Genomic DNA, 71314 nt, shown 5'->3' with positions numbered 1-71314 from the left:
CAATATTTTACTTCAGTGTCTGTGCCATGAAGCCCCAAAGACCCAAAGGAGACCGGAAGCCTGTTCTAAAAAGACAGAGTGAGTCACACTCAATGAATAGGGATTTTCACAGAGCGGCATTGTTCAACAAAGCCAGTCCTGATACCCCCAAGCCCCACAGCCACCTTGGTGACTCATGCCATCACCTCTAGATTGGAAGTGCAGCTGAGGGCGCCAAGCCCACATAGATTCCTGGGAAGCAGACGACAATTCAAATAACCCAACTGGCCACTGACAGTTGGCTCTGCCCCCTGTAAACCTCAGGGAGGAGCCGTGCCTTGGAGCTGCACTCTGGCTGGGGCAGATCTAAAGCCCCTGTCCTAGACATGGTGCTCAGTGGTTTGTGAGTCTCATATAGAATGCTCCCATTTAAAAATCTTGTTCTTACTTGCTGAACACTTTCTTGTTCGTTAGACAAACACGGTATTTGCCTATGTATCAGGTGTTGTGCTAGACATTGGGGTGCAAAGATTAATAATAAGAATAGCCATTGTCACCAAAGGTTGACACCTTTCTGATGTGCTTGCAGAGATGGAGTCCCAGAGAGGACGTGGGAACAGTGTAGAACTCAATGCCAATATGGTGGGCATTTTCTGATTGTGTCTGTTGCATCCATTCTACTAACAGTCTTCTGACAGTCCTTAGGGCCAGTTGTGCCTGCCCATGCTCAGGTTTGGGTGGAATTGGCCTCCAAGCCTAGCTCCAGGGGTGGATCCTGGTTGGTCTGAATCAATCAGTGGATCCCATCCTACGACCATGGTCATTGTTTGGAGAGAGACATGTGTCCCCAATTTAAACCAAAAGCAGAGAAGGAATCTCAACCTGTGTAGGTTTTTCTAGTTCTAGTCCACTAGTTGCTGCTAGTGGAAACTGGATGCTGTTGCCACTACCTGAGATGAATTCTCTTTTCCTGCTTCTCTGCATTGTTTATGCTGGATCCTGAGCCCCGGTGGGAGCATGTGATTGGCTGAGCATCAATCTCTTGGCCCCCCACACTAGAAAAACCCTCTACTTTCTCCTAGAATGGGAGGTGTAAAGGCATACAATTTGACACTGTGGTGACCATTTGGCTACTATAGGAGGATGAAGATGACACTGTGGGAGGCAGGGCAGAGAGACAGAAAGAAACAAAGCCTTTCATGTTATCACTTGAGATGGTGGATCAAACCTCATCTAAAGGCAAATACTTCATGACTTTTTTAGCTACATCAGCCCATAAATTCTCTTTATTGTTTTAGCTGGGTTTTCCCATCGTTCGTAATTGAATGTACCCTAACTTACGGTGAAGAAAGAAATATAGGAACAGAATAAGAAAAGTGATGGGTGATATTCCATATATCTCCAAGAAGAAGAAAGAAGTTGACTGCATAGGTAGCCAAGGAGTTGGGGAAAACCAGTATGTGAAAATGATAGAGCTCCCTGAGGCTACCAGCATCTGAACCCCCTCCTATGTTAGGGGATCCCCCACTGTAAGAATCCTGATGGAAGGGTCTGCTCCCACTCCAGAAGCCCACCCCAAACCCCTGGAGGTTAGAATGGGGCCAAGAGATTGATGCTCAGCCAATCACATGCTCCCACCGGGGCTCAGGATCCAGCATAAACAATGCAGAGAAGCAGGAAAAGAGAATTCATCTCAGGTAGTGGCAACAGCATCCAGTTTCCACTAGCAGCAAAGCTAGTGCCAGTGTCCTGTGGTGTAGTGGCAGCATTGGTATCCTCACCTGAAAGGTACCTGATCTCCCTTGATTCTAGCTTGTTTTCTGGGCTTGATTCTTTACCTTTCTGTTTTGTGTTTCAATTTTGTGAGCTACCTAGTAACCTCTAAATAAATCCCTTTTCTGCCCAAACAATCAGAATTGGTTTCTGGTGTTTGCAGGTAAGGATCCCCTAACTGACTAGCCAAGGTGGAGGTCAGTATTGCTAGGGAAAGAAGGACTGGTCAGGACTAGTCAGGAGAGAAAGCTGTGAGGGTCTGCTGGAGAGAAACAGCCTACATGTCAAGTGCAAGGCATGCGGGGGCAGATACATTGGGATGGATTCCCAGCTCTGTCATTTACCGCAGAAGTGACTGTGGGCAAGTGACCTAATGGCTCTGAGCCTCAGCATCTCATCTGTAAGAGGGGTGAGGCAGCAGGACCTAGTTTACAGAACTATTGGGATGATTAAACGAGATGATGCAAGCAGCATTCTCAGTCCAGGTTCTGGCACATACCTGGTCTCTAGGGAACGGTAGATATTGTAATCACCTGTAGCTCAAGAGATGACCTTGCTCACAGGGGCTCCATTGCACCCTTTTTTGAGTCCACTCATCCTCCCTCTTTATTCTTCATTCACAGCAGCAAGGGAGAAAATATTCCCAATGTGTGGTGGGAGAAATTTAAGTTGGATCCAGGCAGATGTGTGCTGGTAAATGTTTAACAACCAGCTTTCCAGGGAAATAAAAGCACTGATTTGTAGCAATTGCTGATTTCCATGGTGTAAATACTCCCACTGTGGCTGATTTCAAGCAACCAACACCATGTCGCTAAACATGGAGGTGGGGAGAGATGTTCTTCACCAGCTCTTATGAACCAGTGCCGCACACCACTGGACCTAGGGAACGATCTCTTTAAAATGCTGGGGAGTGGGGAAAAATGGGTTGTTCCTAAGCTCTGGGGCAGATTGTCTAAAGAAACTGCTTGACAGGTTGGAGGATAAACCCTTCTTATGCTTTGGCTTAAAACATGAGAGTTCTCTTTAAATGATACCCTTATACACCTACACTTAGAGCCAGTCAGCTTCCAGGCCCTTTCTATTCCTTCTTTAAAATCTCTCCTGCATCCACCCATCCCCTCCTCTTCATGTTCACTGTGGCCACTCCCGCCCATGGCTTTGACTTCCCAACTCAGAAACATTGCTCCCTTGTTTCTGTACTAGAATGGACCAGGTGTGTCATCCCTAAGCCAGCTTTTAGCGCGTCATCCCCACTGAAGGTTTACGGTCATATGGCTCCAGGTTTCTGTCACATCCACTGTGAATGCTGCCGCCTGGCTGTCCCAGCTTTCACCCGGCCCCACTCAGGCTGGCAGTGGTCTGAGTATGAGTCTCAGATCTTCTACCTAGTAGCCACGGGCTCCAGGGCAAATTACAGAACACTCTCTGAGCCTGAACTTCCTTACCTCTAAAATGATGATGAAAGAACTTTCTTAGGGTAAAAAAGATCATAAAAGTGATAATGAAAGAACTTTCTTAGGATTGTTTTGAAGATTAATAAAATAATTCTATAGTGTCTGGTCCAATGTAAATGCTGAATTGAATATTGGCTATATGATGAGGATGACGATGATTGCTACTGCTACTAATGGTAAATGGCAGTGAGTGGAAGCATGATTTTCCTCCCCCTTGGAATTCTGCCCTCCTCTCCTTTGCTATTCCAATGCCACTTTTCCTCCAGCTTTGGTTCTGTTTTTTCTGATATACTTTCTCTCTACACTCATTAGCTTGCTGTTCTCTGAGCTTCTGAAGCAATTACACCCCTCCATGGAACATTTAATTCAATGCTGTCCCTTACTGTTCCCTGTTGACGTGGATCGTGTCTTCCTGGTTTCTCTCTAATCGGCTTGTGGGGAGTGGCCGGTCTCCTTGATTTTCTCCCCTGAAGGATCTTGAACCGGCAACTGCAGAGCAGCAGCCAAAGTGGCTGATGCTGTTAACAGTCTGGAACTGGCCTGGTGTTTTGCCTGCATCATCTCATTTTATTTTTCCATTCACCCAAGATTTATTTGAGCACCAGCTATATGCTAGGCGCTGAGGTCACACAGTGAATCAGATGGGAGCCTGTCTTCTGAGAGCTTACAGGACACTAAGAGGAGCTGGCCTTAAACACATGATCTCTCAAGCCGGTGTCCGATGATGGATGGTGTCAAGTGCTGTGAGGGGAAAGAAGAGGATGTGACAGGAGATTAACACAGGGGCCTGATTTGGGTAGGGACCAGAGTCAAAGTGGGAATATTTAAGTTAAAACTGGAAGGACTTATTCAAAGGAAGAGATTTTCCAGGGAGCTGGTCCACTAGGTGCTGAGTGAATCTGCTCAGAGTGCTGAGGACCTAAGATAAGGTCAAAAGGAGGCCCAAGCAGGAGGGAGAGGAGCCTGAAGGAACAGGTGGGCAGATAGCCAGGTGCCTGCTGGGCTTCCTAGGCTGGGCGGGATATTTTGGTCTCTATCCTAAGAGTGGGAAGCATTTCATCCTCTTGGAAATCTTGTGAAGTGGCTGCTATTATCAGCCCCACCTTACACTTGGGGAAACAAAAGCCCAGAGGGATTAAGTAACTTGCCAGGGTCACACAGCTAGTTGGCAGTACAGCCGGAATGCCACTGTTCCTCAACACGGCCAGGACTGCTCTGCCCTTCGGTAGCCACCTGCTGAGTGATTGATGACCGCTGACTACCGTGATACCTACCAGCCCCGTCTTTCCCACAGGCTGTTTGGAAAGGACTCTCTAATTGGGTCTTTTCTCTGGGGATGGCCAGCCCGAGGCCCCCTGGGAAGCATGAAAACAGTTTGGTGGGAGTGAAGATGTCAGCAATCCTGAGGTCATAGCTGGGTGTTTATGTTTCCTGGCTTCGCGGGGCTACCTCTCAGGGTCGCGTCCCTTCTGCAGAGGAGGAACTCTGTACTTTGTTTCGTTTCACTTGTCAGAAGTCTGAGGCCAAGGTACCGAGAAAAGGAGGTGGCGGTTTACAGTGAGCAGTAGATTTTCAAGAGTTACCTGAGACAGTCTTGGCTGAGAAGCCAAGGCACAAAGGGGGCCTGAGGAAGTCTCCTGGAGACAGGATGTGCTCGGGAATCTGTGACATAGGCAGCGTTTGTCTTCTCAGCTCCTCGGAGTCCCCTTCAGTCTGAGGCTGCCTTCCTTTCTCACAGCCCCCCAGGGAGATTTGGTCTGGAGCCCCTTCCTTGGGCTCGGCGTTCCCAACCCGGCCCTGAGGCCCGTCCCAGAACATTAAAACTTACTTAAGATGCTAATAGGTGATAATGACACCTCCCAGGCCCTGCTACCCGGGCACCAAATGGAGGTGGCCTTTTGGTCCCCCTCAAGTCTCCCTGTCACCCCAGGGAGATGACTCCTTTTATTTCCAGAGTTTTCTGTAGTAGGAAGATTTCTTTTCATCCGTCGTTAAAACCCCGCTTGTTTTGTGGAGAGGTAGGGGCTTGCAGCTCAGTGAGGCAGAGAGGCCACTGCACCATGAGAGGCGGGAAGAGAATGAGACAATCAAGATTCTGGTCAGCTTCCTGCCAAGGAAGGTCCCTTTGTTTGCCCTGAGCCTGGCCCTTCGGCCACGACATGACCAGAGGCCCTTAGGTCAGGAGGCTCGCCCCCTTTATGGCCTCCTATGGACCTTCCTTCCGGCTACTTGACCAAATGCCCCTGCCTGCCTGGGAGGGGGTGCCCCAAAGCTCTCCCGTTGGTGTGCCTCGGGACCCCTCCCCCAGCTTCACCTCAGGGCTGGGAGAGGAGGCTGTGCATTCCCCGCTCTTTTGTCTGCAGACACAGGAAGGTTCCCTGGCGCCCCAGCCCTGAGGAGAGGCTCCCTGTGCCTTTCTCCTTGGTGTTTGCTTGTCTATCATTCTCTGGCTCCCCTCTGTGTTTTAAGCTCCACCATCATTTTGTCAGGACAGGTTGGCACACAGTTTTTATATGCAGAAATGGTTCAACATGTTCCAGAAGACACTGGATCACACCCCCACACACCCCCACACACACCCCTCCCCCGAAACTGCCTTCAGTTCACCCTGACCCCCTGCCTTCTTTGCATCCCTTCATCTCTTACCATGTGCCTTGTATCCTTCCCTCCTTTTTCTTTTTTTTTTTTAAAGATTGGCACATGAGCTAACACCTGTTGTCAATCTTCTTTTTTTCTTCTTCTTCTCCCCAACGCCCCCCAGCATATAGTTATATATTCTAGTTGTGAGTGTCTCTGATTGTGGCATGTGGGACGCTGCCTCAGCATGGCCTGACGAGTGGCGCTGTGTCCACACCCAAGATCCGATTCAGTGAAACCCTGGGCTGCCGAAGCAGAGCGTGCGAACTCAACCACTTGGCCATGGGGCCAGCCCCCTTCCCTCCTTTTTCTGTCCTCTTTGCCACACTCTAGCTAGCTCAGTGCCCCCTTGCCTAATCTCTGACCTATCCCCTGCCTCTCTAATCCATCCTATAAATGGCTAGCACATTAATTTTCCTAATAACAACTGCTGTCTGTATTGTTGTTGTTAGTGCCTTTGAGTGGATCTTGACTCCTAGCGACCCTAGTGGAACCCTGCCTGGTCTTTTTGCTCCATCCTCTCACCTTTGGTGCTGTATCAGACAATGTTCCACTACTATTCATAGGGTTTCCATGACCAATTTTTCCAGCAGTGGGTGGTCAGTTCCTTCTTCCTAGTCTGTCTTAGTCTGGAAGCTCCGCTGAAACCTGTCCACTATGGGTGACCCTGCTGGTATTTGAAATACTGGTAGCATAGGTTTCAGCATCACAGCAACATGCAGCCACCACAGTATGACAATCAACAGACAAGTGATGTGGTTCCCTGACCGGGACATGAACCTGGGCCATGGCGGTGAGAGCGCTGAATCTTAACCGCTGGCCCAGCTCCCTATAGCGAGCACTTAAAGAATTACAGCTAACATTTAGTGACACTGTCCTGTGAGTCAAGAAGTGTACTGGAAACTTACATGAAACTGTTCAGTATTACCTTCACTTTGCAGTTGAGGAAACAGGTTGAGCAATTTGCCCCAAGTCACATGGCTAACAAGTGGCCCAGCTGGGATTTGAACGCTGTCAGCCCAAAGGCGGAGCCTGCACTCCTAACCCTCATTAACCCGGGAGTTAAAAATAGTTTTTCTAAGTGTTTATGGTGAAGAAAGCCCTACACTAGGCACAGAGGGCATTTCAACATGAGCAAGAGAAACCTGCTTCCTCCTTCAGTTCCTCCTCAGGGAGCTGATAACAGCAAGGGTCATCTGGGAAGATGAGTAAGACGAGTCCAGACGTGACTGATGGCAGGAGAGGGCAGAGTACGCGCCACGGAGAAGATACCACACGGGGCTTCAGTACAGACGAGGGAGAAGCCACATCCGCTTGGCAGGCTCAGGAAGTCAGGAAAAGCGAGGCCGCTGGGTGGGGGATGGTTTGGAAGGACAGATGGGGTTTATGGCAAAGTCTTAGGCTGAGGAAGGACCAGACTGGAGCAAAGAGGGTGGGTCTGACGCCTGAAAACTGCAGAATGAAGGCGAGAGAAGCAGAGTCGGGAGAAGAGGACCTAACTAAAAGATACAAGTCTTTGTGTCTGGACATGAGAGTTTAAGACAGTGGGCTCTGCACTGCGTGGGGTCTAATTTCTTCTCTAGCACCTGCCGGCTCTGTAATCAAAACAAATAGCCTGACCCCTCCTCCCAGGTATCAGTTTTCTCATCCAAAAAATAGGTATAATTCAGGGCCAGGACCAAGGTGAGTGGGTGAGGCACTCACCTTGAGTACATAATTTAAGGGTGCCCCCCAAAAAGCTCAGGGATCAAGATAAGTAATAATTTAATGCAGTATTTTTTTTTTTTTTTTGAGGAAGATTAGCCCTGAGCTAACATCTGCAACCAACCCTCCTCTTTTTGCTGAGGAAGACTGGCCCTGAGCTAACATCCATGCCTATCTTCCTCTATATGTGGGACGCCAACCACAGCATGGCTTGAGAAGTGGCACCATGTCCGCACCCAGGATCTGAACCACTGAACCCTGGGCCTCAGAAGCTGAATGTGCGAACTTAACTGCTGCGCCACGGGCAGGCCCCGGTGCAGTATTTTTAAAGAGTCAAATCAATGCAAAAAATCCACAATGAACAAAATATCAAAAATTTAAATAAAGAAGGGCCATCCTGAGCCATATTAGAGCCTAAGGTGAAAGGAGAAATCACTAATCCCCATCCTGTTTTAGGTCAGATGAAGGCGCTCAGCTCACTCTGGTTCTGGCCCTGACAATAACATCAGGCACTGGGGGGGCTGCAAGGATTAAATGAGATGACGTATGTTGAGTGTTGGCATGGTGTCTGGCAAGGGCGTACCTGTAGAGTTTAGGGGTCCAAGGCTGGCGGCTGGGGCGAGATGGAGCTGTTTGAACACCTCCTCCGCCACTTTGTACCTGTGAGATCCAAGCAAGAGCCTGTTTCCTCATCTGTCAGTGGTGAAAGCATCTTGCTCATCTGGCTGTTGGGTAGCCTGGGATGAACATGCGAAGTGCTTCACGAGGCGCCGGCAAGAAGAGTCAGAGAATCATGCCGTAGCGGCTACCTGTGCTGGCAGCCAGCACGCCTGCCCCTGGACGCTTTCCGGCTGTTCCTGGTGAATTATTATATTTTTTGCCTTTAAAAAAAAGTTTTTCATTTTGTTGGATATTACGGGGAGGAATTTAGCTTTATTCCACGGTCCTAACCCTCAAGCCCGTGGGTCTCATGTTCCTCTGTGGCACTGGCTTCCACAAGCCTCTGTGCTGTGGCTCCTGACCAGACGGTGAGGCATCCTGTGTCCCCGACTCACCGAGTCCTGGCTGCTCTGACTGCAGCCCTGTCCACCCTGGCCCCTTCTTGGACCAGCCCAGGATGGGGTCTGGGGTGGATTATCTGATTGTACTATCACTTGAATGAGAGGTGACCTCAGCCAGGCCATTCTTGTCTCTCAGTCTCCCCTTCCTCCCATCCCCCACTCTAACCCCACCTCCCCCTCCAGTAAGAACCCCACGTCCTGGCGCAAGCAGCCCACCTTTGCTTACCTGTGGTACCCACCAGTGTGGTGCAGTTGAAGGAACTCTTCGCTGGTGCTTAGACTGAACTACAGTTATTAAATGACCCTAGTCATTACAGTGAGTCCTTTAAACCCATCGCTACACTGCCTACAGTCAGGGGGTGTCCTGATTGTTGCCTTCCAGACCGGCAGAGCCATTTCTCATTGTGTGACCCTCAAAGCCGGCTCAGAAATGTGGCCTGGAGCCTGGACAGGAAGGTAATATGGTGCCTCCCTACTCTATACGGTTCCCTAAAGGTGGGCCAGCTTGACCTAGACTCTGGGCTGCACATTTTACTAGTTATGTAACCCTGAGCAAGTCACTGAAGGGGTCCAGCCTCAGTTTCCTCATCTGCAAAGTGGTGCTGATCTCAATGGCTTGCTGTGAGGATTACATGGGGAATCCATGCTCACGCTCATGTTAGTTAACACTATTAACTCATTAGGTTAGAACATGAATTGAATTAATTCATTCACTCAACAACAAATACATACTGGGCAGGTACTGTGTGCACAGTAATGTTCTAGGTTGCACGAGGAGATACAAAGATAGAACACAGTCCCTCACCTAACCGGTGGTCCAGTGGACGGGGCAGAAATGTGAGCAAACAGACCGTTCTGCAAGATAGAATTGTCAAGAACCTGCTATAGTAGGCGCTCACTAAGTATTTGTTGAATGAATCAAAGAAAGAGAACCAGGCAGACATTATAATGTAGTCTGCATGGAAGAAGTTGAATTTAAGCTGTCAGTGTGTCAGCATAATTATTAAAAGATCTTTCTAGCAGGTACCAGAGAGATAGCAATATGTGGAACAGACACTACCCATACCTTCAAGGAGTTTACACTGTAACAGGGAAGACAAATAATAGCAAATGCTTAGGAAGAACTAATTAACCAGCACGGGTGTAGTAAGTGCTGGGCAGAGGTGCTGGAGGACCATCAACTCCTGGGAGACAGGAACTGTGCACTGGATTTTTCTTTCTTTACTGCTGTACTTATAAGCTAGACCTGAAGGACAAAAGGTTTCTAAATTTACAGATAAATTTTAAACTTCGTGTTTCTTTAAATAAATGTTACTTGCATGTGGTACAAAATTTTTAAAATGCAAAAGTGTATATAGTTGAAAGTCTCCACACACCCCCTCCCAAAGGTGAGTGATGTCACACTGCCCTGGGTATTGTCCCAGAGATGGCCCAGCCACAGTCAAGCACACTCATGAGTAAATATGTGGGTCATGTGATCCTCACTGGTTAGCTCTTACTTTTTTCTTGGAGATTGTTCCATATTGGTACATAATTTTATGGCTGCATAGTACTCTACCATGTGGTTCTATCACAATTTGTGTAATCAATATCTTATTGGTGGACACGTAGCTTGTTTGCTTGTTTCAATTAATAGACTTTATTTTTTAGAGAGGTTTGAGGTTTACAGAAAAATGAGCGGGAAGTACAGAGTTCCCACATTACCCCTTCCTCCCTCCATTTGCCCTATTAGTATCATCTTGCATCAGTGTGGTACACTTGTCATAAATGGTGAGCCAATAGTGATACACTATTAGTAGCTAAAGTCCACGGTTTACATTAGGCTTCACTCTGAGCTGTACATTCTCTGGGTTTTGACAAACGTATAACGGAGCGTATCCATCATCACAGCATCACATCGAACAGTTTCCCTGCTCTGGAACCTCCTCTGCTCCACCTCTTCATCCTCCCTCCCTCCCTCCCTCCCGGGAAACCTGGGGGGAAAGGTTTTTTTCCAATCAAAGTTATCTGGAGTTCAGCTTTCAGAGCCTTTCATAACCCCCTTGCAACCCTCCTTTACAGCTCGCCTCCTGCCCCCTGCACACCCCCTGTTGCTCGTGGTCTCTGAAACATCACATGCAGTCCCCACCTGGCTTGTGCTTCCAGGCGTGCTCCTCCTGCAGGGTACACTTAGACGTCACCTTCTCCCTGAAGTCTTTCATATTCCAATCTACGCACCCCTCCCAACAGAGCCAGGGACCCCTCCTCTGCGTGCTTCTTAGGTTAATTTATTCCTTCATGCGACAGATATTTAGGGAGTGCTTTCCACATGCCAAGTGGGGTGCTGGTGGTGAGGTTCTGGTGAGGCACACACGGCCCTGAAGCCCAGCATTTGGGTGGTTGAAAGTTCCTTGAAGAAAATAACACCGACTAATGTGATGAGAGACATCAGCACAGTCAGGGAAGGGCGGTGAGGGAAGGTGCGGAGGGGCCAGGCCTGTCTCTGGGGCTCTGGGCCTTCCCAGTGCACTCTCCACCTCGCGCTCCCAGCTGGGCACTGGCGCTTTGTGTGCTGAAGCATTGGAGCCCTTGATACCCAACCCCAATTACCTGAGAGAAGGCTATTGCCTCTTTAAAGAGTTCAAAAGCCCCAGACGTTTTATAAATAGCTCATATCCTTTCACCAGCCCTTAAGACAGCAATTTATGGCCCACTTCCCTAGAGGCAGACAGACCCACAGACAGGTTACTTCCCTTGGAGTCCAGGTTCCTACAATTGTGGGATGCTCCCACTTCCTCTTTGCATTTTATGACCTCCTGGCTGGCTAATCCTGAAATGGGTTACACGGGAAGGAGGTAAATTGTGCCGGGCTGTAGCTGTCTCAGAAGCCAGAGGCCACGCCAGACTCAAGAAAGGTCTGGCAGGCCACAGGGAGGCCCAGGCTGCCCCAACCCTTGGCCATAGCCAGCTCCCCTGGGACAGACCAAGGACTTGCCCCCAGCAAGGCATCCAGAGTGGAGGCCTCAGTGTGACAAGTCCACTGTGGAGTCTGCCACAGAGGGCCAGACAAGAGGCAAAAAATCTTGCTTCATAATCCAGTAGGGCAATGCAGGAAATTAACAAATTGCTCATCACATACAATTATCTCTTTCATTTTTAGAGCACACACATATTTCTTGTTGCCTTTAATGTGGTTCTTACACATTACTCCAGTGAGGTAGGTCTTATGGCATCTTTAGGACAGATGAGGAAACTGTGGCAGAGACTAGCCCAGATTGCACAACCAAGAGGTGACAGGTCCAGATTCTGATCTGGTTCAAATACTGGGTTGGGGGCCAGAGGCACCAAGAGCAACAGGAGGTCAGGAAAGGGAGTGACCTTTGGGATGGGTGGGTCAGCGTTCAAGAGGCTACAAGAAGAGGAAGGGCGTTCTAGGAGGGGACACAGCATAAGACAAGGCAGACCCTCCCATGGGACAAGGACGCTGGGCTGGACCAGGGCTTGGGGAGGCACAGGGCTTCTGATGTTTCTCTGCAGGTCTCTTCCATTGACCAGCAGCCTCTCCTTTCCCACAGACTTTTCTCTAGTTCCTGACCTCTCACCCAGATGGGCCAGGAAATGGTCAGGAGCATGGGCTGTGAGTTCAAATCCCTCTGACCAGCCATGTGACTTTGGGCAGATGGCTTCACCTATCTGATCCTCCTTTTCCTCATCTCTAACAAGAGCTTGATAACAATAGGTCTGGAGGGAACTCAGGGCTCACCAATAATAGTTGATATATTCTTTCTACGATTGTCAGTCAGTGCTTCTCTTTCTCAAGTACAGCTCCTAACTTGTCATTTGCCCTGCTCAAAAAATCAAGACTGAACATGTTATTTTGGCTTTCAAGTCCCCCTAAGGTGTGATCCTAAACTGCCTCCCACCAGATTATCTTCAGATGGTCTGAAATCCTCAGAGGATGGGGGACATACTACATTAATTCCCTGTGACACAGTGGAAAGAAGTCTAGCTAGGGAGTCAAGGAAAGCCAGTGTTCAAATCCTGGCTTATCCAGTTGTCCTCATGTGAGGGGGCACCTAACCTCCCAGTCTCAGCAGCCTTGCCTGGAAGGAGGGAGTGACTCTCCTCTGCTGGCTGCTCGGAGAGCCTGGTACCACAACATGCTTCCCCTTCTGGAGCATCGCGGATGATCTTTTGATGTGTTTCCTTTTCTTCATTTCAACAAATAGTGTATTGATTTCACGCCATCTATATAAAAGTTGCCCTGCTAAAAGCTCGTAACCAAGGGGCCGACTAGCAGAGCTCACTCTATGGCCTTGCGTTCAGCTTTCCCTCCATGACTGTCTTGCCTCCCCACCCAGATGGCCAGGCTTCCAAGGGTGGGCTCCATGTCTGTCTTGCTCATCCCACCTCCTGGCCTGACAAATAGTTGGCACTCAATAAATATTTATAGGATGAATTAATTATGGAAGAGAAGCCTTGAGCACTGTGCTCAGCATCCAGGGGGCATGTTGGAAACATGTGTTATGAATCTCACAGTAATCTGAAAGTAAACTCATGGTCTAAGAGTGTGTTGGTGAGTTAGAATCTGCAGGTAAGTAATAGCCATGGGACCTAGATAACGATGATTAAAGAGCATGTTTGCAATAGGGAGGGGGAGCCCTTGTCTGAGCAGCTCTCCTCCACTCTGCTCAGCCCTCCTGGCTCAGGGTCCCTCTTCCTCTGGGGGAATGAACTAACATGGTACAGTGTGCCTACTCTGTCCTCTGTCCTTGGCATTTTACAGCCATTATCCCTCTTAATCCCATCAACAACTGTGTAAGGTGAGAATTATGATCCCTATTTTCAGATGGGGAAACTGAGACAAAGAAAGGACAAGTAACCGGTCTGGATTACCCAGTCAGTGGGGAGTGGGGCTGGGATCTGAACCCAGGGCCAGCCCAGAAACCCATGTTCTTTGGACTACCCCATACATCCCGTGTTGGCCAGGTTAGCCCACCATGGCTTTCAAACTGTGCATCTACCATTCTTCCCTCAGCACCCATTTCCAGGCTAGCAGGACCACTTTTGAAACACCGACCAACTCGTCAAAGTTTGTTTCCAACCTCAGACAAGCCCAAACCGCTCTGTGTGGTGGGTGCTGGCAGCACTCGGCTGCGCGCTTCCAACAGTCCCCGAAGGGGGTTGCATCTCAGGGCAAGTGGAAACTTCCCCCAGGGTGGTGTTCCAAGATGGAATTTTTTCTCTCTCTCCCAATTTTGAAACAGGAGTATGGGGCTGCAGTCTGGGCTGGGCTTCTCCCCGCCTCATAATTTAGTTCTCAGGTGGCTTGGCACATATATTTCTCCGCAGGAATTTGTTGTAGAGGGATGTGGAGACACAAGGAAACCCATGGGGCTCGCGTCCCCTCCTCCCCTCAACCCTCACCCAGAGGTGAACAATGACAATTCTCCAGATCTGCATCCCCACCCCCCACTGGTGCTTGATTGCCAAAGAGATAGCATCTGGGCAGCAGGAAACAATTAGCTGCCATTGTATTATTTAGGCTGGAGCCAGAGTTGGGTGGGAGATTCGCAGGTTTATTAGCTCTCTCCTTCCCTTTTACACACAAGTCTACACCAATCCCTTGAGCCCTGGGTTGACTAAGCCAATAGTAAGGTCAAGTTGATTTCCTTCTTTCCTTCCTTCCTCCTTCCCTCCCACCTTCTCTCTCCTCCATCCTTCCTTCTTTCCTTCCTTCCTCCTTCCCTCCCTCCTTCTCTCTCCTCCATCCTTCCTTCTTTCCTTTGTTCCGTCCTTCCTCCTTTCCTTCACCACCACTTTCTATTTGGGTAGCAATTTGCTTAAACTTTGAAAGCCTCAGTTTCCCTATCTGTAAAATGGCAAAAATTATAGCACCTCATGGGTCTGTTGTAAGGGTTAGAACAGTGAATCCATGCCCACGTGGGACCCCCTCTGCTTGGGGCTGTCCCTGCTGTGGAAGGTTCAGAGCATGACCTGGTTTCCTTTGTCTTTAAAACGGAGTCCCACTTAGTAGTAAAATGATTGCGAGGACTGAACAAAGGGATGTGTAGTATGTAAAGTGCCTTCTGCAGTGCCAGGGTGCCTGAGTGCTCAGTAAATTCATTCGTTCACCCACCACATTTTTATTAAGGACCTACTGCAAGCCAGGCACCATCCTGGGCACTGGGAATACAGTGGTGACCAAGACAAGATCCTTGCCCTCATAGAGCTTATATTCTAGTGGGCAAGACAGAAAATAAATAAATAAACAAAAAATGTATATGTAATACAAAAGCAGGCAGTGGCGAAATGTAAAATGGGCTCGGGGGAGGTGGGAGGTTGAAAAGAGGGCTCTTTTGAACAGGCAGATCAGATAAGGCATTTCTGAAGAGGTGACAATTACGCAAAGACCTGACTGAAGTGAGGGAGCGCACCATGCAAATACTTGGGGAAAGAGCTTTCCAGACCAAGGGACCAGCAAATGCAAGGGCCCTGAGGCCGAACACACTTGATTTGATGGAAGAACCTCAAGGAAGGCTGTGTGGCAGGAAGGAAATGAGTAAGCAGAAGAGGAGTCCAAGGAGACACAGTCAAGAACAGATCATACGGAGCCTTCTGGGCCATGGTGGGGCCGGTAGATGTTGTTTTAAATGAAATGAGAAGCCACCGGGGAGGGTTTGAGCAGGGAACTGCCTTCTGATTTTGTGCTAGGTGTTAGGTATGGTCCATGCCTTCCAGTAACACCCAACCCACTAGGAAGAGATGACTCTTAAAAAACTAATTACAACACACCATGGTAAGTGAAATGACAGACAAATCATAACACTAGAACTTACTGTACGCCAGGCACTCTCATTTCGTTTCATCCTCACGACAGTCTCATGAGGCAAGTACTATTATTTTCTCTCTTGTTTAGATGCAGAGACTGAAGTGCAGACAGTGAAATAACCTGCCCAAGGCCACCCAGCCGGTAAATGCTCTCAGTCAATTCCCTCTGGCAGCTGCACAGAGAATCGATCCACTCACAGGGAGACTGTTAGGAAGCTGGTGCAAGGATCCTGATGAAAGAGAAGATGGTGGCTGCTTGGCTGGGGGGGGGTGGGGGTGGGGGTGAAAACTAGTCAGATTCTGGATCTGTTTTGGTGGAGGGGGTACGAATAGATCAGATGCTGAATGTATTTGAATGCAAACCACTACGATTTGCTGCTGGATCGGATGTGGGGTGGGAAATAAAGAGAGAAGCCAAGAATGAGCCCAAGATTTTTGGCCTGAGCTCCTGGGTAAATTAAATATTTACTGAGAGGGAGAAAGCTGCAGGAAGAGCAGGTTGGGAGAGAAAGTCGAGACTCTGGCTTGTCGAAAACACATAAAAATACATGTTTACGGAGTGGATGAAACTGGCCGCCGAATGCCGCACCCTTCCCACACTCTTTTATTGTAGCTGAGGGGCTTCGATAGTTAAAATTGTTGAAAGGAGCTTTTTTGTCAAGTCCTTTTCACACCCTATCCCACCCCTGGGTTCCAGAGAGAAAGGGGCCCATCGCTGTCGTGAGTGACCTTCTCTCTGTGTTTTTGCACCTTTAACTCTGTTTTGGCAGCTTTGACCTGAGAAGAGCAATTTCAGCTCAACTTGTAGTTGGGGTCAAGGGGAGGCATTCTGCCTTGAACTCTTTCCCTGGCTTCCCCTGGCCCCCAACCCCTAAGCATTCTTTTGTATGAAGATTATTGTCCTGGTGGCCCTGGGGAAGGTGGCAGTGGCTGGGATGTGTGAAGTCCCCTCTCACACACGCACCCCCCCCCCCCCCCCCGCACTCCCCCGGGGTCAGAGGAAGCCGCGGGATTCAGTGAGCTGAGGTGCTATCCTTAGGAAGGAAAATAGCACGTAGCCACAGCAGGGAGATCTCTATCTGGGCCATTTGTCTGCTGCCCCTCCCTCCCACGGAGGGCTCCCTTGGGGGCTGGGAGTCCCTTCCTGCTCAGGTCTCAGCCATGTGAAGGGAGCTGAGTTCTGAAAAGCTACAGATCCAATTCATCTCAGCCATGTTTTACTCTTGCAGATTTTTCTGACTTCCTTTTATGATGTGTGTGTGTGTGTGTGTGTGTGTGCGAGTATGCGTGTGTGTGTGCGCGTGTGTGGACCAATTCCTCGGGGGTCCTGAGAGGGAAGACCGTTTCTTTATCCTGAGGCTCGTATCTCAAACTTCTCACTGGGTTTCAGCGCAAACATGACTTCCCAGGAGAGGATCTCCCTGACCATTACGTGTCATTCTCCACTAGGTCACCTGATTTCTTTTCCCTGTAGCACTTTCCACTCCCTAAAATGATCCTGAACATCTATTTCTTGCATAGATCCCTGTCTGTTTCCTTTGCTCTGGAATGTAAGTGTGGTGATAGTCTCAGCTGCCGCGTAGCCCCAGAGCCCAGGCCTGTGCCTGGTACGTACAAGGCCCTCAGTTGGTTGACAGGCAGTGAGCGACAGAGCCCTGGGGGAGGGCCAGTCAGCAGGCAGCACCTCGCTCCTTTTTTGGGTCTCTGCTTGCTGTGAGAGGACCCCAAGTTATCGTTTTTCCATTTTGGACTGTGGACCTCCTGTTACCCTTATCTGGCAATGGGGGCTCTGAGTTAAACATTCAGTTCAACTCCCAGCACAAGACGTGGACAATGGAGACTTATGACCCTCCACCAGCAGAGGAGGCCACGCTGTCTCTCCGTTCCCCTCAGGACTTCCCAAACCACCCAGACCCCACCTCCTCGTGTCTCTCTCTAGATCTGGCCTTGATTTGTCTCTCCCCACCCCCACGTCTCTGTGATTCTCTCTCCTGCTACCTACCCTTCTGTTTCTCTATTTCTATTTCCCTCTCTGTCTCTTTCTTTTTCCGTCTTTCTCTCCCTCTCCTCCTCTCTCTTTGTTCTGTCTTCTTTCATTTGCTGAGTTCTTACCTCATGGTAGATGCTGTGCACACAGACTCGCGCTGACCCCTGACAAGAGTCCACGTGAGAGAGCTCATTATTGTCCCTATTTTTCAGATGGGGAAATGGAGGCTCAAGGAGACTTTGCGACTTGCCTGTCACACAGCCAGTGCATGACCCAGCTGGGATTTGAACCCAGATCCTCTGACGCTTACACTCTGTGCTAGACCCTAGTTCTGACAGAAAACAAATGCTGTCTTGTGAGGATGTGGTGATCTCAGGTCCTCCGCTCCAACAGGCTTCCGAGCAGCACTAAAGAGGAGGAGGCAGCTGGAGACGAGGCTGGGCAGGCCAAGAGAGCGTCTGGATGGGTGGGCTTGTGAGCTCACAGCCTGCCATCACCCTCCAGCACACTCTGCCTCTTTAAGTCCTGCGTGATGAGAGAAGTGGGCAGCCCCTTTGGTCTCAGTCCAGGCACTGCCTGAAGGCCTATCTGGTTTATTTGTAACTGCAAGGCCAGAGAAACTTTAAGTCAGAGCTGGAAGGGCAGAGGCAGCTCCCAACTGCCTCCACCAGTGCATCTGTGACAGAAGCAAGTGGAGGACTAATTCCAGCAGATCCTTTTCTGGAAAGGAGTAGTGAGAAGGACGGGAATACCGCTCTCTTCCTGTTCACCCTAACAGAAATACGAGCTCTTCAAACTTCAACACGGGGGTAGAGAAGCAAGGATGGGTCAACTTCAACCATGATCTCCCACACCACATTTTCAAGAGACGTTTGGGGCAGCCTTGGAAATAGCTACTCCCAGCTGGCCTGGCATGGCGAAGTTATTGTCAGAGAGGAGGGGTAAAAAATGCACCTAATGCATTTTGCTACTGGCCTCGTCCACTGAGTGGGCTGGTCATCGTTGTTTACAAGGCTGGCTTATTCACAGCCGCTGAAGCTGGGGGAGGCAGGATGGAGACAGAATCTAACAAATGAGTTATTTATATCTACATCCTAGACCTCAGAGGGAAAATTCCCATACTTAGACATTCCTAGATGGCCTGCGACACAGGATATTTAAAGTAACAATGGGCCAAATTCTTGCTCACATTTTTGGCAGTGCTCCAGTGTGAAAGTCCAGAAGAGAAAGAGTTGTCGGGTTGTGTAGCTTTAGCGGGGGGGGGGGGGGGGGGGGGGGGAAGAAAGACTGTTTCTAATTCTGGACTTATTTAAGATCTGACTTCCCCCCTCCTTCCTGGAATTACAAGGAAAACATGATTTTGATTTTAGAGATTCCATGTAATCAACTTTGGAAGATTTTAAGAGTTGTAGCTCTGTGGGTACCCTCGCCTTGAAAAACAGAAGGGATGTTAAATAAACTAATAAGATACACTTTGGAAAACCCTAAAACTCCTCCTACATTTCGTTATTTGGGGGTGGAAACAGCCACTACCTCTAGGCAGTCTAGTACCCAACTCTCTGAACACTGCAGACTGTGTGCAGCTGGACGGGATCCTCAACAAAACAGTCACTGCCCATTTAAGACGTGACTCTGTGGCATTAGTTACAAGGAAAATCTCAGACAGGGTTGAAAATGGTGACTTCTTGTACTTACACAGTTGAGGTTATAGTAAAGATGACTTCTCAAGGCATCTCCCAAGCCTATGATATTTCTAAACACCAGCCTTGTAAAGAAGTAGAAATCGTACCAGTTCTATCAATGAGGATGCTTTGACTGCAAGTCACAGAAGTTACCCAGCTCAAACTGGCTTAAATTATAAGATTTTTTACTTATTTAAGTGTCCAGGTGTAATGACTTCAGCATTGGCTAATTAGGCAGCTTAATGATGTCATATAGGACCCAGGTTCTTTCCCTGTTTTCTCTCTGCCATCCAGCTTCTGGCCTTTATCCTCAGAACTGCCTCCTTCATGGTACTAACAGGGCTGCAGTTCCAGTGTCGCAAGACATTACAATATCTTCCTTTCTTCCTTGTTTCTCATTTTAAGGATGAAAAAAATTCTCAGAGGCCCCTGGCAGATTTCCCCTCACATCCCATTGGTCATCACTGTGTCACAGGTCTATGCATAATTCAATCACTAACAAGGGGTCTGGGGCCAACATGACTTGATTGTACTCTTTAGGGATTATCCCTGGAGCTGTGAATAGAGTTGCTTTTCCCTGAATCACATGGCAGACAGGTGAACCCTGGAAAAAACTTGGGGCAGCGAACAAAAACAGGGAATGGATATCACCCAAGGTGTCTGCCACACTAGCTATGAGAGCAAAAATTTGGAAGCAACTTAAATGTCCATCAATAGAGGATGGGTTCATTTATAAAAAAAGAAAAAAATTATGGATAAACAATGTACCAGGCACTGTCTAGACCCTGCAGATATAGCAGTGAATAAAATTTCCCTTGATGGGGGGAAAGAAAGATAACAAATAAGTAAATGAACACATGTGTATATCATTGCAAATGAAAATAAGCTCAGTGAAGGAAAAGACCAGGATGACAAGAGGGGCAGCCCAGGAAGGCCTCTCTGAGGAGGTGACATTTCAGCTGAGAGCTGAGAGGAGCAAGCCATGCATAAGGGAATGGAAGAGTATTCCGGCAGAAGCAAGAGCCGGTGCAAGGGCTCAGGACCAGAAAGGGACTTCTTAGCTGGGGAGAAGGGGCCACAAGAGGAGGATGGGAGAGGTGGGCAGGGCCACCTGGGGCAGGGTCTCATGGACTTGGTAAGGAGTTTGATTTTCATTCAAAGTTCAATAGGAAGAAAAACTAAAGAGTTAAAAAAAAATTACTTAAAAGATCTCTCCATTTTGAAATAGTTTTAGATTTAGAGAAGATAGTAGAGAGAATTCCCTATATTCTTCACCCAGCCTCCCCTAATGTTAATATCTTACATAACCACAGTACATTTATCAGAACTAGGAAGTTAGCATTGGTACAATACTATACAGACTTTATTCATTTCATCAGTTTTCCCATCATGTTGCACTCGGCCATTACATCTCCTCAGTCTTTCCTAGCTTGTGACAATTTCTCAGTCTTTCCTTGTTCTTCATGGCCTTGACACTTTTGAAGAGTACTGGTCAGGTATTTACTACTAGAATGTCCTTCAATTTGGGTTTGTCTGCTGTTTTCTTATGATTCGATTAAGGCTGTGAATTTTGGTGAAGAAGGGGAGAAGTGACGTGCCCTTCTCATCACATGATTTTGGGGAGTATACGACATCAACATGACGTTACTGGTGACGTTTAACCTTGATCCCCTGGTCAAGGAGGCATGTGCCATATTTGTCCACTGTAAAGTTACCATTTTTCCCTTTCCATGCTCTATTCTTTGGAAGCAAGTCACTAAGTCCAGCCCACACTCAGGGGGAGGGAGAAACTGGACGGTTTTAAGAAGGGCAGTGATGAGAAAGGATTGGATAAATAAATGATGGTGACCGTGGAATACACTTCTCTAAGTAGCGCAGACCTGGAGCTGACGGCCCAGGGAAAGCTGTGTATCTTAAAGGACTTTCATGTTCCCTCCTGTTTATTTTTGTGGTCACCTTTTTTTTTTTTTTAAAGAATGGCACCTGAACTAACATCTGTTGCCAATTTTCTTTTTTTCTTTTTCTTCTTCTTCTCCCCAAAGCCCCTCAGTACACAGTTGTATATTCTAGTTGTAGGTCCTTCTAGCTGTGGCATGTGGGACGCCGCCTCAGCATGGCCTGATGAGTGGTACCAGGTCCGCACCCAGGATCTGAACCGGCGAAACCCTGGGCTGCCAATGTGCAGCACACAAACTTAACCACTCGGCCACGGGGCCGGCCCCTTTGTGGTCATCTTTAAGGTGAATGCTATACCACCTAGAATTTTGTCCTAACTCAGAGATATGCCACTTGGCAGGTCTTCTGGAGAGACAGGAATCTCATGTGCCCCCTCAGTGACAGGCCCAACAGGCTGCCCTGTGCGTGGCCCTCCCTTTTTGCCCTCCCCCCAGCAACTTGCAGGCCTGACAGGCTCCTGTTTTTGACCACTGGCCTCCCTTGGGCAGGGCAAGCAGAGGGTGTGTCTAGCGTGGTCCAGGGGAGGTTTGAGGTTGGGTGTGGAGAGCAGAGCACATCACAAGAGGAGGTGGTAAGGCCATAAAATGAAACGCCTTGCAACATGAGCTATTCAAAAGGAGAAAGTGGAGCTGTGGAGATTGAAAGAAAGTCCATGCATGTTGCTGAATGAAAGAAGCATTTTGCAGAACAGCTTTGCACAGTGCGATCCCATGGAAGGACAGTCCCTAGCACATAGTAGACACTCACTATTTGTTAAATGAGTGAACGGTATTTACCAAAATGTTAAAGTGGAGGGGCTGGCCCCGTGGCCGAGTGGTTGGGTTCGCGTGCTCTGCTGCAGGCGGCCCAGTGTTTCGTTGGTTCGAATCCTGGGCGCGGGCATGGCGCTGCTCATCAGACCACGCTGAGGCAGCGTCCCACATGCCACAGCTAGAAAGACCCACAGCGAAATATACAACTGTGTACCAGGGGGCTTTGGGGAGAAAAAGGAGAAAAATAAAAAATCTTTAAAAAAAAAAAATGTTAAAGTGGAACTGGGAATATAGTGGAGAGTTTCATTTTTTCTGTTATTTTCATTTTTGAAACGGTCATCCTATTCTTTTAAAAGATAATTTGACTTTTTAAAATATTTTTTAAAAACTAAGTGCCACCTTAATTCTTTTTCCTGAAGATGATCAATAATAATTCTTTTTATGTTGGCCTGGTCTACATGCAACCGTTCGATACTGACCCTTAATAAATGCTCTGGTAACCATACATGTTCAACAGAACGGCCAAGAGAACCAAATGGCATAAGTTCCTAAACTGGTTTCCTTTTGTTCTCCTTGGAGTGTTCTGTCGCAGGCCAGTGGTGAAGGGAGCTGAGGGCTGGGGATTTGCCAGATTTGGTTTTGTAAACTACTGGCGCCAAAGACCTTCACAGACCGTGAACAATTCTAGAGTAGTGCAGCCAGGACTTCCTCCTCTGCAGCCAGGGTTCAGGCCTCCTCCTGTACGTCAGCATCCCCACAACTGGGGGGCCGGACACCCTGCTGATGCCTCGTCCCAGTGTCCGTGGGTGGGCGCATGGGTAGGAAAGCAGTCGCTCTGGAGTCAAGGCTGCGTGACCTTGGGCAGGCTTGTCTTCAACTTCTAGAGTCTCAGTTTCTTCATCTGTAGAATGGAGGTAACAAAAGTACTAACTAACAGCGAGTGGGGATTAAAGGAAATAATGGGCAAAAATCACTTGGTTGCATTGTGCCTGGCACATGGTAAATACCCCAGTGTCAGCCATGAGATGGAAGCCGGTCCTATTATTCATATCAGTATAATTACGTAGTGGAAATGCTACATCCTCTCACGTGGCTAGCTTTAGGTCAGAAATAAAGTCTGAGGCCACTTGTCCATTCCTCTTTGGCTCTCCTTTCTGTATGTCATTAATTAACTAATACATTTAACAAATACTTATTGACTGCTGCTCATATGCCAGATGCTGTCCTGGAAACTTCATGACAGGTGCGTGGGATATTGAAATACTGATCCCCGGGTGCTCAGGGCCGTGCGTATGGCTTGAGGAGGACAGAACCCCTGAGCTCTGGAGTGCTGCCCGTCACCGGCACACGACCTTGTTGGTTTGCTTCAGTGGACAGTTTCTACATGAGCTGTGACAGAGGCCAGGCAGCACGGAAGTCATGAGCAAAAGAGGCTGGGTTTCCTGCCCTCATGGAGCTCATCCTCTAGTGGGGAGCAGACCGGCTGTGAACAAGGAAACAGATCAAGTCACTGGCTTCTGCAGGAGTGGCAGGAAGGAACCAAGTAAGGATCAGAGAGAATCGGGGGGAGACCGAGTGGGGGCATTGCTGATAGCACCTTTAAGGTTGATGTCACTTTTGAGGAATTTTTTGTAGATGCTATAGACTGGCTCATAAATGCTTGAAAACCACAAACCGTTTCCTAGAGAGACAGGAAACCTGGCTCCTATTCTTGGCTTTTCAGCTAACCCATTGTGTGACCTTGGACAAGTGACTCTCAGGGTCTCAAATGCCCATCTGTATAATGGATCTGAGTGCACTGAACAGTGATGCTTAACATTTTGGGAGGGTCACATACCCCTTGGAGAATCTGGAAAGTGTCTCTCAGACAAAAAACACAAACGCACAGAAATTTATCGACAATGTCAAAGGGCTCCCATTAAACCCCTACAAGCCCCAGGCTAAGACATCTGCCTTCACGACCCCAGAAGTCCTTTCTGGGGTTATGACTCTGGTACCTGTATCTGAGTGACGTGCCTGTAGGGTGGGCATCCTTAGGAAACCCCCCATATGGGGGTTGGGACACCATGTTTTGGGTAAAAGTGCCTGAGGAAGCCAATCCAACTTGACCCCAACAGCCTCAGGAGCCGAGAGCCATGCAGGTAATATAAACAGGAGAAGAAGGCTGGCCTAAGGGACATCAAGGTGGAAACACAATGATCAATGCCAACTGGCACTCAGGCCAGGGGACCCGGGCAGCGGAAGGGGAGGGGATGCTGTGTGAGAGCAAGGGGAGCCTGCCGTTCAGAATGGGCAGCTGCCTTTCAGCTCCAGCCAATTGTTGCCCTCTGGAATGGGGACCCAGAGGCGCCAGCTCTTTTTATTTTTCAAGAGACGTTTTAGATCTGGGTTTGGAAGCCTCTTAACTTTCAAGAAAACACTGTGGGCTGACAGTTTGTGATTTCCCACCTACACGGTCCAGACTGCCAGGCTGAAGATGGAGAAACCAAGGCTCAGGGGAGAGGAGACCCGAGTTCTTCTAGTCTCTGCTCTCCCACGTGAGTCAGGTTTTCCTCTCTGGGAGATTAGTAACAACACTCATCAGTGCTGTGCACAGCCACTACCTAATCCTCCAACTGTTCTTAGAATGGCAGTGACTCTCCTAAGGTCTCACTCCAGTGACGGTGGCAGAAAAGGGACCTGAGCAGCGGAACCATAAGACTCAGAGCTCTTCCCACCACACTGCCCTACGAGGAGTGGCCTGTGGAAGTGGCAGTCACTTCTCAGAGACCCCAAGGCCCCGTCTGTCCCACTCTACTGCTAGTTCTCCACTCTCTACCCTAGCATCTCTCCTGACACTGGTTCTCTGATCTGATTAGGTCCAGCATCTCAGAGTGCCTGGGTAATCCAGGGCTGGCTGGACCACTGCCTGGAAACCAGTCAAGGGGTAGCCTGGGGGTTCGGAGGAGCACTGCTTGTAACATGAGGGTCCCCAGGCCACTTCTGCAGTAACTTCCACCTCCACTCTGGCTGCTTTGGCTCCCTGGTCCCTGCCTATGCATCTTCTCCAAGGCTGGCACAAAGAGGAATGTGGCTCTGTCCCTGGAAGTGCCGAGAGCTGGCCTGCGCCCTTCACCCTGTGTGTGCATCTCTCCCCACAAGGCCACCAGACCCTGACTTCAGAATTACCTGAGGCAACTTATACCCCCTGTCTCCTCTGGAAGATTCTTGCCTCTGGCCACCGCAGCCCAAATAATTCCGTAGGTCTGGGGAAGCAATTCTTTTTTTTTTGAGGAAGATTAGCCCTGAGCTAACTACTGCCAGTCCTCCTCTTTTTGCTGAGGAAGCCTGGCCCTGAGCTAACATCGTGCCCATCTTCCTCTACTTTATACGTGGGACACCTACCACAGCATGGCGTGCCAAGCTGTGCCATGTCCACACCCGGGATCCGAACCGGCGAACCCCGGGCCGCCAAGAAGCGGAACGTGCGAACTTAACCGCTGCGTCACCGGGCCGGCCCCACAATTCCTCTTTCGACTGCAGAGGAAATCAGGAAGGCTAGCCAAGAGGAATGACATGTGGTAACGGAGGATCCTTCCTGAGATCAGCGTGAGGATGGGGCCTCAATAACTTATACCAGGCATAGTGGTGTGGCAGTTAGACTTGGGTTCAAGTCCTATCTTGATTACAATCTATGTAATCTTGGTTAAAACAAACAACCTGCTCTTCTAACTTCTGCAGAAGCACAAATGGGAAGGAAACCTCTTCCTGGGGACACAGGAAAGCATCCCCGGGGAGGCGATATTTGGACAGGGGTGAAAGTTGCAATAGGACCCTACCATGCAGTGCACAGGCTTTGGCGGAAGGTCTACCACTTATCGCCTGTGTGGTTTTGGGCAAGTGACTTAACCTCTCTGAGCCTCAGTTTCCTCATCTGTAAAATGAGACAGACTCTATGGATCTAATTTGATTGTTTCCAAGACTGTAAATGATAATGCTGCTTTTGTAATGATTTCATCAGGCCGCTTGACCTGTTACCCTGTGCAGGTATTCAATTACTGATTTCAATTCGAGCATCGCCAGGAGCTCCACTGTCTTGTTTTGTGGCTGGTGGGTTTTTTCTTCAGAGTCTGAGACCACTCCCTCACCATGCCAGTCAGGAGACATTTACCCGAGTCTCTTCGGGTACAGGAAAGAAAGGCCAGACCCAGGGGAGGAGAAGGTGGGAGCGGAAGAGAACAGGGAGGGCTCCAAACCTTGCAGCAGTTAATGTTAAGATAGGTGTCGGCATAGGAAGCGTCTTCTAATGACAGAAGGAAACAAGGGGGTTTTTCAATCATCTCCTGCTTAACAGATACAGATGTATTCATAATTATCCCTTGCCTCGGGCCTCGAGGCCCAGGTGGGCTCCAGAAGGCCTGTGTTCCTGCCAGACGAGAGTCCTTAAAGAACATCATGTAGACAATTGGAATGCCATTTATCGTGCAAAACACAATAAAATCCCGGGCCCTCTTCCTGTCTCAGAGACCCATAAATTATGAAAATTATACCTGCCCCGGGCCACGGACATATTGTTTTATTAAAGTTCCGATGAATAAACTTAGGGCTCTTAAAAATGTCTTCTCCGCTTTCATCTGGCACACACCTCCAGCATGGAGCTGTCTGCTGGGGTTCATCCGTTCGTTCACAAGCGAACTTTGGAAAGTTGAGCTCCTTTCAAGTTGCAGGTTCAGCAGGCAGGAGGGGCCGGCAGGGGAGCTGCGGGAGTGGCTTGGGGCCTCCTGGCCAGATGACAAAGCTGCCCAACGGGTTCTAGTTGTCTGCCGCCAGAACTGGGACCGCCCCCTGCCAGGACGATTCACTTTTTGCAGGATGAGCACCAGGCTTGGGGTGCCCTCATAGAGGGCATGCGGTTATGGGTGTGGAGAGGGTTAAAGTTCTGCTTCTTCCCCCTTATTTTTAAATTTGATCAGTTCATCCTGTGATTACTCCCCAAACTGAGTTGCTAAAACTTCAACTGTCTGTTTTTCCCATCTACCCCTCAACCGTGTATTTATTGGGCACGTTGACAACTTTGCCGAAACTTGGTTTCTGCATGCCTAAGAGGGACTAACAGTGGTATCTGCCGTGTATGTCCAGCAGCTGGCGAAAAGAAAACGCTCAATACCCACAACCATTCCTATTACCCAAAGCCATTTTAGAACTGGGACCCAAGAGGAACAGGGGCCAGTCAGTGAAAGAAAGACAAGGCGAGCACGTGGGACATTTTCCCTGGACACTGACTTTTTTAAAACAAGCACACGTTCATTCAGCTCCCATTTCCCCAAGAGCATTTGGGTGGGTGAGACTCTAAGCACCCAACGACCTGTCCAGGCTTTGTCGTTTTTAATCTCCAAACACTAGAAACAATTTAAGTAAAACCAGGGACAAGCTTTCTCCATGTCCCCACTCATCAGGAAACCCAAGACTGAATCAAAGCCCGGTATACAGAAATTGGGAACCAGCCGATTAAAAAGAAAAGCACCTCTAAGTGCCAGTGACTTACCTTGTCAGGGAGGGAAGACTCTGGAGCACTCATTACCCTCCGTCCATCCTGTAGGAAGGGAAGTCACGTGGTCTGGCAGAGGGAAGCCAGAGCCTGTCTTTAAAGTTCTAGAGCAGACAAGACCGTGTTGAGGAAGCGCATCCTTTGCACCTTCTTGAGCAGTGACCAGGGGATCCTTGGGATGTGTCTGGATGTCTCCAAGAGGGACCCGAGGCTTTCACAAAAGATCGGAAGATGCCATAAATGGTGACCCCAGAGAAACCAACTGGACCCAGGGCTTCTGACCTCATCTCCCTCCACCCACCTCCTCCCTACCATCGTTGGTTGCCTGCCTCTACTTATCAAAATCTTTACTGTTGTTCCTTTTCTTTCAGAACACAAGAAGCTTGCGTTCACATGTTCAAAAAAAAGTCCAACTTTCACTGTGATTGGCGTTATGAATTAAAAATAATGAAAAGTTCCCCCCACGACATAAATTGATAAGTAATCAGGTCTCTACCAAGTTTGGAGTGTATTTGGTGGGGGAAATAGGGGAAACAGACGGAAGGTGCATTAGAGGGGCAAGTCATTAAATGGAAGGAAGGCTGTGGAGGTCAAAGAACTGGTTTTATACAACACCCACCAATCTAGTGAAAATAAGGAGACCGCCAAGGGCTTTTCTGTTGGTCTCCTTGAAGCAAGTATGTGTGCCATGTGCATGGAAATCTGTTCTGGGAGCACCAGGGCACAAAAGGAAAGAGCTGCAGAATTTCTGTGACCTGAGCAGGTCAGATGACTCTTTCTCCCTCCACCACTTCCCAGTTTGAGATTTGATGTCCATCTCTTACAAATACAGCCCTGAGGAGGGGAGGGCTTGCCAGAGGAGCACTTACCAGCACCTGGCAGGATTCAGCTTCCTAGGAAAGTGAAGCTTTCCTCCAATGGTTCGAAGGTCATCCTAAAGGCAGGACATGGGACAGCCCTGGCCAGGAAGCCCCTCTCTCTGGCCCTTTGTCCTGCCAGAGTTGAGGTATGCACTTCCAGTTAGTGAGTGTCCTTTGACAATCCTGAAGCCTTGCTGGGTGAGGATGTCAGGGTGAGAACACACAAACACACGAGAAACGGCAGTCCTGTGTATATTTAACAATATATATTTATATATATTTTCTAGATCAGTACATTCAGTTTTTAACTTGTTTTTTTCTTCACAAACAGAAGAACTCTTACAATAGTAGACTTTCTAAAATAAATACTATTAAAATAGAGCTTCAAAATAAATATTCTATACAAAGGAAACCTTCTGTGGTAACTTTGTTGTGGGGTGAGAAGGGGCCACAGTGAAGGGGAATGAAGTAGGAATGTGGTGCAGTGGGAACCTTGACAGCTTTTCTGTTCGTAACACAAAACCAAACCGTGGGGCAGTGAGAAGAGAAAGCAAAATACCACACAGGGTTACCCACGGCAAAAATGGCAGCACGACATTTGTCTTCAACTGTCACAGTAAGCAGAGGGCATGAAAATGCTTACGGAAGGCATGAACCAGAAAGCCGGTGAAGCTTGTGGGATGCCCTAGTGGGTTGTACAGTGCAAAGTTGTGCTGCCCACACCCAATGGGACATCTCCTGGGGCAGCATGGGAGGAAAACATGAAGTTTTGAGGTGATGGAATCTGGGTGCTGGTCCCAACCAACACTTGCCACGTTGTGAAACCTTGGACACGTTATTATCTAACTGGGCTTCTCTCAATGTACAACGGGGACCGGCACAGACTCCAGAATGCTGAAAGAAGCCAGATGCATCACATGCAGGTCTTCTGTCTCCGTAAGCTGTGAAGGGGCCAAATCCACAGCAGGGATTGGTCTTCACCTCCTTCTGGCCAGGGACCATGAGGAGCCTTGGTTGCACCCCCTCATCTATCTGGGAGGGCTTGGCTGTCCTAGACCCAGTCCCCAGGGTGCTTGTGGAGTGTTGGCCCTTCACACACCCACCCTCCGTGGGGAGCAGTCAAGGTTGCCTAGGACAAGTGTCCTGGACCCAGGCTTGTGGACCCCATCTCCCACCCCAGGTTGAACAGAAGTGGGAACCAGGTGGCACTTTTCAAAAAAGGTCAAGACGAGGCATAATCCAGCCAAGCAAGCTGTTGGTGACAGGAAACACAATCAGCCAGAAGCAGCCACAGAAATGTGTCACGTTTCCGAGAGCTTTGGTCCCCCAGTGGCCCTCAGGGTCCACGGGCAAGCCAATTTTGTTTTATTTTTTGCCAAGAAGCCGAGAAAAACATGCTGAAGGACTGCTGTGCAATAGAGCTGGGAGAACCAAAGCTGCTTCAGTCCTTCCCTTGAGCCCCGAGCACACGGGGCACGAGAGTTCTGCGGAATCCATTCTAGCAGGTTAAATGCCAACCAGAAAGAACAAGCCAAAACAGGGAGAAAAAAAAGAAAACCAAAACCCAGAAAAATCCGTGTTTACAACTATGTACACAAAAAGTCAGGGTTCAGGAAGCTGTTTGCCAGGAAACAGGGTCTATGTAGATAGAGGGTTGGTGGGATAGGGGGTTGTGTGTGCGTGTGCGTGTGTGTAGACACAGCTTATGTAAATCAAGTCTCCAGAGAATGGGCACGTAGAACACCAAGATCACCAAAGTGCATCTCGCCCCTGGGTCAAGTTTCCCATGGAGACATTTGAGGGAGGGGCTCTGGGAAAAGTTCTGAGGCCTCGCCAAGAGTGGACGTGTGCCCTCTCTTTTTGGCGTAACCTCTGCACACCTATTCTGAGGAAGACATCTCCAGTCCCTTCAGTACACATCTGATACATTCAATTAGCATAAGTGGTTGGCTGAATGTGTTTTTTCTACCATTCCCTCCGATTTGTGCAAGAACATCCACACATCCGTCACGACTGTGGCAAGGGTAGCCACATGAATCAGCCTTAGAGAACGCAGATGCAGTATTTCATATTCGCCTTTTACAAGCTAGCAAATGTTATATAAATAAAGCATAAAGTAACAAGACCCTCCCCTCCTTTCCTCCAATCAATAAATACCTATGGTTACAATTAACTTATTCTAAATCATAAGATGTTACTACTAGTCTTCAAGAAGGGAAAAAAAAGTCCTTGAGAAGCATTGGGTGCATGCCAGTCACAGCTACCTGCCTCTTTGCGCCCTTTTCTGGAGGCAGTTCTGTCCCTACAGAACAAACTGGAAATGCCGCCTAATGAATGCCTTCCAGTTTCACCTGGGGTAGCTTTTCTGACCCAGGCCACTTCCTCTCATTAGGGGAGGAACACAAAATACCACACGAAGCAAAAACCCCGAACAACAGCTGGGGAGGACCAGACACACTACAGCTTTTGCATGCAACAAGTACCTACCCACTGGACGTGCTGCACTTTCTGAGTCCTTTAGCACCTTGAGAGAAAGAGTTGCTACGTCTTTGGGGGCTGTCGGGAGGGGGTGGTGTGGCCACGCACAGAAGCAGGGCTCAATCCTAAGAAGCCCCTGGAGAATCTTTTCCCCCACCCACGCTCTTCTGACTCCCCCGCCAGGGCTTCCTAACACTAAAATAGACTCTTTTTTCATCATCTGTCTATTTACATTAAAGATACAGACACATCACTGTACACAAAAGGCTATGACAGAAAGCAGCAGAATCAGAAGAGAGGAAACCCACACCCAGCTCGGCTCAACTGTCACTCTGCCAACGGGAGGTGATACCTCTCTTCTTTGCTGTTAAATCCTCTTCTTGGTGAGGAGGGGGATTGTGCTCCTTGAGGTTGCTCGCCCCCCAGATTTTGAAATCAGCCCTTCCTGGGGGTGGCCCAAAAGGAAGCAAGTGTTTTATTATTAATTTTTAAAACACCGTTAGCATCTAGTTTAATTATTCTATAAAAACATGATGACTGGATCCAGAGACCACAGCCTCAGACTCATTGGCAAAATGCTATTTGGTCTCGCGTTTGCTGCCCCGGCCTTCTCTACCCATAAAGTTTTTGGATCTGGGTAGAGAGACCCTGGGACGCGTAGCGGGCAGGTGAGCCTGTGACTCGGTAAGAACCGAGGGACGGTGCTATGAGTGGAACACCCCCAAGAGTTAGTGATGAAGCTGGAAGGCAGAAATGCACTGTGCAGTGGCTCCTAAGTGTGTCCGTGGCTCCGGGGAGGCAGATTGAGGAACGAGGCCTGGACTCACTGGCCGTCCTCTTTTCTCAGGGGGTTCCCAAGTATATACAACAGAGATTGCTAGGGTCTACACCGTCCCCAAGATGTCGCAGCAAACTGGGGGGAGGGGAGAGGAGAAGAAGGTATTGACGTCAAACTCCAAGGGTCTTCTTCAAAAGTCCCCTGGCCACTCAGTTAATGATTCCTTCCAGGCAGCCAGAGAATGAAAAAGAGGTGGGGAGAAAGGGAGGGAGGAGGAAGGACTGGGAAGGCATTCAAGCAGCTGCAACTTCCGGATATGTGTCCACATCTGTGTTCCGTCTTCTGGAAAAGAAAAATCCCCCCAAACCATACCACGCCCCTGCCACTGTCTGACACAAAGTTCCAGGACCCTGGAAAAAACCCAAAGTGCTTCTTCATCCTTTTGGGGAAGAGAGGGTGGGCGATGGTGGTCTCTGTTTCTTCAGAAGCTGGGGGTGGGGAACAGACAGACTAGCAAGGTCAGCCTCAGGATGCTGAAACTGCTGGCCTCGCCGTGGTCTTCTCAGGTGTCAGAAGGGAACCAAGTTTCCAGGGGACTTCAACCCAAAGTGTCAGAAAGGCTTGTCCGGTCTGCTGGCCTTGGCGTCCCCGGCGGCTGCCTTGCAGATGACGCTGTTCGTATGCTTGCAGCGGCAACCGGGGCGGCGCAGGCGGTCGTAGCCGCGCTGGGCCAGCTTCACGCAGCCGGTGGCAGGCAGGTAGCAGAGCAGACAGGGCAGCACCACGGAGAGAGCGCCCATGAAGGACCAGCGGGCGCAGCAGTTTGAGCGGGAGCAGGAGCAGGGGTGGTCGGCGCAGGAGCCCTCATCGTCCTCGTTGGTGCAGTGGTAGAAGATGCCCTGCACCAGGCACATGCAGGTGCCGTAGTTGACCAGGGTCTGGGCTGAGCACAGGCACTCCTGATTGCAGACCCAGCAAGAGGGCAACGTCCGGGGGGACGCGCACTCCTTGCACTTGCACTTCCCGCAGGCCTCGCACAGCAAGAAGTGCTTGTCCAGCTCTGGTGGGACTGCTGGGCCCTTGAGGTCCAGCGGCTTGCAGTGGACTGCCTTGGGCTGGATGCGCACAGCCCTCGGGGAGGCCTGTTCAGCCATGGGCGGTGGTGCCATGTGGTCCAAGAGCCGCTGGTCGGAGGACGTGCTGCTGCTGCTGCTCACGGAGCTGGGCCGCCCGCTGAAGGAGATCCAGTGGTGGGTGACGTCCTGGTCACAGCGGGCAGGCGTCGGGGCCAGCTCCGGGGCCCCTCCCCGGGTCCGCTTAGGGCCAGTGGGGGGCGCCAGGCCAGGGTTGTCTATGTAGTCGTTCTCCACGTGGCTGGTCTTCATCTGGTCGATGGGGAGGATAGTGAGTGGCTGCTGGAGCCGACTGTGGGGCATACGGCTGTCAAGAAGAGGCTGGACCATGACTGAGCTGGGAGTCAAGGGGACGCTCTGTGGGATCGGGGGCTCCATGGGGCTGGAGATCCTGGACTGCACCAAGAAACAGGCTTCTAGGGGCCCTGGGGTTGGGGGTGGGGAAAAAGAAGAGAGAATGGATTGCAGGCATCAGTACGTGGCCTGTTAACACTCCCACCCCCCATCAGGTCCTTAAGAGCCCAGATGAAATGGGAACTGGATTCCCTCAGTGGACTGTCCAGCGTTAAGGCTTAGACAATTAATAATGACAATGATAATAATAGTACGTGGTAGAAATAACACTTATTTAGCACTTAATATGTGCCAGGCACTCTCCTAAGCACTATATATATTAAAGTCACTGACTCTTCAAAATACTCCTAAAACCCAGTTACCATTGTTATCCCCTTTCTAGCTACAGAAAACTAATGTTCAAAGTAACTTGTCCAAAGTCACACAAAACTATCAGTTGCAAAAGCAGGACTCAAACCTGGGTGGTTCAGGGTCATTCTTGTATCTCTGTGCTCCTTATTACGATAGACAGTTCAGTGGTCATAAACACAGGCTCTACAGTCAGAGCCAAGTTCCAGTTCTTACCTCGGCGGAGCAGTGTTGCCGTGAATGGGGTTCTTTAACCTCTGTGCCTTAGTTTCGTCATCTGTACAATGGGCTCTTGTGAGGATTAAATGAGAAAATGCCTATCTAGTACCTAGCATCTCGCCCGGCACACAGCAAGTACTTAGTCATTTATCACCGTCCCGGAGAACAACAGTTGAGATTTCCTGAGCACCAATACGCACTACGTGCCAAGCATTGTGCCAAGCACTGAGGATGTGGTGACCACGACAGACAGCCTCTGTGTGCTCCCATGGAGTTTATCAGCTGGATAAACAAAAGCCTTTATTTCAGATAGTCACCAGAGAAGGAAGGGCGGTATCTGATGCCTGCCGTCCAGGATATTAACTTATTACCACCCCTTCTAAGAGCAGCCACCCTCAGTGGCTAATAACCCCCCGGTAGGTGTGCTTCTGACACTTGGATGGGAAATCCTCAGGGGGCACTCACATCACCCATTCCCAAGAGCTGAGCTGAACAGTCAGCCTAAATGCTATTTACTAGAAGAGCTAAGCCAACCCTGGATCAGTTTCTAATTTCACCGGGAGAGTGCAATTTTAAGCTGGAATCCGGCCAGAGATTCAACTGCACAGCCTGACACGGAACCCCAGGAAGTCACTTAAATCAAAGAGCGGAAACGACTTGGTTCAAATTTAGAAAGTGCACATTGTTTTCTATTAGAAGTGCCATTTCCTCGCCTGCTGACCTTTACATTCGGAATTCGGCTGGAGATCAATTTAAAGAAAGAGCAGCAGAAGGCCAAGACCTCTGCCCAAGGGGACACGATTTGGAATCCAAGAGAAAGATTAGACTCTGGGAAGATTCCACCAGGGGATGGGGGTGGGGACAGAACAGGGTGCAGACAGAAGGGGAAGATAATCTCTCTCTTTTTCTTTTCTTTTTTTTTAAAAAAAGACCATTGGATAAATGTGTTATGGGGTGGGGTTTCAGTAAACGCTTTTTCAAGATGCTAAGGACCTTCTAATTAGGAGAGCCGACCCTATACCTCTGCTCTTAGGTTCATCTTGCCTCAAAGGGGATACGGATAGCTGTCCACTTCCAGGTAACTCCATACCCTTCCAGACTCGGGACACAGCCGGTTCATCCCAATATTCCAATCACAGGAGAATGACACCTCGCCCAGGGGACTCATCCATACTTATCCATGTCTATAGTAAGGACGGAAGAGGGGAAAAAAGGCATTCAGGACAACTCACTGCTATACTTCCCCTATTTGGAAACAACTGTTTGATCAGAAATGCTTACATTGTTGGGGAAGGGCTTCCAACCTTGCTGCCCAGCCTGTCTGAAATAAAAAGCTAGCTCTAGATGCAAAGTTCATGAAGGGGATAAAAGGGAGCTTATCCACAGGGCTCTCTGTATGACCATCTATATTGCAAAATGCAAAAAAGCATTCAGTCCTCTACAGGTTCAGTGCTCAGCCAACTGGTACTTCCCATTTGCATATGGCAAGCACTGTTGGCTTTGCTCCCATGGCCCTACCTACTATTTCTGTGCAGTTTTTCCCATCTTGGAGAAAGTCTGCCTAGTGGCAGCACCTGCCTCCTGTCTCCATGTTCCCTCCAGATGGAAGGAGAGCATCATCTTCAAATGGCAGACACTTCCTCATGGCAAGAGTTAGCCTTAAGTTTCTGGCAGGTTTGCCACAAAGAAGTAGTCACTCGCCAAGGCAGCCTCCTGCGGGGACCCTGTGGTCAGGGCTGGATGGGGAAATGTCAGATTAACATCAACAGAAAGGACTTTTTCCGTGGACTTTTTGTCCACAGAGCAAGAACTTCAGGGAATGCCACCTCAGCCCACTTATTCTTTGCAGAGGTTCCAAAGCCTTGCTTCTAGAATAAAGGGGTTTGGGGTCAACAGGAAGAGGGTTAGGAGCCCCAGGTCCCAGCCCTGGGGACTTTGCCTGGAGGAAAAGGTGTGACTAGGCACAAGAATGGAAAACGCTGACGGAGGCACAGGATAAGACTCTCGGCGCCAGCCAAGCAGTGCCTCCGCCAGAACTCCCACCCCGGACAAAGACAACACGAGTCCCTTCTTCCAGAAGCTCAGGTCACGAATACTCAGGGTCCTGCCAACAAAATGCCAGAGGCAGTTTGAAGCCTGTAATGCCGCACGTAGTCGGGCTTTTGTCTCTTAGGACCAGGATCAGGAGTTGCCACGCTGTGGGAAAAAGTAAGCGTTCTCCCTCCCCAAGCAGATCATCCACTCTCCTTTCCCCAGTTCTATTCTTGGGGTTCTTTACAAAAAGCCACATTTTCTGTGGATCCCCAATGCTCAGGGATTTTAACAGGCCCTGGAATCAGAGGGCAGATTCATGGGAAAAGTTCCCTGGAAAAGTCCCACCCTGGAAGCCAGGGTGGGAGCAGCGCCTGCAGGCAATGGGATGTTGGCATTAGCAGGTTCCCACCACCCTCCAGAGGTGCTGTCAACATCTGGGCCTGCGGTTGGGACCAGACGCGCGGGAGGGAGCGCTGGGTCCACGATGACTCAGCTCTCTTGGGACACGCTGCATGCAAGATAGCTCCAGCAGGCATATTCTAAAACGCATTTTCCCTATCGCAGCCCAGATGTAGGATTCCTTCCGGCCACCAGATCAGCACAAACCAGTGGCTGGCTCAGAGCTGCACTGCCCAGACCTTGTCAGGCCTTGTGGCCTCACCTCCCCATTAGCAGGGACCCTCCAGAGGAGGGTTGAATTCACTTGGCTGACAAAGAAAAATAACTTCCCGAGCAGCCTGTTTGATAACCCCTCAGCACAGCTAAATGAAGTCTCAAAAAAACCCCAGTCCTCAGTTGGCTTAGAAGATCAATCTCTACTCACTGGGACACACCCACCCTCTAGTCTAAGCAACACTGATGAACTTAAGTGCAGTTTAATATGTACTCTGCTTCCCCTGCAAGGAAGGAAGAGATTTATAATATAAATAGGAGAGAGGAGGCTTTGCCTCATTTAGACTGTTCAGAAGACTGATGGCCAATTTGGAAGACCGTGGACAGAGAAACAAAGCCAGCACTCCACTTAGCCAGAGAAGGGCCTCTATCAAGTTGTAGGTGGCAGTCTTATGGATTAGCACGAGGAAAGGAAACTTTTACCTCCACTCCAACCTTCTAATAATAATAATTATGGAAGCAGCTAGCATTTACGAAACATTTCTTGGTGTCATGCTCTGTGCCAAGCCCTCAATGATTTTCTCATTTAACCCTCACCATCACCTTTGATGATAACACCCAGCTTGCAGAGGAAGAAATGGAAGAACAAGGGTCATCAAGCTTATGAGTGAACAGGGCAGAATTCGAACCCAGACAGCAGAGGCTCCAGAGGTTGCAGCCTCCACCCTGCAGCCCTGGCTTACACTACCTTCTGGGTATTCATGGAAAGGTGTGGAAAGCTCAGGTCACCTTCACAGCCATGAACTCCACCGGTCTCCCCAGTCTGCCACCAGCCCTCGGGGAACCTCATCAGGCCATCGGCAGGCTCTTAACCAAACCAGCCGGGAAATGAAGCCAGACAGGGCCTCCATCATACTGGCCCCTAAATAGGAGAGTCTTCAGTGTGGAGAGCAGAGGCTGGGGGTTTGAAAGCTGTCATTAAAGGAAGGCTCAGAACTCAAGTTATCTTCACTTTCAGTGCAGTGTTTTTTGGTCATGCTTTCTGTCACTTCATACACCCTCATTATACTAAGTGTCTTCATTTTTATTTTTCTTAAAATTGAATGGGTCTCAATTGTAGGATCTCACCACAAAGCAGTCCCTAAAAGGAAACCCTGACGTGGGAGGGAATGCTCTCTCCTCCCACCTATAAAGCTGAACTTAAGGGTCCCTAGGGCACATTCACAGATGTGGCTTCCTGGTCCGGGTCTGCAGTGGAAGCAAAGGAAAAGAGTCAGGGTCAGACGAAGCCAGAAGAAGAGATTCTAGAATAATGAATCAGCAGGACGGTGAAAAGCCCAGAATACACAGCCCTGTATTTGTGAGCCTGACACTGCATTTGTACCTGCAGGGAGGGACAGAGCATCAGGCTGTAGACTGTTCAGTCCAGGCTAGTTGAAAAGAATCAAGAGGCATGTTAAATATCCACCCCTTCCCCTTGATTTACCCAGGGGAGAGGAGCTGGGAAATACTAGGAAAACCTGACAGTTGTACTTTGAAAACTACAGGTCAGCTAATGACAAACTGGCAAAAGGCTCTGAATGAATGGGCAGTTTCTGGACGGCCCCATTCAGTCTCAGCAGGTTCTTTCAGCCAAGGTTGCTTAACCCTTTAAAAGGTCTGTAGGCTGCCAGAGAGCCCGCCCACCACTATCACTTGTTTTTTTTTGTGACAACAACCCTGTTTAGTTAATTAAGCTTCAGCCAAATGACTTATTGCTTCAAAAAGACTAAAAGGAACAAGAAGGAGGGTGGAGGGGGATCAGAGAAGCCATGGACTCGCCTTCCCTACACCCTACTGAGGAGGACAGTCTCTGCATCTCTGCTGAGAATGGCCCCGGTGGGAGGATAAAGCATTTGGACAGCTGGATTGTCTGAGAATCCTTGCTCCTCTCCCCCACCCCTCCACTCCAGCCCCAGCACTGAGGAGCTCACCTCCGGCCATGATCTGTTAAAGATCACAAAAGAAAACAGCTGCTTTTCATCACTCGGCCCCATCACCAGTTATCAGTTCCCAGCCCTCTTCTCTTCCTCCTCCACAACCAATCCAAAGCCCCCCTGCGAGGATGAGTGGGAGAGGTCTGCTGTACTTTGCTCTGGGCTGTTCGAACTGGCTTCACATTTCGGCTTCAATGTATTACCCCCATAACTGTTGTCGGCTCATATCCCCTTCAAGAGGGATTAGAAGTCAAGAGTGAGAAAAGAATGGGCTGGAAGAAGCCTGTTAAGCAGCGTTTGGGAACTACTGGCCCACATCAAAGTTTGGGGGAGACCAGAAACCTAGACCCCCAGGGGAGGGCCCCCCTCTCACTGACACCAAGATCCTTTTATTTATCTCACCACCCTCCACTCAGAAATTAACTTACAATAATAGATTTTAGCTTACTCCTGGGATGGGGCAGGAAGTGACTCCCCCTTCCCCCAAGGAGAAAAAGACTCCCCGACAAGGGAAACTACTCTTCTGCACATGGGCCACCTGCCCCAGAAGGGCCCCTTCCCTCCTCCACTAGATCCAGCACATCTGTGCTCCCTCCCCAGTGCCCCTGCTTCCTCCACTGACTGTCCTTGGAAAGAACAATTGCGATCACAGCTGAATGGTGGAGCCTCTTAAGCCTAGCCACATGTCCCGGATACATCCCCAGCCTCGTCAGCTGTCCGGATCTGCAGGGTGGCCCCAGACCCCCGAGAGCCAAGAATACGCCGCCTCTTACATCATGCAACACCCCATACCTGCTGTGTAGGAAGGGGCTCCCTTACAACCAGGTTCTCCTCCTAGGCACCCAGTCTAAAAAGGAGCACTGGCCCCTGGCTAGTCGCTCTGCTGGCCCTGGCTCCCTTGGAAGCAGTCTCTTCCCCTCACTTTGCAGATGGGGAGATTAAGGCCCAAACTTAGCAGGTTTCCCAGCCTCTCGTCTTCTCCACTTTGGCTCCCGGCTTGGTCTGGAAGGAGTAATACAGCTTTCAGTATGTTACTCTTCATTACCTCTTCCTCTGATTCTTTTGAAAGAGCAAAAATTTATTTCAATGAGTCACTGCTTTCCCTTCTGTCAGAGACCCAGGTTGGCCATGAGATGGAACCTTCTCCACTCTTGCCATTCTCCTTTCTTAAAAACACTGTCGTGTCTACATCCCAATCTAAACTTTTCAACTATACGCCTAGATCCTGAGGTTTGTGCAAGAGTCCTCCCCATGTGTTCCTCACAAGGGAACTTCCACGTCAGTAGGGGCCAGGTGACAGGCACTCTGGATTCAGAACCAAATTAAATGCCACAACTGTCTAAGAACAGTGAACTACTTCTCTGAAAAGAGAAAGGAGGCGCCTTTCTAAGCCTCCTGGGGACCAACACCTGGGTCCAACCTAAGAGGATGGCCCAAGGAAAGAAAAATGCTGCGGGGACCCAAAACTGGGGGCTGGAAGATGTCACACCGAGGGAGTTTTAGCATCAGGAATTAGAAGAGAAGCCCCCTTATGTGATCCCACAGCATTAAACCCCAGAGCAACACAACTCAAGGGCCACTTCTGAAGGTGTTAATGGGTTTTTTCCTCCCTTAATTTTTAAATCACTAACTTCCAGATTTTGCACTGAAAAGGCTGCCTTTATTTGTTATTCGAGTCGGCCTAACCTCTGGGCAGAGGCAATGTCAGGTTTACCAGAGACCAGGGGTAAGAGTATTAACTGGACAGTGGTGGAATTCCAAAGAGCCCCATCTCTCCACCTATTCTGGAAGGATGAAAAGAAAAATGGCAATCTGCGAGCTCCAGATGCTCAGTAGCCCCCAGCCTCTGCCCTGCTTTAGCCAGGAATCGTTCCATTCTACGTGTTCTGTCCCTGTCCACCTAGCCCAACCAAAGCTTTCAGGAGACATTCCCATTTCAGAGGGTAATCTGGAAAAGGTCATGGGAATGAGCAATAGAGCATTTAGGCTCCACAAAAAGGGGAATGTCTCCTGAGTTCAGAATCTAATAAGGAAGGTAACCAAGAGATGTCTTAAAAGTCTTCCTCACCCTAGCTGACCAACATTTGTCCATCAAGGAGATTTCAGAAATCCGCCAACGTGCCCTACCTGATCCTGGCCACGCAGCTCAGTTGGTCAGTGTGTGCAATGCTTACATTAGGATTCGCCCAGAGCCTGCTGGCAAAGGAGGATTCTCCCAAGGGCTGGGAAAGAGGAAATTCAATTTCACACTGGACGTGTCTACAACTTGTTTCTCACCCTTCTGCTGAGACAGAGAGAGAGAGAGGGAGAGAGAAAGAGAGAGAGAAAGAGAAAGGGGCCAACTGCAGCCCCCCCTTTCCTAGTCCACCCCACATCCACACGTGAAAAGGAAAAAAGCCGAAAATTTCAGATGTTTATGCTCCATTCATGTGAAGATCCAGAGAACTCTAAACATTGTGAAATCACCAGTGCAATATTGGGTAGGGCCTCAGGCCAGAGGGAGCTTATTACGTACAAGATTGATAAGCCCACATTTCCTAAATGCCCTGGGCCCTCATCTTCCCTGAGAAGCTCGTCAGAAAGACTGGAGAGCTTTGGCTGGCTAACCAGACAGACATGCACTTGCTCTTGCCCCTCCCTAGACTGGAGAGAATCATGCCACTGGTTTGGAGGCAGGAAAGAGGGGGTTCCTATTGGGTCTGGGCACCCCAGTGAACTGACACCTTTTAGTCCTAACCATGCTGGGGGGCTCCTGGAGCCCCGATGCGGCAGAAGGCAGTCTCCTGCCCTCACCCAGGCCTGGCAATATGGATGCCCGTCCAGCAGCTGGTTGAATGAGGCAGCCAGCAGCTCTCTCCTCTGCCCACCACCCAGCCCCTCCAGCCCAGTTGGCTTCTCCTTTCCATCGCTCAGCCAGTCAAGCCATGCAACCATTTTTCACCTCTCTTGCCTCCTCTGCCCACAACCCCCAGGCCCCAATCAAAGCGAATTGAGAAACCGTCTTCTTGCACAAGAGCAGCTACTGTCTAAATGCTTTTTGATCGTCTGCGTGGAGGGGGAACTGGGCACAGCCCTGGTCCCAGTGATGGAGCCAAGCTCCAGCTGTCCTGGCTGGCCAAACCTGCCCTCACCCCCCTTCACTGCCCCCGTGGCCTTGGCGGTTCAGAATTTTCAGAACGTACCGTCTCTATCCTTCTCTCTTCTCGGTGATGTCAAGCCTGGTACCACCAAGAAGGAAGGGGGAAAGCAGGAGCCTTATCTCTCCTACGCAAGCAACCTCTTCCTCCGGCTCCCACAAGCCCAGCGTTATGTAAACGCACCTTCAGCCCCCACCACAGCCCCAGCGCGGCCTGGGGGCCCCAGGGCCTGGCACAGCTCGGTGCCGGGGGATAGGGAGGCAAGAAGAGGCCGAGGATCCTAGGGTCCTGCAGAGGCCGGAGAAGGGAAAGGCAACTGCAAGGCAGCTGCACGGCATAAAATGCGGCAGCAGAGCAAAGGTCAGACGGCGAGGAACCGCCTCGCCAAAGAGAGGGAGCAGAAATGCCCAGTCCCGGGCCAGCTCCCCGGTGACCATGGAGTGGGAGTCAGAAGGGGAGAAAACCCAGTCCGTCACCGCTCCGAAGAGGAAAGAAAAACCTACGTCGAGCATAGGCCGCTGCGGCGGACTGGGGACAACTATGGCAGAGCTGGCAGCGTGGGCACCGAGCCGGGGGTGGGCGAGCTGCCCAGGGCGAGGGCGCCCGCCGGACCCAAAGGTGGCTACTGTCGGAACCCAGAGCCTCCCGTTCCAGCGTCCGAAGCGGGCGCTGGCAGGAGGAGGAAAGGCCAGGCCAGAGGCAAACTCCTGGGACACGCACGGGGCTTCCTGAGTAGCAGAGAGCGGGGAAGCCGGGCTTGGCAGTGCCCGGGGGTCGGAAACGCCGGTGCCAGGCTGTGAACACCCCCGGCGCCGTGCCGGCCCAGCCGAGGGCGTCAGGGAGCTGCGGCGCACCGCAGCGGCTTAAGGAGGAGCAGGGAAAGAGAAGGCACACTGAGGCGCGCCTAGAAATAGCGCACCATTTGCCCCAGCCCGAGGGGTAGTCGCGTCGCGGGTAGTTTCAGATCCCGAAACCGGCCAGGGACTTACTTTGAGGAGCCGCAGAGTCACAAGCATTGCTCCACGTCTGCAAATCCCTGAACCCGAGCGGGTCAGACGCCGCTGTCCTCGCAGACGCCGGCCGGAGGAACCGGCACGGCTGCCTGCGCTCCGCAGCGCCAACTCCGCGCTGTCAGCTCCTCTCGCTGCCTCCGCGGCGATGTTGCAACCACTGCCTGGGAAAATGGCTTTTTTATGAATGGGAGGGAAGGGAGCTCCAGTGCGCACGCGCGCCGTTGGCGATTCTATGAATGGGTGGGCACAAGAGACCCCGTGCGCGCATGCGCTGCGCTCCTTTTTTTATGAATGGGGGGCCGGAAAAGAACTTAACCCGTGATTGCTGGGGCTGACTCTAGCTCTTCCAGGGGCCGTCGTTCTTTTACAAAGGGGGGTGGAGGTTGTTGTTGACTTTTTTTTTTTTATGAATGGAGGGCGGCGGCGACTGCAGCAGCTGGCTCAGCTGCGCGGGCTGTACCCCCTCCCAGCCTGCGAGAGGAGGTAAAGGCCACCTTCACGCCACTGCGGGCCTGGGCAGGAACCGTCAGTGTCGCTGGGGGGTGGGGGGCCACTGCGTCCTCTAGATCCTGGGCCAAGAGTCGGGTGGGGGAGGACACACCTGTATCTAGAGATCTCTACCCGCCGCAGGCAGTTGGGGGAGAGGGGGCAGGGGATGGGAAGACCCCTGCTGGGGGCCTTCTCTTTCTCTGGATTAGGGCGTCGGGGAGGGGGAAGGGTCTTGACGCTGTGTTTACCAAATATTAAGACAATGTCAAAGGTCCTTATTAAAGAAGGGCGGAGGGGGGATTGTTGAGTGAATCTGGTTCCTTTCCTGAGGCTGAGTTTCTCTTGAGTGAGTGTAGACCACCCCTCCCCCGCCATTTCTTGGGTGTGGACAGTGACAGGGCCGAGGCCTCTTCCGGCTCCAGTACCCCCGGGGCGATGCTGGCTATTCAGCTAGAAGAGACCTAGCCCTCGCCTTGCAACGCCTCTCTTCCCCCGCCCGTCCCAGTGTAACGTCCGCAGTGCCCCGGCGTCCGCCTGCCCTTTGCTGCCCTGGCTAGCTGCTCCCCCTTCCCCCCCGTGCGTTTCCTAGCCCTCACGGGACTCGGGCTGGAAGAACCTCTGTCCACCAAAGGCTGCGGCCCTTTTCTGCTGCAGACACCTTTCTCCAACTACCCCACCAGCTCCCCTCGGAGGAATTGCGGCCGAGAATTGGCCAGGTGGATGGGTGGAGGCGGCCGCGCCGAGGATGCTGCTGGGGTGGCCGCGGGATTAAATAACAACAGGGCTCTTGAGCCGCAGAGGAAATGGAAATGGCCGGGGATCCTTTGCAGTTAATGATTGGGGGCGGGGGGTGGGGGTGGGCTAGAGCATCAGCCCAGGCCTGTGAGAAGAAAGGCCCCCGCCATTAGGCCTGACTCCGGGAAGGCGGGGAGCCCTCGCAGCAGGCCCAGCTCCGCCCAGGAACGGCGGAGGCTGTAGCCTCCGGGGAGTACGGGGTAGGGGGCGGCTTTGATGCGGGGATAAGCGCTGGTCAGGGCCTGCATCCCCTGTAAGGTTTGACGTGCTGGTGTTCTGACTTCACCGGGAGGTTGTGAAGCTATCTTTTTCTTCCTACGCCACTGCGCTTGGCTGTTGACGGAGGAGCCAGTGAAAGGCTCCCCGCCCAGGCCAGAGGTCTGGGGCTGGGACTCTGGAGACAGGCAGTGGAGGGACATTTTGCAGGGCCAGACCAGAACCGAATGACACCGAGTCCCAGTCTAAAATGCTTTCTCGCTACTCAGACGCACCTTTGCGGTGTGATTTACTCACTCAGCTCCCGAGGGCAGGCCCTCCCCAGGGGACCTCAGTCTTCCTCTCGGGGCCAAGACCTTCCTTAAAGCCATGAGAAAAATTGTTTACTAAGACGACAGAGCATACTACAGTTATTCAGGACCTCCCTTAACAGGTTTTGAAGTTCAATACCCTTATTCCCATTTGTTAGATGTAGAAACTGAGGCCAAGTGTCCTTCACCGGTAAATGGAACATCTAGTAAATTGTAGTGCTGATTTTCTGGATCTTTGCAACCAGTTCATTCTACTTTGCTGCCACCCCTTCTCAGCCTCACAAACCTAAAAACCTGTTTCTTGCAAGTCATTGAAGCACGTTAAACAAGGAAAGTTGGAGCAGTAATTTTCCAGCCAGTGTTCACTCATGAACTTGCTCAAACAAAAGGATGGGAATAAATAAATCCTTTCTAAACTATGGAAGAAAAGCAGGATGGGGTGGGGGGAGGGGGGCTGTTTGCTCTCCTGTTTCCTTTATTAGAGGAATTAGCCAGGAGACAAACAGGGTTCCATTCTTGATCTTTTCTCAGCTTTCCTGAAGGAGGAGATGAGCAGACCCTGGGCTTGGTGGGATGGTGGAATGATGGAGGAGCCCCCAGTCCTGAGCTGGCAGGAGCCTCTGGTGCCCAGGTGGAGTGTGACTCACTGTCTGGAAGGGTACTGGGGACCATATTCTACTCCTACTTGGGACCTAAAGAGAAGAGGGATTTGGGGCAACTGTTATGAGAAATCATCTATCCGTCCATCCACTCATTCATTCATATATTCTCTGCTGGGGCCTGCACTGACTTTGGGGACTCAGTGGTGAGAGACAGCCCTCCCTGCCCTTGTGAAGCTCACAGTCTTTGGGGGAGACAGACAGACTATGCAATTTGAGATTATGATGAATGCTAGGAGGGAAAAGGAAGCAGAATCTGAGGGTATGGGGAGTGGGAGGAAGGACCTGATTTTAATTGGGGCATCAGGGAATATCTTTCTGACAGGGCGCTTGTGGTTGTGAGTTGAGACTGAAGACTGAGAAGCAGTGAGCCTGAGGGAGGTTGAGGAGACTTGCCAGGCAGAGGGAGCCTGGGTGGAGTCTCTGCACGGGAAAAGCCTGACACAGAGGTGCTGACGGGAGGCCACAGCTTGGCCCGCAAGATTGAAGTCTGCCTGGTGGGGAGTTCAGATATTATCCTCTTAAGGGTTTTAACAGGGTCGTGACACACTCTGATTTGTGTTTTAAACCTCTCCAGCAGCCCAGGGGCCACTGGTTGGGGATGAGGGGACAGAGTGAAAGATGGTAGGGGAATGCAAAACATTTGCTCCTTAACACACCACATTCATTCTTTTGGACCGGGCGGCCAGTAGGCCTGTCCTGGGTGTTTTTTCTCCTTCATTTGCCTTTTTTATTCCAAAGCAGCTCCATCTCTTCCCCAGGTACAACTGCTCTGCTAGAGGCAAAACCCTAACTACTGCGTTCCTGCCCGTGCTAACGACAGTCCTTTCACCGAGCCTCACTGTAAGTGTCTTCACCCCCACCAGATGGTGGCCAGGGGGAGTAGAGCAGATTCAGTTCTGAGTTTTGCACTCTTATTAAGCTCCTGGCCTTGCCAGGACCTGAGAGCTGACTTAGTGGGAGTGAGGAGAGGCAGGAATTCCAATTCGATGACAGACATTTATGGAACACTTACTGCGTGCCAGTCCTGTGCTTGGCATGTTTTCATATGTAGTATGGCTTTAAAAAGCTGTGTTCTGAGTCTTATCATCCCTCTTTTTCAGATAAGAAGTCAGAGGCTCTGTTTTAATTATTTATTAATTCCACGAGAAATTATTATGCACTTCCTGTGCATCAGGCAGAGTGCCAGGTGTTGGGGTTACAGTGATAAAAGAGATAGACACTACTTTTGCCTTTATAGGGCTTACAGTCAGTGGTGACACCACGGTGAGGGAGCAGGGGTGGGGGTGGGGTGTGCTGTCCCCTATAATCTTCATCAGTGCCCTCATTCATTTCTATATTCAACTGAATTTCCAACCTGATATCAAGTACTAAGCACTGGAAGCCAAGCCCTCCAACCCAAACAGCCCCCACCTAGACAGAAATTCTGGAACTGCTACTGTTTATAGTCAAGTAGGGGGGATAGACATTAAACAAATAATTGACCAAAGAATGATTTAATTACAGTTAACATCAGTGGTGCATGAGAGAGTGCAGAGAGCAAAGGAGGGGGCACAGCCTGGGAGCCCTGGAGAAGTTTCCCTGCGGCTCGGATCTGTAGAATGAGACTCCGCCAAGCTGGGCTCCGTGGCAGAAGGCCCAGAAGCAAGAAGGAGCCTTGGGGAGTGCTAGAGCAACTGAAGATAGCCAGGGGGACGCTAGTGCTTTGAGGAAGGGAGGACGTGTTAGACCGGAGGTTAGACCTCTCTTCTGGCGCTAGCCTCTAGGCTTTCCGGCTCAGTGTGTTCAGCTGTTTCAGCTCTGGAGGCCGGAGAGCTTGAAAGACAGATGTGCAGACACTGCCCACACGGTGCTGGGGTTCAATCCTAGCCTTAGACGCTCGATAGCCTTGGATGGGTTATTCAAACTTGATGTGCCTCAGTTTCCTCTTCTGTTGTATGAAAACTGATAGTAGTACTTACCACAAAGGGTTGAGTGGAATTTGAATGAATAATGCACAGAAGCACTTAGAACAGCGCCTGGTACACTGTGAGTGCTGAATACGCGTTTAGATGATTATTCAACACAGCCAGCCATTTTGAGGCAAGGAATGAGTTAGAATTTTAAGAGAAGCCCATTTATCTGGGTGCATCAAAACCTCAGAAAGAGATAAACAATCAAAAATGCAAACAAAGATTTCTTTATTAATAAATAGTTAAAACGGTAATACTATGACTGTCATCGCTGCTTTAACTAGTACGGTTTTTGTTGTATTTTCAACTGTGTTGCTGGGTATCTTAACTAGCTCACCAAAGAGTTGATTTTCACCATGGCCAATATAGATGCTTGAATTTTAGTGGCTGCAGATCCTGTGATAGAATGCTGAATGTTTGCTGAATGACACTTCTCTTGTATCACTATCGGGGCAGGGGGTGTTAAGCACTCCGTGACATTGCATAAGTCTTAATCTCTTCAAGCCTCTATTGTAAAAAGGGGATAGTCATAGTAGCTGCTTCAGAGGGTTGTTGTGAGTGATAAAGGACATGATGATGATGACAGGGGCCGGCCTGGTGGTGCATCTGTTAAGTGCACACATTGCACTTTTGCAGCCCAGGGTTTGCTGGTTTGGATCCCAGGTGCGGACATGGCACTGCTTGGCAAGCCATGCTGTGGTTGGCATCCTACATATAAAGTAGAGGACGATGGGCATGGATGTTAGCTCAGGGCCAGTCTTCCTCAGCAAAAAGAGGGAGATTGGCAGCAGTTAGCTCAGGGCTAATCTTCCTCAAAAAAAAAAAGATGTGATGTTTTTCAAGTAACTAAGCTTAGAGCCAAGTGCACAGCTATTTTTGTGGTCCTCTCATTGCTCTCTGTAAGGGACTTTTTAAAGATTTTAATTTGTTATGATAATGCAAGTCACTAGCTTCCTCTTCCCCATCATTCCTCTAAGACCCTTTTACTCTTTGCTGAACAGGGTACTGGAATGTTACACAAAAGCGGCGGTCCTGGAGACCTCACATCTGGAGTCATTTCTTCATAGGTGTGAATGTAAAGTCAGATTTGCTTAGTATCAGCTTTGGCTACTGAATCAAGGCTTTTATGAATATATTTATATGGCACAGTTCAAATTTGCATTAGTTCAAATTCACATAAAATGCAAGCACAATATTCATTTCAGATGTGGAGCCAAATTCAGAGCAACCATGGAGAGCAGTGAGCAGGAAGAGAAGAAAAACAATGGCCAAGAGTAGCCCCCTTGGTCCTTGCTGGCAAATCACAGAAATTCCCTGGTAACCTTGAAATTGCATCAGGTGATGCAGTGGTTGGTGAGTTCTGGCTTTGGGAATAGCCTCCCTTAGGCTGCCCAGAGTACTACCACTTAATTGTTGGTGTATCTAGGCAAGTTACTGAACCTTTAGGCTCTCAATCTTATCTATATAACTGGGCATGATGATTCCTGCTCCATAGGGTGGTTCAGTAATTACCTCGTAATGTCTGTGTCCTTCATGTAACAGAATGAGGGCCTGGGAGAAGCACAGGGATAAGGAATTGATGTCTAGACTCTGGAGGGGTCAGGAACTTTCCGGAGGCCCAATCTTGGCTTTTCTGCTCCATGAGAGGGATGGGGGCTGCACCCTTCTTTCTGACTTGACAGTTGTGTTTTGGGCCACCTTTTCTCCCCTGGCCTCCATTCATGCCACTTCATTTGGTCAATCATTCATTCAATCAACATTTAAGTACCTTCTGAGTACCAGCTGTCATGCCAGGCCCTGAGGATACAACAGCAAATAATTTAAAGGAATCCCCTGCTCCCATACAGCTTAGTCTAATGGGAGGAGCAAATGATAAAAAGTAAACACCCAAGTAATAAATAATTTCAAATGTCGGTCAAATCAATAAAGGGAATAATACAAGGATGTGATAGCAATTGGGGGAAGGAGCCAGCCCCTTTAGAGAGGTCAGAGAAAGCCTCTCTGGGCAGTCTGAAGGCTGAGGAGCAGAAGCCACACAAATGTCCAGGAAGGAGGGCCAAGTGAGTGAAAAGATGGGGGCAGGCGTGAACTGGGGTGTTCCAGGAACACTGGCACCTTGGGTCTGAGGCTGGAGTTGCTCATCTCTGCTCCAGGACATTCTGGCCTCCTCCAGCTGACCTGTACCACACCGGGGCTGGCTCAGGCTCCAGACCCTGGAATACATGGCCAAGTGCACCAACCTCAGGCGCTGGGGAAGAATTTACAACCATCCCGAGCCTGTTTACCACCTTCCAAGGAGCCTTTGGAAGGCACGGGATCTTTCTCAAAACCAATTTTTATAGAACCATGTACAAAGCAGTTCAACTGGGCAGGATTGTTTTTCTTTTCTTAAGTTATCTTTTTATTGAAGTATAACATTTAGTTGAACCACATGAAATTGCTGATATTCAACCACTTTTTACATACAAAGATGGCAATTTCATGTGATTCGACATAAATACATTCAGAAAAGTACACAGAAGTGTACAACTCAATGAATTTTCACAAAGTAAACACAACTGTGGGACTAGCGTCCAGGTCAAGAAACAAAACATTACCAGCATTCTGGAAGCCCTGTGTTTTAAACTTTATATAAAAGGAATTATAAAATAGATACTTTTTTTGGTGAGATTCACCCATGTTGTTGCGTGTAGTTCCTTTTTTGTTGCTATATAATATTCCATTGTGTAGTATAGTCATAGTACATGACTATACTACAATATATTTATTCATTCTACTATTGATGAACATTTATATTGTTTCCAGTGTTTGCCTCTATGAACATTCTTATACATGGCTTTTGTTGAACACATGTTTGTATATCTGTGGATATATTCTTTTTTTCTTTTTTTTTGAGGAAGATTAGCCCTGAGCTAACTGCTGCCAGTCTCCCTCTTTTTGCTGAGGAAGACTGGACCTGAGCTAACATCCGTGCCCATCTTCCTCTATTTTATATGTGGGATGCCTGCCACAGCATGGCTTGCCAAGCAGTGCCATGTCCACACCCAGGATCTGAACCGGCAAACCCCAGGCTGCTGAAGTGGAATGTGCACATTTAACCACTGCACCACCAGGCCGGCCCGTCTCTGGATATATTCTGAGGACTGGTTCAGCTTTAGTAGGTATTTCCAAATAGTTATCCAAAGTGGTTGTACTAATGCACACTCTCTGCACTGCTTTATTCAATGCCTCCTTGCTGCCTAGCTCTTGGGCCAGGTTCTGGGCAAAGGATGAATGGGGGCTTAGTAGTGGGAGGGTACATGACATGATTGATGGGATGAATCTCAGTTTGTGTAGTGATTAAGGACATAAGTCCTGGAACCAGCCTGGATGGCCTAGTGGTTAAAGGTTGGCATGCTCTGCTTTGGCGCCCAAGTTTAGTTCCCGGGTGTGGAACCACACCACTCGTCTGTCAGTAGCCATGCTGTGGCAGTGGCTCACATAGAAAAACTAGAAGGACTTACAACTAGAATGTGCAACTATGTATTGGGGCATTAGGAAGAAAAAAAAAAAGAATGTAAGTCCTGGAGCCAGCTGGGCCCAGGTTCGATTGTTACTCAGCTCCTCTATTTATCTGCTACCTCTGTGACCTTGGGCAAGTCACCCAACATCACTGTCTCAGGTGATACATACATATATATATTTCATCTGTAAAATGGTATAAGTATAGTAACTCATCTCACAGAGTCTGCTACCCATTCCTTTACTTGAGAAATGTTTGTGGACTGCCCGCTGTGTGCTGGGCTCTGTCCTGGGCACTGAGAATTCAGGGGTGAACAAGGCAGATGATGCTTTGCCCTCATGGAATGTATGATCTAGCTAAGGGCAACAGATAATAATGGAGCAAGCAAATAATTAAGATAATTTCAGATAGCAATGCATGCAATGAAACAGGGTGCTGTGATCAAGCAATGGGGTGAGGATGGTAGGAGAATCAGGGAGGTGGTGACTGAGCTGAGACCCAAATGACCAGAAGGAGGCAGCCATGGGTGGATCTCCAGGCAGAGGAGCCAGCTGGGGCAAAGGCCATGTGGTAGGAACACGCTTGGTGGATGTGGGTTACAGAAAGAAGGCTGGTGTTGCTGGAGCTAAATGACTGAAGGGGAGGGCTGTTTGAGATAAGACAGAAGGCCTTGAAGGCCTTGAAGGCTTGGTAAGGAGTTTGCATTTTATTTTAATATCAATGGAAGTCATTGGAGGGTTTTAAGCAGGGAACCAACATGAGCTAATTTACATGAAGATTAAAAGAGATAATATATATATACCTAAAGAACTTACCACAGAGTCTTGCATAGACTGATGTTCAGTAAACGTTAGTTGCTACTGCTGTTATTATTATGGATGCTCTAAGAGAACTTAAAAATTTTCCTCCTTGTTGAAGATGAGGAAGCCAAAGCATAGAGCCATTACCATCCACGTGTAGAGTCAATCACATCAGAGAAGAGGATGTAGATTTTATTAATCAAAGGAAATGCTTTTGGTCCCTTTCCCAAGTGGGAATTTTAAGGCAGAGGATTTTCTCTTTGCTTAGTGATTGTCTGGAGCCAATCAAGCTCAGCTCCTTCAGCCCCACTTTGCCAAAATGCCCAGAGTTCGGTCACTTGGGTGCCATTGGCTGTGGCCCCAGGCACCACTGGGGCCCATGGAAAGGCTCGTGGTTGATTGCTGAGTCCATCTGCCTTTGCTCTGGGTCTGATGTTCCAAAAAGCGGGAGAGACTCCTTGTCCTTATAGAGGAAGAAGACATTTCCTCTACCCTCTCTGGGTTTGTCTGGCCAGAGAACGAATTAAATTCACATGAGACAGAATAGCAGGAGAAAATTAAACAAAGCTTTATAACATGTATACATGGGAGAGGTCAGGCAAGCTGAGCAACTCGCCAAAATGGCTGAAGTCCCCACTTAAACATCATCTTCAGCTAACAACAAAGGAGGATGTTGGGGGTGGGGGGAGTCAGTTACAGGAGGTTACCAGAAACGGAATAAGATTATTATGCAGATTTAAGTCCTTGCCTTTCCCATTGATTAAGAGTTTCTAGAGAGAAGGTCATCCCCTTTCTTCTTCCTGGTACAGACAGGGAGGCACATTTACAGATAGAGATTTCCTTTACAATGTAAATGTCTCCTAACAAAGGGCAAGCAAGTTCCACTCCTCAGAGCCTTCTTCCCTGTCCCAGTTTATCAAAAGCAACCAGCCCAGGGGCTGGCCCCATGGCCAAGTGGTTAAGTTCATGTGCTCCGCTGCAGGTGGCCCAGTGTTTCGTTGGTTCGAATCCTGGGTGCAGACATGGCACTGCTCGTCGAGCCACGGTGAGGCAGCGTCCCACATGCCACAACTAGAAGGATCCACAACGAAGAATATACAACTATGTAGTGGGGGGCTTTGGGGAGAAAAAGGAAAAAATAAAATCTTTAAAAAAAAAAGCAACCAGCCCAATAATCCTCATGCCAAAGAGACATATCTTGGCGTGGCCAAGACTGGTCCCCCACATCCTCCACCTTGAGTACCCACCGGGTTTACTGAGATGCCATCCCCTGCCCTGGCCTGGAGGCTCTTCTACCATGTTCTTGCTGTATAAACAGCCCAGGGAGTGTTTTTATGTTGAGGAATGGACTTTGAAGGAAGCTGCCTTTAATTCTCTCTGACACAGAGAAATGACAAGTAAATAATCTGTGACTAAATGAATGCAAATTGTATAGTGAAACTGGGCAAAGCTTCTTAGGGTATACAACTTGTTTCTGGGCAAAGCGCCCTTCTCTTAGTAAGGATGTTTTCATTCCTTCATTCATCAATATTTATTGAGCTTCAGCTAGGTGCTTGGTACCTAGCACAGTACAACAGTGAACAAAAAGGGTGCCATTCTTGCCCTCATGGAGCTTCCAGTCTAGTGGAACATAGCTTCATCAAATAATTGCACAAATATAAATGGAAAATGACAACAGGGATAAGTGCTCTGCAGGAGAGGTACTAATGCCCCGAAGGTATATCATGAAGGCCAGGGCTTTGGGAAAGTTACTCCAGTAAGTGATACTTGAACTCAGTCCTAGAGGATGGGTGATGTTAAGTGGGTTGGGAAGGTGGAATGAGAAGTATTCCAGGCAGAGAACAGCATATGCAAAGGTCCTGAGGTGGGAAGGAGCATGCATGGGTGAATCCAAGGATATAAGAGAATGCCACTGGAACTGAAGGGCTGAAAATGAGATGGACTCTGGTCCCAGAAAAAGCTAGAGATACAGAAGAGGGGACATATCACAAAAAGCTTTGGAAGCTATGTTAAGGATATGCAATTTTATCCTTCTCGAGGAGCATGGGATGCTATTAGAAGGCCTGAAGCTGTGGATGTGTTTGTATGAGTGTGTGAGATAGGGAGTGTGTCATTCTGGCTGCAGTGTGGAAAATGGATTGGAGGGAGCCAGAATGGGTTCTGGTAACTGCCCAGCCTTCCTTGGCCCTTCAGTCCTGGAGGTGATGACAGAGCTCTGTTTTCCCAGCTCCAGGGTGTTGCCCTCTCCATCTGGTTTCCTTACACTCTGCCCACACTTTTGCAGATAGTTCCTTTATCAAACTCTCCTCAAATGACCCAATTTGTTCTGCTTGATTTTATGGAGGAATCACCTTGGGTAAAGCAGGAGGAAACTTTAGCAGCTACTTAACCTAACTCCTTTGTTTTACTCGTAACAAACATGTCACTGGGTTTTGTTTTCTAGCCAGTCTGACAACCTTTGTCTTTTCAACGCAGAGCTGCGCATTTCAGTTCGCCTGTATTTCTGTAAGAACTGAAAATTTCTCAGTTAGATTTCTTTCTGTCTTACTTTGTGCCATTTGTCCTGGCTATGTGTATTTTTTTAAAAGCTTAATTTTTTTAGAGCAGTTTTAGATTTATAACAAAACTGAGAGGAAGCTGCAGAGATTTTGCCTATGCTCTCTGCCCCTGCACATGCCTAGTCTCCCTTATGTCCCGGTTTTTATTTTTATTTTTCCTTCTACTTTCTTGTCTTTTTATGGACTGAGTTTTTTTATCATCCCATTTTTTTCCCATTGATTATCTTGGAAGTTACAGTCTCTCTATTTATTCTTTTAGTAGGTCCCCTGGATATTTAAAAATTAATCACGACTTTTACCCTCTTAAACAATACAATACAAGGACCCTAAACTACTTTAACTCAAACCCATAAGTCTCCACCTCCACCCTCCCATTTATATTCTCTTGTAGTCCCGTGTTTTTATTCTATCTTTTTTTTTAGGACCTATGAGACATTATTATTGTTTCCTTATACAGTCAAATATTGCTCACTGGTGGCTTCCAGACCACCAAATTCTTTTTTTCTTTTTTTTTTAAAGATTTTATTTTTCCTTTTTCTCCCCAAAGCCCCTGGTACATAGTTGTGTATTTTCAGTTGTGGGTCCTTCTAGCTGTGGCATGTGGGACGCCACCTCAGCATGGCCTGATGAGCGGTGCCATGTCCACGCCCGGGATCCGAACCGTCGAAACCCTGGGCCGCCGCAGTGGAGCGCATGAACTTAACCACTCGGCCACAGGGCCGGCCCCCAGACCACCAATTTCTTTGTTCACTGTTCCTTCTTATAAGAGCATCCATCTGAGGTTGCCTTCCTTCTGCCTACAACTCATCCTTTAGAATTTTCTTCAGTAAGAGTCTGTGGGTAGTAAATTCTCTCAATTGTTGTTGGTTTGAAAACAACTTTCTTTCACCCTCATATTTAAATTCTTGAATAAAATTCTTGGTTTCCAGTTATTGTGTCTCAGCACATTGAAGATACCCCTCTAGCTTCCATTGTGGCTGCTAAGAAGTCTGCAGTCAGTCTAACTGTAGTTTCTTTGTTATTGATTTCTATTTGTTCCAGGCCCTCTGCAGTTTCATTATAATATAAGTAGGTGTGAATATATTTTTCTTTATTCTTCTTCAGATTTCTGAACCCAGAGTTTGGTGTCTTATAACAATTTGGAAAAATTCTCAGCAAGGCCAGCACCAGTGTGAAGCTGGCAAGGTGCCTCGGGCGCCAAATTTAAGGGGGTGCTCTTTTTTGGGTTTGTGCAAATGCAAGATTGGCCCTGAGAGTGAGTGTCTAAAATAAATTTTATGTCCTAGGCACCTCATTCATCTCACTCTAGTCCTGGTCCTGACTCTATAAATACCTCCTTTGTGGGCTGGCCTGGTGGTGCAGTGGTTAAGTTCGTATGTTCAGGTCCCAGGTGTAGACATGTGCACTGTTTGTCAAGCCATGCTGTGGCAGGTGTCCCACATGTATAAAGTAGAGGAAGATGGGCACAGATGTTAGCTCACGGCCAGTCTTCCTCAGCAAAAAGAGGAGGCTTGCTGGCAGATGTTAGCTCAGGGCTAATCTTCCTCAGAAAAAACTACACAAAACAAAACAAAACAAAAATACAAATATCTCCTCTTCCTTATTCTTTCCTTTATTTTCTTCTGTAAATACTGTTAAATGTATATTAGACCATCTTATTCTATCCTCCAATGTCACATATGTAATTCTTTATATTCTGTATTTCTGAGTCACTTTCTAGGTTTCTTTAGATCCATCTTCCAGTAAACAAATTCTGCCTTTAACAGTATCTAATCTGCTATTTAATCCATCCTAGTTTTTAATTTTCTTTTTCCAAATTGGCTTGGTTATTTTCTATAGTCTTTTGCTCCTGACTCATGTGTTTAAGGCTGGCATTTATTTCCTGGATACACCTATTCATATTCTGTACTTGATAATTTATTTATTTTTTTTTGAGGAAGATCGACCCTGAGCTAACTGCTGCCAATCCTCCTCTTTTTGCCGAGAAAGACTGGCCCTGAGCTAATATTCGTGCCCATCTTCCTCTACTTTATATGTGGGGCACCTACCACAGCATGGCATGCCAAGCGGTGCCATGTCTGCACCCGGGATCTGAATCAGCGAACCCCTGGCCACTGAAGCAGAACACGTGCACTTAACCGCTATGCCACCGGGCCAACCCCAGTACTTGATGATTTCTATATCTCATATTTTTGTGGGTCTGATTATGCTGTCTGTTTTGGCTGTTCTCATTTATGGTACCTTGTTTCCTTGTGTGTTTTGTGGTTTTTAACTTTAAGCCCAATTTCTTGTAAATTTGTGGGCATTCCTTGAGGCATAGGTTGAAACTGCAGTCCTTCAGAGAAGATTTATATTTGCTTTTACCAGCTATTGGGGTTCATTTCTACCAGGAGCTCTTTAAATTAAACTTTCTATTTGAGGCTTTTCAGATTATACAGGGTACAGGTAGTTATGAATTCAGTCTGTAAACTCATGTGAAGGCTGGTTTGTAGTTAGGAGTTTTCAGGGGAGATTGTTTTTCTTCCCTCGTCCACTATTGAGGTTGGTCCACCAAATTTCCTTGATGCTCCTTCTGTGCTATGCATTTATTTCTCTTTCACCCTTACACAGAGTTGTAACTCTCTGGCCCCTTCTGAGGGGCTTCTTTAGACTTTTTGCCTTGTGTGGGTTTAAGCTTTTTCTCCTGTCCTCCTCATCACTGGTATTCATCAAAACGGAAGCTGCAAGTCACCAAGTTTTGGCAGATACCCTCAGTCTAAAGCTGTCTTGGGCACTCACTTGTGTTCCAGAGTTCCCTTTTCATTTCTTTTGGCCTCTGCATATTCCTTACTTTTTTGCCAATTCAGCAATGCATTTTTAAACTAATTAGATATTTCATTCAGTGTTTGGAATTGTTTTCATTGGGCAGGTCATCCAGGGTATTTTGGCCACCACGCTGTCAGAAACTGAACCAATTCCTTCACGTTCCCAAATGAAGATTTACCACGGTGAAGTACAAAGGGATTTGAGGCCAGACCATACTGGCTTCAAATCCACATTTAAGTCTTGCAAGAACCCTATCATGTAGGTACCATTGTGTCTCCATTTTATAGGTCAGAACACCTGCCTAAGGCCACAGGGTGAAAGCAGGAACCAAACTTGAGTGGGAGACGGGAGCTTGTGTTGTTGATAGCTCAGTGCTATCCCACTTTTTTAACAGAACAGGCTACTGAGGCCTAAAAATTCAATACCTACCTAATATAAATGCACTGAAATATTTAATCTGTAGAGAGAAAAGAAGATAGAACTAAAATACTGGATGACAGACACAGTGATTTTGGAATCCACTGGAAGTTCCATGACTGGCTATGAGGGATGAAGAGAGGGCAGAAATAAAGATAACTCCACATCTTTGAGTGGTGACCAGATGGTTGGTGCTGTTAGGAATAGGGAAGTCAGGAAGAGAGCTGAGTTTGTTTCTTATTCGTTTGCTTTGTTTAGCACCTCCATTTCCTCATCTGTAAAGCAACGTGGTTGGGCTAACCTTCAAGGATTCAGTGGTTCTAGACCTCTTGAGGTTTAAGGATTGGCAAAACAATTCAGGAGGAATTTGTCTGGCAGGCAGTCAGAATTAGAGCTAGAATCTGGATGAGAGTCCAGGTCTCAGTGTGTGGACATGTTGACCTGAGTGGGAAACGGCTGGGGGCGGCCAGGTAGGGATGATAGTTGAAGCCATGGGGGTGGCTTCACAGAGGAGGATGGGATTTCCGGGGGGTAATGTCTGTGTTAACAATACAGGGCCTGTGTTAGCTTGCTAGGGCTGCCATAGCAGAGCACCACGGCGTGGGTGGCTTAAAGAACAGAAGTTTATTTCCTCACAGTTCTGGAGACTCGAAGTCTGAGATCAGAAAGATGTTGACAGGACTGGTTTCTTCTGAGGCGCCACTCCTTGGCTTGTAGGTGGCCGTCTTGTCCCTGTCTTCACATGGTCTGCCCTCTGCCTGTGTCCTAATTTCCTCTTCTAAGGATACCAGTCATATTGGATTTGGGCCCGGCCTAATGGCCTCCTTAAACTACTTTTTAAAGACCCTGTCTTCAAATACGGTCACATTCTGAGGTACAGACAGGGGTTAGGACTTCAATGTACGGATTTGGGGGGAACATAATTCAGCCCATAACAGAAGGCAAGTACTGGGGACTGAGAAGGGAACAAGAGGACAACGGAAGAGTAGAGTCACCCAGAGAAACCAAAGGAGGAGAAAATGCTGGGAGAGAGGTAGTGAGGAGCAAGAATGGAGGAAAGGGCGTCTGGATTAAGTGGGAGCTCCTGAGGGCTCTCTATAGGGAAGCCATGTCAGCAGAGAGCTGGAGGCCAGGCTTTGAGGGGTTGAGCATAGGCCAACATGGAAGAGAGTGGAGTGGGCAGGGCCAAGCTTTTGGTTTCACTCCCAGGCAGGGTACATATTCCATATATATAGAATGAATAAATGAATTTCCTTTCCTCCCTCCTCTGATACCCCATGGTCCTGGGACTTGGTTTCTCTTTAGAAACTCGGAGGTGAGGCTGCATTCCAGGACCTTGGCCCTGAGCTTATTCTTCTTATGCGGCTGGGTCTTGAGGACCAACCAGGGAGAAGAGAACATCTTTTCTCCTAGGAAGCCAGAGAGAGAGAGAGAGAGAAAACTGAGTGAAAACCAAACCAAACCACATGGTCACTAAGCTGCCACAGTGTAAAGAAGAGAATGGGGTGACATGAGCTCGGAGAGACCTTGGGGGTCACTTTGCAATTTTCCCGTCTGTCCTCCAGAAATGAAGAGGTTGTTCATTCATCCACTGAAAAAAAATTTTAACTCAGCCTCTACTCTGAATTGGGCACTGTGCTAGGAAGAGGGAGATATCAGGGGAGCAAATATCAAAGGTTGATGGTCTGCTCGTGTAATGCCAGGTCCTGTGTTCAGCGTTTGGGGTACCTCCTGCTCTCGAGGACGGTACAAGACAGGGACTGTTGGTGTTGCTTTTGCTTTTTTACAGATAGGGGAATTGGCTAACTGGAGCACAGGATGGTTTGGTAAGTCACTGTGGGTCACAGAGCTCTAAGTAAGCGATTTGGACACAGTCCAGGGGCACCTTTTTCCCAGCCCTAGCTCCACCCGGGCCCCTGGGGTTTCTCCCAGGGGACAGTGAGTGGCTGGCTTGGGGTCTTGCATGAGTCAGACTTAGCTGGGGATAAGCAGTCCCAGTTCCTGCCATTCCATCCTGTCCTTGGCCTGAGAAAGGACACGGCGTAAAGGGACGGATGTGGGCAAGGATAATAATACCGAGTCACTGCTGATGAAAGCCCTGTATGCTCACCTCCTCCCAGCCACCACCTGAAGCCTGTCTCAGCTCCTGTCCTTGTTGTCGCACTCGCATCCCTCCCTGTCCCACTGAAAACAGCTGGCATTGTGTCTCATGTACCAAAAACGTGTTTCCTTCCCTCTCTGGGGCTTCCTCAGGGCTACCTGAGAACACAGCCAGATTCTGAAATCCTTTTCCCCATTGCACGGGATTTCCCCTGTGGTTCCAGAGAAAGGGAGAATCGAGGGTTCTGTGAGCTCCTATGGGCGAATCATGAGGAAACAGTCCAGTGACTTCTTTCTTCTATTTTGACGTGAGGCTAGGTGGTCACACTACTGACCTGAGTCACGGGGTCTAGGGACTGAACGCTGTGTGTGGGTGAAGAATTTGGGAGGTAGAACCAGATTTGAAGAATCTCCCCTAGTCTGGTCTAATCTGGCAATCAGAAGCCTCAAAGACTTAAGGAGTCCACAGGGATATATATACATATACAAGCATGTCCATCACAGTGTCTCAGTGCACTGCAGCAACCTACATGCCCGTCTGTAGAGGACTGAAGAAACGGTAGAGAGCACAAAAGAAATCTATGTTGCCACTAAACAGAGTGTGGTGGACTTATCGGGCGTGGAACTAGAAAAGTGTTCAAGACTGACTGTTAAATGAGCAAAGCAAGCCACAGAACAGTGTATGTGTATGTATATGTTTCTATAGCCATGGATGGTTTCTGGAAATACACACGAGAAACTGCTAACTGGTTACTTCTGAAGAGTAGGAATTGAGGTTTGGGTGGGGAGCGAGACTTTGATCTTCACTTTACATTCTTCTGCACTGTTTTTTTTTTTTTTAAATAACGAGCATCTATTGCTTTTATCATAAAATCATAATGGTAAAGAAAAAGTGGAAGAAAGTAAGGCTTAAGAAGGTTCCCAAACCAATAGCTCCAAAACAATTCAGTACTGAATCCAGGCGTGCTGAGGGCAGGAGGAGTGACAAAGTGAGGCCTGATGGGACTTGCATGATGGGACTGCCCCTACTACTGCTTGCAGAGCTTTGCTCTGACCAGCCAAGGGTGGACACAGAAGCAGGGACTGGCGGGAAATCACTATTTGCAAGGCTGACTCAGTGACAGAAAGTCCAAAGCAAAATCAAGGCCGAAGTTTAACTCTAAGAACAGGGTTTGGAGTCTCTTATAACAAAAGCTAACATATATTGAGTACTTATTGTGTATCAAAGCAATGCACAGACTGCTTTCCTTAGCGTTATCTCATTTAATCCTCACAGCAACTCTGTGAGGTAGCACTGTTATTATCCTGATTTTACAGATAAGGATACTGGGGCTCAGAAGGTCTAAATTACTTGCCCAAATATACACAGTTAGTAATTGGTAGGGCTGGGATTAACCCAGGTTCGTCTATTTCTGAAGGCAGCTCTCTTATCACCTCCTGAATACTACTATGTGTGGAACTCTAAGGGGCCCTCAGGCGTAAGAACGGGACATCCTCATATCTTTGCATCAATGAGCAGGCAGGCTAGCTGGGGAAGACCCTACTAAGCTGTGTAGATCATATAATGTCTCATATAAGGTACCCACCTGGATTTAATTGGGCTGCAAAGATGATAAGTACTATTTGGATTTTAAAGTTGGGGAGATCAGCAAGGCCTGAAGTTGTCAATAAAGGCATCTTAGAAGAGGAAAGATTTAAACCAAGTCTGGAAGAATAGATTAAATTAAGAGAGAGGTGGGGGGAACATTCTAGAGAAGAGAATGTACAAAGTGTACAGAAGCTGCTCTGTTGTTTCTGAGACAGTGAAGCATCTTGCCTAATCAGAGTGAGGGTTCTGCATGTGCGATGAGTGAGTTGGTGTGTGTAGGGAAGGAAAACAGAGCATTAGAAGTAATTGTGAGGGTTGAAAACTGGCAGAGGAGCTATGACTTAATGTGGAAGGAAATTAAGAGCCTCTGCAGGTGTTTTGCACAGTGAAGAGACACTGTGAAAAGTGATGCTTCAGAGAGATTAATTTGACAGAGGTGTCAAAGTGCCTTGGAGTGAAGGAGGGAGCCACGTGAAATCCTAGGAGTGGGTGATGGAGGCCTCGATGGGGTACTAGCAAGAGGAATGAAAAAGGAGGGTCATGGCTGGCCCCGTGGCCGAGTGGTTAAGTTTGCGTGCTCTGCTTTGGCGGCCCAGGGTTTCGCTGGTTTTGATCCTGGGTGCGAACATGGCACCACTCATCAGGCCATGCTGAGGTGGTGTCCCACATGCCACAACTAGAAGACCCACAACTAAAAATACACAACTATGTACCAGGGGGCTTTGGGGAGAAGAAAGGAAAAAATAAAAAGAAATTTTTACAAGAAAAAAGAGGGTCAGTTTGAAAGCTGCTGTAAAGGGAGAGGAGGCAACAGGACTTGATTGAAAAGAAACAGACTATGAAGCAGAGAGTCCGAGCCAAATAATTCCAGGGCTTCAAATCCAAGTGTCCAAAGAAGGGAATGCCCATATCTGGAAGAGGGACTTGGGAGAGGGTTTTGGTTTGCTATTGGAGGTGGGGTGGGAAGAGATGATGAGTTGAGTTTTCATTCCAAACCTCGCATTTTCCTAAGATTGTCAAGACAATTTAGTGACTTTTTCTCTTTTAGTTTTCTCGGTGGTATAACATGTAGGACTGCCTTTGTCTGGACCAGTTCCTTCATTCACTAGCTCTTTATTAAGCTGTCATCATGGTCCGGTTCTTGTGAACACAGTAGTGAGCAGGGCAGACCTAGTTCCTGTCCTCATGGAAGGCAGATGTTGAACAAGAAATTGTAAGGTTTCTTTCCATGTTCCTAGCATCGAGGTGGCATTTCTTCCCCTAGACTAATCCTATTCTCCACCCTCAAAATCTGGAGCATGCACCAACTGGTAACGGCATTTCTCAAACATTTCATTATAGACTATATTTTATAATAAAAAAAATACCATCACAACTATTCATTTATTCCTTTGTTCTATAAATATTTATTGGGTGGCACTGTGGCTCTGTATTTTTAGCCCTCATGCTCACAAACTGGTGGAGGACACAGACAAGTAAGCAGGTAATGATAATACGGTGTAATAAGTGTAGCAAGGGGGTAAGCACCCAGTATTGTGGGAGCAACTAGGAGAGCCATCTACCCAGCCTTAGGGGGGTAGATGGCTGGCTGGGCAGGAAAGTTTCCCCGACAAGAATAATGAAGTGTTGAGTACACAAGGGCAGGGGGTGTTCCATGCAAAATGGACTTCTAGTTCAAACACATGGACACTGGAGAGGCCTAGTTAGTTTCCCACTTGTTGCAGAAAGATTTACAATCTAGAATTTTATACCTAGCAAAACTACCAATCAAAATGTGAAGAAAGAATCAAAGGAAAGATGTTTGGACATGCAAGTCCTCAAAAAATTTACCTCCCGTGTATCTCTTCCCAGGAAGCTAGTGGAAAACCCACACCAACAAAACCGAGGAACAAATCCAGAGAGTAGACAATGTGGGAATAACTGCATGGAGCTCAGGTAGGCAAGGGCAGGATCAAAAAGGTTCTATAAGCATAGTGAGGAGTTTGGACTTCCTTTATAAACACAAAATTACTTAAAGTGATAGTAGAATGACATTCTAAAATAGTGATTTATTTTCTCAAACTGGAATCCTAGGGACTATTTTGAACAACAGTGTGACTGGCTTCAACCATAAACAACAGTTTTCATATTTTATGTTCCTTTGAAAAGAATTCTGCTGAGTTTTAAGGAGTTTGGAAGCCATTGTACTAGAAAAACCTAAAAAGGTATATAAATACTACTTAAGCAGACTTGTGCAACTTGGTGGGGCCCCCAGAAGCATCCAGGATCAAGAGGTTGTAGGAATTTTAAGGCCTATGCAGGCGGCCAGAGAGCTATGAAAGTTTGGAGCAATGCAGTGTGGGAGAAGGGAGAGTGGGAGAGGAGGTGGGAAGGCCTAGCTTCCAAATTTCAGCAGGACTCTGCTGGTCCTTCTTCCTCCAGCAGCAGGGGTGAGTCCTAGAAGAACGTTCCTACTAGAACAGATCTGCGTCCCAGTTAAGTGCTGAAGCTGCCTTCCCCCATGACTTCCAGACTGCCAAGAAATATATTTAAAAATGCAAACATAGGGTGAGGGAAACACAGCATGACCACAGCTCCTCTCCTCCTGAACTTTGCCACAGCTGGAATAAGGCAGGGTGTGTATGAGTGTGTATGTGTCTGTGTGTCTGTTCACTGGGCTCAGAAGAAATTTATTGGTATGTCATATTTTAGCGAATCACGGTGGAAGCAAGGCAGAGATCCAGGTGTTCCCTAAATCTGAAGCCAAGGAGAACTTTTATTTATGGATTCAGCAGACAGACTCTTTTCTTTCCCATATCTGCATTTCAAGTACAACAATAAAAGATCAACCCAGAAACCAAGCAGCATGTTATGCTGTTTACTGGTTTTTTGGCCATAAAAGAGGGCGTTCCCCAGTTCCCCATCAGCCAGGAGAAATCCTTCCCTACCCTCTCCTGATCAACCTCTTTCCCTCCCCCGCTAAGCAAGTGAATTTTAAATACCGCTCTAAAGTTGTTGGCTGGTGACCTGGAAAATTCCTTTTGCTTTGTTATGCTGTTAATGGCCCATCAGTTTAAACCTCCTACCCCCAGAAACTTTCTTTCTGCTAACTAGACTGAGGAAGGAGGGGGCAGATGTTAAAAAAAAAAAATGAAACAAAAAAATGCCTATTTCTAAGGGCTTTGGGAAGGTTCAAAGATGGCCAAGCCCAGATGAACAGAAGGAAGGAATTTCATTTGTCTTCATCTGCCTCTACAGCAGCTAGCACAGGGCACATGTAAATAGGGCCTTACTGAATGACTTTACATGAAGGTGATAACTTTCGAAGGTAGTACTAGCTCAACCAGGTAGGGTTTTGATGGACACGGGTCTTCTGGAAGACCTAATTCCAGAGGCCAATGTTCGGACTTAGGATTGAGATATGGAAGCTACTAAGTGTGTGAATGTCAATGAGCCACTAAGCTCCGTCACCTTCCTTATTGTCATTTGAAAGGTACAGTTAATAACTACCTTGGATCTTGTTATTTTTGGTTATGAAACCAACAATTACCATTGACTGTGTGTGCCAGGTACAGGACTCAGAACTTTTCCTGTATTATCTCATTTATTTCTCACCAAACCACTCTATGAGGTGAGTACTATCATTATTCTTGTTTTAGAGAAGAGGATACTGAGGCTTAGCGAGGGTGGTGGAGCTGAGAATCCCACTTGGGTTCTCTGTCTCCTTAGCTCATGCTCTTAACCACGACATTATGCTGTTTATAAACTACAAAGAGCTAAGAAAACGTCAATGAGAGGAAGCCTAGATGGGCCAAACAATTCCACCCTTGAGCATGACCGTTTAGCTTGTGCTGGTCACGCAGGCCATGAATTTGCTGAGTTATCAGGGCCCTCATCGGAGGAGACAGTTCTGCATATAAGGTTATAAGTATACCCCTGCCCCTCGCCTTTGGGATTTCTGGAATAAAGTTCTGACCACAAAGCACTATTGTTTCTCTGTAAGATTCCATTTCTCAGCTTCTGGAACAACAAGAGACACACAGGGAAGTCAGAACCTTTGAAGGCCAATGCCACTCCCTTCACCCACCTCCACCACGAAGTAGCACTTTTGGGAATTCTTCCATCTCAGAAGAGCTTTGTCATCTCTTACATCAGTTGGAGCTGGCAGCTCTCAAATCCATCTTCTGCACCCCAGAAGTTCCGTGGGACACTCCCTGACTGAAGGGGAGGCAGCTGACCAGGTAAGAGACCGCCACTGAAACGGCACGCTGAGGAGAAAGTAACTGTGGAAGAGCGATGGCACCATTAACACCAGCTGGGACAATCTGCAAAGATGGCATTGCCCAGAGTCTACCCTGGATAGAATTCCCAGGGCCTGGGGTAGTCTTTTATGCTCCCCCTTTTAATAGTTATTTTTCTTTGTAAATAGAAGTACCTTTATCTTAAAAAATTAATACATGATTGTTGTCAACTTAAATAATATGGAGATTAATACAGAAAAAGTAAAAGTATACCATTCATACATTACACACTTCCACTGTGCCCCGCCGTGCATCTGCCCAGTCATCACTGGACCAGTTTGGAGTCTGTCCTTCCAGATGGTTTTGCTGGTTTCCTCTGTGTGTGTGTGTGGTGTTTACATAAATATCAGTGAGAAGATCCTATCCTGTATATCCTGGTATATCACAGGCATCTTCCTAGTCAATCCATATGGCTCTCTTCTCCTTTTTAACAGCAGCACAGTATTCCTCTGTAAGAATGGACCATCTTCCGTTTTTTCCAATCTCTCTTTTAATAGACTTTTTACTTCCCTTGGGAACGTGTCTCAGTTCCCAATGACCACGCCCTCCTCTGGGTCCTGCCTCGGGGAACTGCACAAATGGGAAGGTGGTCAAAGGGTGAAAAGGGCAGTGGTGGGCCCATATGGGAGAGTGTGGGGATGGGTGAGTGTATTCTATCCTGGCCATACTGGGATACACAGGAAGTTTTTCTCTTTCCGCCTCGCTCTGCCAAATGGTTCCTCTGTCTGGCTAAGGCAAAACCGTGCATTTTATGGGAATCATCTTTGAAAGCGACCAAGAAGATCAATGTGGAGAAACATAAAAGGCTGTTTTCTTAGAGTTACCCTCTATCATCTGCGACCTGCACTCTGGGCGTGCACACCTTGGGGCTATTAGAATGACCAGAGGTCATTCAGGCCAGTGCCTTGCCTCCATCCAAGATGTATGAGCCCCCCAGGTTCTTCTCTTGGTAGCTACTCTGTGTGATTAACAACTCCATTGGGTAGAAATTTGCTCCTTGTCACTGGAAAGGCACTCCAGCTTAGAGGATTCAGGCAAGACCGCTTCTTAGCTGTGTGCTCATGACCAAATTTCATGTCCTCTCTGTACCTCAGGTTCCTCATCTGTAAAATGGGCATAATAATGGTACCTATCTAATTTGGTAGGGCTTTTCTTGGTAACTTAAATTACATAAAATATGCACATAGCACATTTGGTGTGTTATATGGTAGACGCTAACCATTTGATGTGAATGATTATACCCTGAATTGCAATAGCTCTCATTGCTCTTTAAACCCAGACTTCAGAGATCATCTAGGTCACTGGCTTTTAAGCCTGGCTGCACACCAAACTCACCTGGGGAGCCTTAAAAAAAAAAAGAAAAAAGCCAGTGCCAGGCTCCATTACGAGAGATTCTAATTTCAGTTGGTCTGAGGTGGGATCAGGGGGTCGGCATTTTTTAAGATCTCCCTGAGGAATTCTAATTTGCACCCACAGTTGAGAACTACTCAATCTAGTTCAGTGTTCTCAATTTCCAAATGAGGAGACTGAGAGGCCTACAGTGGGGAAGGGACTTGCCAGGGCTATACAACCAGACCAGAAGGACCCAGGTCTGTCTTATCCTGGATGCCAACCTCCAAGGTTTGTCTTCCTAAGGGAAACCTGGGGGGTGAGGGGCCGCCCTTCAGGTGGTCTTGGGGATGGGCAGTGGGGCTGCGCCTGCTTCCAGTCTCTTTCCTGATAACATTGTCTGGACCTCTCAGCCAGTTCTTCCCACGGTTGACGCCTTTTCACCCTTCTGGTCCAGATAGTCACCTGCTCAGAGAGGCCCTCCCCATGGAAAGCTGCGGTTCTAGAATATGACCCTTTTATCATAGCACTTACAGTGTGTGAAGTAATCCTGTTCATTTTTTCATTCATTCATTTATTTGGAGAACCTAAGACCCCTGGGGGGCAGGTACCGAGTCTGTCTTGTTCCTGCTTCACCCGGTCTAGAATGGTGACCAGCGCTTAGTAAAAAATACTCGTTAAATAACTGAATGAACGGAATCCCAGGAGGGCAATTGAGTATTTTTTATTTTTCTGGTCCTAGCCATCTGATTCTCATTACTCCTACAGCTCGGGAAGCCTCTCTGCTTTGGCGTTTTATAAACCTCGTATGCGCACGTCGACATTTTAACCATAAATCCAGAGTTTTAGGGCTGGAAAATTCGAGGCGAGGGAATTGGGGGAGGGGGATGAAAACTACCCGGAGGTCCGAGCCCGGGAGGCGCTGCCATGGGGTTGCGGGGGGGAGGAAAGGGAACCATCGGGCGGCCGCCCCTCCGCCCCCTGCCTGCCGCCTCGGCGGGAGATGGCCCGGGACTGCGACATCCATCAGAGGGGTGCGCCACCGCCACCTTCTCCCGTCTTGGGGAAGGGGGGTGGGGGAGGGGGAAGACGGGACGTGATCCGGGTCGCGGCCTGGGGGCAGCTCGGGCAGCAGCCCCGGCATTCCGGGCGCGCGCGCCCCCGGAGGTGGCGCCTTGGGGAGGCTGTATTTTTTTTTTTTTGGAGCCGCAGGGGAGTGGCGGGGGGAAGGGGGCCTGTGTGTGTCCCTTTAAGAGCCGGAGCGCTGCCCCCGCCTCGCAGGCGCCCGGAGCCTCACAAAAGAACAGGATGTTGTTGATTTGTCACCAAACCACAGAGAGGAAATGATTGTAAATTTCCTTTAAACATCCCCACCGCGCTCCGGCCGCCCCCGCTTCCGCCTCCGCCGCCCCCGCCCGGCCCGGCGCAGCGGGGCCTCGGCGCTCCCGCGGGGCGCCCGCTCCCCGGCCGCCCCGGCCTCCCCGGCCAGGCCACCGGCCCTGGCGGCTCCGGGGCGCCGCGGGAGGAACCCCCGCCCCCCGCCCTGCCGCTCGCGTTCCAGTTGCTTTCTTCTGATTATTTTTTCAACAGCTGCAGCCGAGCAAGGGCCTGAGCTCGTGCGGAGTCGCGCGCCGCCCGGCTCTCCTCGGCCTTTTCCTCCTTGAACGAATGAGCCCGCTCGCGGGGTCGCCCGGGCCGTGCCCAAGAAGTGCCTCGGCGCGCCCGCCCGCCCGCTGGGTGTCAGCCCACAACCTGGCCGCAGAGGGAGTCATCACTAGCTCCAGTGTCCGGGGAAACTGAGGCCCGGGGTGGGGGTGGGGGGCAGTTCTGTGAGTAGCCGAAAGTCACCCGCTGTTGGAACACCCTACCTAGGGTTGATTTACTCCAGAGCTCCTGTTTGTAACCTTTGAGCCATACCTCTGCCGGAACATTCTAGAAATCCCAAGTCATCAAAGGTGGCAGTTTCCATTGAGAAGTCCCGAGCAACAATTACTTCAGACCAGGTTATTACATGAGTAGCATCCCCTACCACTTCCAGCCGGGCACCCCCTTTTTCAGGAGCAGCTTGGATCTTAGTTCCACCTGTGCCTTTCTGCACTGCCACCTTTCCCAACCCTTTCTCCCATGGCTTTGTAAGATTTCTGGAAGCCTCTGCTGGACTTAGTGTTTGCTCCCAACCTGCAGCCCATGGCGGAGTGGTCAAGTCTGGCCTGGGATCTAGGGAAGGGCTGCATTGCTGGATGGAGTGTTCTTTTGGAGCAGTTAATGCTTATGGTTCCGGCATTGGCTGCGCCCAGGCCTCTTGACTTGAATATTCAAAGCAGCAGCTAATGCCCCAGGCGCTCTGCTTATCCTTAGCCGTATTCTCTCATTTAATCCTTACAATAGCTGCATGAGCTAGGCATTGCTATTCCCTTTATACAGAAGAGGAAACTGAAGTTCAGAGAGGTTGAGGCACTGGACCAGCTCACACAGTGTAAGTGGAAGCGGCAGGACTCATGTAGTTACCACATGCTGACTACTGGTGGTATCCTTCTTCAGTACTTTAAATGTGGTTATTCTGTTAGGGAGATGGGTAGTGAAGGAAGCATAGGATACTTTTCGTCTTTTGTCATCTCAACCTCCAGGAGCTTTGGGCCAGATCCTACTTTCTGAGAAAAGAGAACCTGAGTGGCTGACACTCTTAAACTTGAATCTTCCCTTTTGGGGTCGTATGAGGTTCGAGTGGCTTGTAGGAAGAGGGGGAGCTGGTGTGGAGTCTGAGTTCTTTCCAGTCTACTTGAATGGAAAAATGGGATCCTTTAAAAAATTATCTGGTATTGGATCCCTAAGGTTGAATAGCCCTCTTCATTTATGAGACCTTGGATGCTGTGCGCTAAGAGCCAGTGAGGTGGATGAGGGTGGTGGGAGGGAGGGTTGTGCCTCTGGATATCATCAGTGTCATATAGAACAGTTAATGTTAACAGTTAATGGCGTTACGTGCCACGCACTGTGCCAGGTGCTGTTTATGTGCTTTCTCATTTGATCTTAAGAAGAAGGATCCTAAGAGATAAAAAGTTGGTTCCCAGAGAGATTATGCTCTTAGGAATGGTGGAGCTGGGGTTTGCATCTCTCCCCACAGAGTCCCCTGTGTTTGTGCAAGAGGAAGTCATCCAGGCTCCCCAGAAATGGGACCGCCGTGCTTGCCTTCAGTCAGAGCAGAAAGCCAAGAGGGTCCTCGATGCCGGTGGATTTTGAGAGAGAAATGCAGTGGCCTTTGGCTCCTTTGTGCTGCAGCTGTCTGCAGTTCCTCAACTGTGAGCACATTTGTCGATGGATTTCCAGGGCGGCTGCGGTATCTCCACCTGTCCTTTTCGCTTTTATAGATTGCCCAGTCACTGGGGCATCCGGGTCGCGAGCACTTGGGAGGCAGAGCCATCTGCTTAATTGTTTCCATTCCCGGGATGAGGAGCACAGGATACCAACATGCTGAGTCGTTGGTCTGAGCAGGCTGCCTCAAGGCATAGCAAGACACCAGGAGTCAGGGACCCTAGCCTGTGCCACCACTCAGTTCTGGGAAGCAGGAACCAGAGGGCAGGTCATCTGATGTTTCACGGTCTCAGTTTCCTAGGCTGTGAAGAACTTTGGCTTACGTGGTCTCTGATGGCCCTTCCAGTCATCTGCATCAGAAGAAGAGCTTCTGTTTATTCATTCAGTTAGTATTTATTAAACATCCGCTGTATGCCAGGCACCTCTGTTATACGTGCTGGAGATACAGCAGTAAACAAAACAAAAGCTCTGCCTTCTGGGAGTTTACCTTTCAGCAAAAGAGACAAAAAAATTAAACAAATAATACATATAGATATATAAATAAATGTAAATGTCAGATGTCGGGTAGTGCTTCATGCTGTGGACAAAACTGAGGATCAGTTTTGAGTGAGGGATTCAGTGTGTGTGGAGAGGAGGGGCTTGTATTTTATTTAGTGGTATGGGAAGGCTCACTGATCGGGGGCATTTGAGAAGGAAAGGAAGGAGGGAGCCGCGCAGCTTTCTGGAAGTCTCTTTAGGCACTTAGAATAGCAAAGATAAAGGCCAGGAGATGGGAGTGTGTTGTGTAGCACTTACAGTATGTCAGGTGCTGTGCTAAGTGCTTTATGTTGTGCAGTCACGCACCGCATGAGGAAGTTTCGGTCAGTGCTGGACCGCATATGTGACGGTGGTCCCATTAGATTAGTACCATATAGCCTAAGTGTGTAGTAGCCTATACCATCTAGGTTTGTGTAAGTGCACGCTATGATGTTCACGCATTGACAAAATTGCCTCACCATGCCTTTCTCAGAACATATCTCCATCGTAAAACGACACACAACTGTATGTTTAATTCTGTTATTGCTGCATTTTATTTGAAGACGCCAAAACTCAGAGATGTCAAGTGATTTGCCCAAGGCTACACAGCTAGTAGGTAGTAGAGGTGAAATTCGAATGCTAGTCTTAACTGCCACGCTGCTTCCCACTCAGGGCCTCTCCTTTTGGAGCTGGTGTTTAATTTACGGCCTGGTTCTTTTGATTTCTTGAGGATAAGTGTCAACAGTGACCCAGGTAACTCCTGGCCCCTGAGTTGCCTGTTTTTGGGGAGAGAGCTCAGGGCCTGAAGTTCCTTTTCGTGAGTGGAAGAAGGTAATATGTTTGATGCTGGAAAACCCCATGTTGTGTTTATGGTTGAAGGGGGAAAAACACCTTCAGATTAATGTAAACAAGAAAAATGGGAGAACGGGGTAGCCTCAATCGCTCCACCCCCCTCCTTCATTTTAATTTCCCCACCATGGGCCCAACACAGCATGTTGTATTATACAGCGATAATTAAAACACTTGGATTAGTGAACTGAGATTTATAGGGCAAACAGGAGCCAGAGGAGAAAACGACAGTCATCTCCTTTATTTGCAGGCAGATATCCAAATTGCCACTTGCTTGCTTTTTCTTCCTGACGCTATCACCTACTCTGCTTAATTAGATCCTTTTTCCGTATCATTTCCAGTGCCCGCTCAGCCTGCTGCTCAGCAGAGAGTTTGTGAAGCCACATACCGAACCCTTTCCCACAGCCCAGGGAAGATGAGTCAGAAACATGGCAAACAAAAGCCAAGGAGGGACCTTTGCATGAGGCCGAGAGCCCACCTGTCCATCGGCATCCGCATCATGGAGCAGGACGGGGAGGGCTGGACCCGGGGCTGCAGAGAGCCAGCTCCGTAAGTTCCCAGCTCTCCAGAGAGTG

At 48.7% G+C, this 71314-nt stretch overlaps 1 protein-coding gene across 1 annotated transcript; it reads right to left on the bottom strand.

Annotated features, from left to right (window-relative positions):
* Positions 1–28416: 28416 nt before the first annotated feature.
* On the bottom strand, positions 28417–42403 carry SPRY4 (sprouty RTK signaling antagonist 4). Its single transcript, XM_046668073.1, has 2 exons — positions 42241–42403; positions 28417–32996 (listed from the first exon to the last, which is right to left on the bottom strand). The coding sequence occupies exon 2, from the start codon at positions 32947–32949 to the stop codon at positions 32050–32052; it is 900 nt and encodes a 299-aa protein (XP_046524029.1). The 5' UTR covers positions 32950–32996; positions 42241–42403; the 3' UTR covers positions 28417–32049.
* Positions 42404–71314: the final 28911 nt, after the last annotated feature.

This window comes from Equus quagga, chromosome 7 (assembly GCF_021613505.1).
Source record: "Equus quagga isolate Etosha38 chromosome 7, UCLA_HA_Equagga_1.0, whole genome shotgun sequence".
In the NCBI taxonomy this organism is placed as follows: domain Eukaryota; kingdom Metazoa; phylum Chordata; class Mammalia; order Perissodactyla; family Equidae; genus Equus; species Equus quagga.
Note: the sequence above shows the minus strand (reverse complement) of the source record. Positions and strands in the feature narration are given on the sequence as shown.

What these genes read in the sequence shown, in the direction of transcription:
- SPRY4 (XM_046668073.1), bottom strand. Translation starts at nt 32,949, where the DNA reads ATGGAGCCCCCGATCCCACAGAGCGTCCCCTTGACTCCCAGCTCAGTC.